Source organism: Euleptes europaea, chromosome 15 (genome assembly GCF_029931775.1).
Source record: "Euleptes europaea isolate rEulEur1 chromosome 15, rEulEur1.hap1, whole genome shotgun sequence".
NCBI lineage: Eukaryota > Metazoa > Chordata > Lepidosauria > Squamata > Sphaerodactylidae > Euleptes > Euleptes europaea.
Window position 1 is genome coordinate 1,057,744 of NC_079326.1, and position 72,089 is coordinate 1,129,832.

A 72,089-nucleotide genomic window follows, 5' to 3' on the forward strand; every position below is an offset into this window, starting at 1 on the left:
CAATATTATTTTCAGGAAAATGCAGACAACGGAACTTCTGAAGATGTTGTTTGGGATGCGGGGAAAGCAGTGATTAGAGCCATTTTAATACAACAAAATTCGAGGTGGTACAGAGAGAGAGAGTGGAAAAAGAAAAAAAATATTGGAGGAAATTAAACACGCAGAAATACAATTAAGAAAAGTACAAACTAAATTACTTAAACAGGAACAGACTGATAAAATAAAAAATTTGCAACAACAATATGAGATTTTATTAACTATGGATATAGAAAGAAAAATACTGTATAATAGGCAAAGATTCTTTGAACACTCAAATAAACTAGGTAAAATGTTAGCATGGCAACTTAAACGTAAAGAGAGGAGAATACCAATATTGAAAATAAGGAAGGATGGTAAAGTTTTATCAGACAAACAAAAAATTACAGTAACTTTTATAGATTACTATTCTAATCTTTATACACAAGGAATAGTTTCAGAAAAAGAAATAGAAAAATATTTAACACAATTTGAATGGTTGAAATATCACAGGAACATAAAGAACTGTTAGATGCTGAAATAACATTAGAGGAATTAAAATCAGTAATAAATAAAAGTAAATCAAATAAAGCACCAGGAGAAGATGGATTTACAGCTCTTTATTACAAAACTTTTGTGGATCAACTATCACCGTACTCATTGAGAGTGATGAATAACTGTATACAGGAAGGACCCATTCCAAATACCTGGAAAAAAAGCAAATATAGTTTTAATTCCTAAACCAAATTCTGATTTAATGGAAGTTAAAAATTATAGGCCAATATCATTATTAAATAATGATTATAAACTGTTTGTAATGATATTAGCAAACAGATTGAAGAAAGTACTAAATATTATTATACATGAAGACCAAGCAGGATTCCTTCCAGGGAGGTTGATTAGTCAAAACAGAGTAGTGTTAGATCTTTTAGAATATGCAAAATTTGATACTACACCTTTTGCAATGATATTCTTAGATGCAGAAAAAGCGTTTGACAATGTAAATTGGAAATTTATGAGGAAAGTGTTAGAATATATGGGTTTTGGTGTTAAATTTCAAAAGGTTATTGGAAATATTTACACTTGTCAAACTGCTAGGTTATTAATTAATGGGGAATTAGCCTCACAATTTGAAATACAAAAGGGCACCAGACAAGGTTGCCCTCTTTCACCTTTGTTGTTTATTATTATATTAGAAGTTTTTATGAGAAAAAATAGAAAGAATGTAGAGATTGTAGGTTATAAAATAGGGGGAAATCATTATAAGGTTAAGGCATAAGCAGATGATTTAGTGTGTTTTTTAGTTGATCCTATTAGTCAGATTGTTGAATGGAGTAAGATGATTAACTTCTAATAATTTTAATTTATTTAAAAATAATTATGATAAAATATGGCAGCAAATAAATATAGATTTAAAAAATTGGGAAAAAATACCCCTATCGTTGTGGGGTAGAATATCGGTAATCAAGATGATGGTATTACCCAAGATGCTCTTTTTATTTCAAAATTTACCGATTATTATTTAAATTTTTTAAAATTTGGAAAAAGGATATTTTAAAATTTTTGTGGGGAAAAGGAAAACATAGAATAGAGTATAAAAATCTGATTCAATTAAGAGAAACAGGAGGACTAGGACTACCAGATTTGCAGCAATATTATGAGGCTTCCTGTTTTCTCTGGTTAAAAACTTGGATTAAGTTAGAAAATTATCGATTATTGGAGTTAGAAGGGTATAATCTTCGTTATGGTTGGCATGCATATCTATGGTACGAAAAGGAAACGATAAATAGGGATTTTAAAATTCATATTATTAGAGCTGGGCTATTCCAAATTTGGACAAAGTACAAGAAGACTTTAGAAAATAGGACTCCGGGATGGATTAACCCAACAGAAGCTTATATGAAGGGCGGAATACAACTAAATTTAGATATAGAGATATATAGGAATATAATTGAGTGGAAAGAGAATAAATGGGTTTTAAAAAGTAGGGAAGAATTAAATATAAAAGACTGGTTTATATATTATAAGTTACAAGATATCTTTAATAAAGATAATCAACTTGGATTTAATAAAAATAAATCCGAGTTAGAAAAAATATTAGACAAAGGAAATAAGGGAATTATTGGTAGGATGTATAAACTATTGATTACAATTAATTTAGAACAAGAAAGAATTAAACCAGTCATGATTAAATGGATGCAGGATTTAGGATTTAATATAGACTTGGATAAATGGGAAAATTTATGGAAGAGGGAATTTAAATTTACAATAACTCATGAAATTAGAGAAAATTTGTATAAAATTTATTATAGATGGCATATAATCCCAATTATGGTATCTAAAATGAATAGTCAGGATAAAGGAATATGTTGGAAATGTGGAAAAGAAAGAGGAACCTATATGCATGTCTGGTGGAAGTGTAAAAAAATTAAAAAAATTTGGTAAAAAATAATGAAAGAAACAAATAATTTGATTAATGGTAAAGTGAAAAGGAAACCATCATTTTGTTTGCTGGGAATTCCTCCAAATAATATTTATGACCGGGATAGGATTATTTGCCAATATAGTTTTGCTGCTGCAAGAATTGTGATAGCTAAGGTTTGGAAACAAACAAACAAATCCTCAATTATAGACTGGAGAGAGAAATTATGGTTATATATGAGGATGGCCAGACTAACGGAATCTTTGCATGGAAATGATATGGAAGAGTTTAAACAAACATGGTTTAAGGTCACCTCATATTGGGATAAGATGGCAAAAATGGATTTTACTATGTTATTTAGTGAGTTATAGAAAATATTGTTTTAAGTAAAATTAAAATTTAGATAATAAATAAAACTACCAGACACTTCTTCGGAAGTCTGGTGATGGGTCACTTTTTTGGTGGGTGGGGGAGAAAGGGTATTTTTGAATATTTTGATTGATAACTGTATTGAATATTGATGTTGAATAAATACCCTTTTATATTTTTTTCTTTTTTTAATAATGTATTTTTTTTCTTTGCTTTTTTATATTGTATTGGTTTGTTAAAAAAATTCAATAAAAAATTATATTAAAAAAAGAGAGTTGCAGTAGTTGCCGGCGGTTTTCAATATCGGTTGCATGCCGGACCCATCCTTCTACATCGGGAGGGTTCCCCTGCATAAACGCCCAATGCTGCAGCTCCGGGTTAAGTCCCTCACAAAAGTACTGAACCTGAGTGGCCTCACTCCAGTCCAATATCTTGCTCGAAAGCAATTGAAACTCACTTGTATACTGCACCACAGACTTAGTCCCTTGGCGTAGCTGCAACAACGCCGTCTTGGCCCGCTCCCCCCGGTGTGGATCCTCGAACCGGTTCTGGAGAGCTATCATGAAGTCATCCAAATTCCACAAAACGCAGGAGCGTAGCTCATACTGGTGCACCATCCACGCAGCGGCTTCTCCTTGCAACAGTGAAGCAACGTATTGCACCCGGCTCTCTTCCGAGGCGAAGGTCTCGCCTTGCTCCCGCATAAAAATGTCCACTTCGACCAGAAAGTAAGACAGTAAGTCGCTTTGTCACGGCTTGTGGCATTAAGGGGTCTACACTCCTAGAATGTACCATTTACTGAGAAATGGAGTTATCTATTCAGCGAGACCTCACAGCCAGAAGTCAATGATAATTCCTACAAGGACTGTAGGCTTTCTATTGAGAAGTGCCAGAAAATTTATGAACAAGGGACTTCCTTTAAATAACATTTATTTCACATAAAATATATATGCATGTGAATATACATTCTCAAAACATGTCATAAAGTACAAACATTATGATTCTTTAACATGTTCAGTTATGTTAACATATGCAAGCAGCTTCATACAATCTTTATAAGCAATTTCTCTATGTAAGGTTTCCTAACCTTAAACCTTTAATACATTTCTCTTTATGAGATTCTAACTAGTATCTCTAGATTCATTCAGAATACTACAGTTACAGAATCTTGTAAAAACCTAATTAGTTTCACAGAGAGAAGATATGGTTAAATATAATGGGAAAAAGATCTGTTATAGCTAAAAGCTTCTTTATCCAAAGTACCTGAAATATAAACTATAAGTTATAGTAAATTGAGTACAACCTTATATTATTTCTAAAACCTCTCCAGCTCATATGCATAGCTGATATTTAGGATATTGCAAACCTTTTCTGTAAGGACATAGACTTTTCCCATGCTTCTATGTCTTTACCATATCTTTGATTCTCTGGTTCTTAGTTTATTTGAGAATTATAGTCCAAAGCTTATTGAGTATTTCATGCCAGTTTAGGTTCATTGAAATACTGTTCTGAAGTCTATTTATCAGGGAAAGCTGAAGTTAGAGCTATTTGAGCTATAGTCAATTATTATAGCTAAGTGTATCTTTACCCAATGCAATGTGCAGAGGATGAGATACTATGAGCTTTTATATTTAAACCATTCTATGTTTATAGATGTCTGATCACTTTTAAGATCAGGAATGCTTCATACATGCTGATGGTATGTGTATCTCTTAACAGACAGCAATGCAGAGCTTATATATTATTTATTATGTGCAAGCTTAAGGCTGTATTAGTGTTTGTATGGAAGACTCAGCTATTCTCTAGCTTTGTCAATTTCAGTGAATATGTTTCCTGAACTAAGAGTCTCCATGAATAGGCCTAATAGATTTTGTATATGTTTTATGTAAGCATTTTATATGTGCCTTAAGCTTTGTTACTGAGAACAGAGAATCTCCTTTTTCCCCAGGAACTTATCTGGCCTCTTATTCTGAGTACAGAAGCCTCCCCTATTATGTTGGGGGAGCCTCTGACTCCTTTCTTCCCTGTTTCTGGTTCTAAGAACTGTATGGACCAGTTCTGTAGTTTGGGTTTCACAACTTCCATGTTTCTCAAGGAAAGTCAGACTATTTAGATCATTCAGTGAAAACCCATCAACTCTTTACTTTAATGAGATGTCAGTGTTTCCAAATATGGAACTGATCCAATACTCTTAGACCCCACAGTAAGGTTTAGTAGGAATGCTAAGAGCCTCCATTATATGGAATAGTCTATCAGCAATCATTCCAGATATCCAGCCTTAGCAGGTCATCTTGAAATGAATCCCTCTCAAAGAGAGTCTTTCCCATTCTCACAAAGAACCTGTGAAATGGTATAGTTTCATATCACGCAAGACATGAAATGATAGAATATAATGGAAATGAGTTATGGCCAGACAGACTTGCTGCCCTCTCTGTAACTCATTTCATGTGTCTCACGCAAGAGACAAATATAGGGAGTGAGGTCAGTCAGCGTCAGCCAACTTCCATCAACTCTCTGCTTTCCAAGTTTTACATCTTAGAGGATGTCAGGAGACCCAGGCAGCCAGACAGCATTCAGCTGTCCTCTACCAGTCCTCCTGCCTTTTGGCCGTTTGAGGCTTCCTTATATTCTCTCAGATCAGTGGTTATCTGAGCTGAGTCAGGAAGCTGCAGGCTTCTGTCATGGGTCCAAGTTAGGTCTTTCTGGAGAGTGACTGGCAGTGTCATTTCCACCTCATCTATGGAGAAAGCATTAAGTCACCAGGTTTACAAGTGCAAGGTCACCAGTACAAGGTCTGTTGTACTGCTGTACTGTCTTATCGGACAGTGGCATAATTCCGTCCTTTACACTGTATCTCAGAGCAGAGACCAAAAACCCCAAAACAGAGATGACCTTCCATTCTATGCCTGGAAAAGCACCTCAGATAAGCAAGTGCTGACTTTTCAGACCCAACTATCAAGTGGGCAGCATGAAGTGCCTTTAACCTTGTAGCCGTGTAGTTATTTCAAAACAGCTGTAAGTGGCATGAAGTTTACCCCACATTACTGCATTAGGTCTTAAGGAATGCTTTTTATTTATTTAGATCCAGAGGAAAACCATATGCTCAAGCCAATTATTGCTACGGACTGCTACAGCTTGACCCATCGAAAGTCACCTTCAAGTCCAGGCGATGGGGTGGGCCTGGAGTAGGGCCACCCGGCAGCACAGGTGCAACTGGCTGTGCAGGTACAACAGGCTGGCCTCCTCTGTCAGGTTGCCCGGGTTGGGGCGGCTACCGACGCAAGTCATCCAACTCGCGTGTCATGTCCTGTATCACTGCATACATGGCATCCATCTGATCGGCCATCTCCTGCCTTTCAAACTGCAGGTGCCGACGTTCCTCTTTCCACTCGTGCCATAGAAGGGAGTCCCGCCGATCCATGTCAACCCCCAGCCCTTCCATGTCGGCCATCGTTTGCTTCCGACGTTCCGTGATGCCCCCCACTGGAGCCCATTTGTGGGGGGTATCCAGCCAGGCACTGAGACGGGAGACCCGTTGTTTGGTGCCCGTACCCGCTCCATCGGGTTTCGGCTTTTCCTTCTTCTGCTTGAGATCGGGCTCCTTTGGCGTCGTGTTGTCCCCGCCAGACGCCAAGTGACCCGTTGTCTCCAGGGTCCGAAATAGCCAAGAATTCGCAGCTTGGGATCGGAGCTGGAGCAAGGGATTGGCAGCTTAATGTCAGGTCCTCAAGCCAACCTAGGTCATCTCAAAAAGTCACTCGCTCAGACAGGCATGTCAGAAGCAGGTAAACGTTTATTGAGAGCATCTAGTAAGCATGGATACACTGCAGCTTCAAAGCTGCCAATACAGGCCTGGGCTGCAAAGCCTAACCTAAAGCATGGTTACACGATTACATCACAGGTGTAAGATCAAACGGCCTGGGAAACAGCGAGATAGCAGAGCACAGGGGAAGGGAGGGAAGAAGGAGTGAAACAGGAATCTAAACACAGCCTGGCCGTTAGCTACTCAAGGTCGGGAGGAGGGAGGGGTGAGGAACAGGGAGTGGGAATCACAGAGCAACTGAAAAGCAAAGGCAGGCCTAAAACATGTCAAGAGCCTGAACCAGGATCTGACCGCTTGTACGGGCCAGACCTAACAACAGAGTAGAACAAACAATTATGAGTTGAAAGAAACAATTCAGCAGACGTCCTCACAGATTGACTCTGAGACGTTGCAACACTTCCCAAACCAAGGCAACATGCTCATCCATGGTTTTAGAGTAAATGAGAATATCATCTAAATAGACCACCACTCCTTTGAACAGTAGATCATGGAGGATCTCATTAATGAGTTGCATGAAGACCCCCGGGGCCCCTTTCAATCCAAAAGGCATCACCATAAATTCGAACATTCCAAAGCAACTAGAAAAGGCAGTCAGAGATTCATCCCCCTCCCGGATTCTGACTCTGTAATAAGCCTCGACTAAGTCCAATTTGGTGAAAATGTGTCTCTCCTTTAACTGTCCCAAGAGATCAGAAATGAGGGGGATGGGATAAGCATTCGTTTTCATAACAGCATTGAGTTTTCGAAAGTCAATACACAAATGTAAATCTCCTGTTTTCTTACGCACGAAGAAAGCCGGTGCAGAATAGGGCATGGTGGAGGGTCGCATGAAACTGCGAGCCAAGTTCTTGTCTAAGAATTCGCGGAGCACCGCCCGTTCTGTAGGACTCATCGGGTAATTTTACTTTTTGGCAGTTTTCCATCCTCCACTTCAATAGCACAGTCCATCCAGCGGTGGGGGGTAACACATCACACTCCTGCACATTAAATACATCTGCAAAGTCCTTGTAGTCGAGTGGCAATTGGGTCGGACTGGAGGTATCCAAGACCAGGGCAGGAGTTGGTTGGATTACGGTTTTAACGGCCACTTCGTATCGGTGCAATTCACATAGCGGGCTATTGAACGTTAAGGTCTCAGCTTCCCAGTCTATGGTGGGACTGTGCCCTTTGAGCCAATTTGCTCCTAATACTACAGCATATCGAACATTGGGTACAATAGTGAAGTTGATTTGTTCCCAATGGTGGCCAATTCCCATTGCCACTCCTTGAGTGCGACAGTCGACTGCCCCCCCCCCGAAATCACTGCCATCCATTTGAGCAAAGTGAACAGGTGCCGGTAAAGGAACTGACTTCACTTGGAGCAACTGAAAGGTGGTTTCGTTAATTAACGAGCGGGCACACCCTGAGTCTATGAAGGCTTTAACTTGTAATTGAGGGCCTTTTCTATAACGTTGTAATATCACATCTACATACACAGTCTCTTCTACTTCACTCACCATGACAGGAGCCTCGGGTTTCGCAGGAACACCTGCAATGGTCTGTGGTATCGCTCCCTCTACCGCAGACCCAGTCCTTTTTTTGGCTGGTCGAGAGGAGACTCCAAGTTAAGGGCTGGGGAGTTCCGGTGGTCGCTCTCCTCTGAAGATGCGGGGCTACTCCCACCAGGAGTAGTAATTGTAATCCTGGACCCCGACGGGTCCACTGGCGAAAGGTGCATCGTCATTTCTCCAGCGTGTAGAGCTGGGGGCACTTTTTGTCTTGGAGGGATGCTCCGCTCGGCTGCAGTGCCTCTCCCCAGGTGCGTCCTCTCCCGTGAGGAGTCCCATCTGGCTGGGGAGTGGGACTCAGCAGCCCCAGGCGTGACGGACAAGTGGCAGCGAAGTGACCCATGGTACCGCAAACGAGGCAGGCTCCCCTTTGAAACTGTAACGCTCGGTTTGGTGGAGGTGGAGCCGGCCTCCGCGGGGCCTGAGGAGCGGCAGGTTTGGGGGTTTTTTTCTGGCTTCCCCCCTCCCTGGCCTGCCGTCGGGCAAGAGAAATAAACTGGCGGCAGGTTTCCACTTCCGCCAGTAAAATCCACTCTTCCAAGGTGGCTGGGTCTCGCTGCATGTATGCCCAGTTTAGAATCTCAGGATGCAATGCTGCTCTGAAGTAGTGCACCCGGGTGGCTTCAGTCCAGTCCACTATTTTATTAGCGAGTCTTTGGAACTCATCCATAAACTCTCAGACTGAGGAGGATCCTTGACGGAGTTGTAGGAGGGCCGCTTTGGCATCTCCCTTTGAAACGGGTCCTCAAAACGCCTTCTCAACGCTCGCATGAATTCATTAAGCGACTGTATGGAGCTGGCCCGGGTATCAAACTGGAGGACCATCCATTCTGCAGCCTTTCCAGCTAGAAGTGAGGAAACGAACCTTACTCGACTGTCCTCTGTGGGAAAGGTATGCCCTTGTTCTCTCATGTAACTGTCCACTTGGTGAAGAAAACAGGGCAATGCATCCGTGGAGCCATCAAATGTCACACGCAATCGGTGTTGCTTCCACTGCACCACCGGTGCCACTGGTGGAGGTGCCAGAGGCTGTCCTGGAACCGGCTGTGCCAGAGGCTGCTGGCCGGGGGTTGTTGTCCTGGCTGCCTTGGCGGCGCTTGCCCCGGAGGTTAATGTGGTACTGGCTGCGCCGGAGGCTGCTGGCTGGGGAGTTGCTGGCCAGGGGGTTGCTGGCCTGGGACCTGTGTTGGCACAGGTGCCACTTGAGCTCACTGCAGGCGTCCGTATTCACGCATCAACACGTCCATTTGGTCCTGCATATGAGCCATACGATCCAAATGCTCTCGGTTTTGAAACCTTAAGGCAGTGGTTCTCAACCTTTTTTGAGTCGCGACCCCCTTTTACAATTGCCAAGTAACCTGTGACCCTTGTCACATTTGCATAAATTTGCATAAATGACATTTTCAATAGGATAAAGAAAACACATTTGTTTTTTGGCAGTCCAGGGTATCCATATATATAATTACTTTAAATTTTAAAGTTTAAAACAAACAAGCAAACGGTACTACCACCTGTTGCGCAGCGGCTGTGACTGTGTGGCGCGGCAACCTTTCCTGGCACAGAGGAAAGAGTGCCTCTGAGCATGCACTGCGTTTTCTGTTGTCCCCTCTCTCCCCAAAAACTCTTCCAAGCAGGCCGGGGCTCTCACAAGGAAACCCCCTCTCTTGTGACTGGGACACTGTTTGTGCACAGAACTGCAGTTATCCCTCAAAGCGGAGCTCCGTTTAATCACCTCACAAGAGCGAAGGGCCAGGAAAGAGCCGAGGGCCGCTTATCCCGCTCGGACTTTTCGTGCCTTTTTCTCCCCTCCGCCAGTCACCGCTCCTTCTGCGCCTCACCAAACCTGTGCGCTCGAGGGGGAAATCCCGAACTGTGCATGCACCTCGACTCTCTCCCCCTTGGCCTTGCCAGAGCGGAACTGATGACTCAGGGCAGAAAAGCGAAGCCACACTACAGACATGTGCACTTGGATTCCAGGCTGAAGCTCCCGCCCCACCCGAGAGAGGCTAAAAGTAAAAACAACGTGGCTGTAGCGGCCTCAAGGGGGACCGCCCTCTTCTCCTCCGAGACCTGAACTGGCCAAGCCAGGGGAGCTTCCTCGGCCTCCCACACTTCCTGCCGCATCATCCGCCCGGCGCAGGTGCGACCGCGCCCAGGGCTGGCCTGCCCACCTCTCAGCTGGGCAGCGGGGCTACAGCTGGTGTGCGGTGGCATGCCGCCACGTCTCTGCAGCCCGGCTCCTTCTGGCTGTCGGTTGGCCAATTCCTCATCTCTCTGCTTGGGGTCTTCCCTGCCCTGGTGGACGGATCAGGGTTACAGGGCGTCTGGGTTAGTCCTGGACAGCCCGGGATGGGGGCTGTCCCAGGACAGTGGCAGCGACCCCCCAGAAAACACTTCGCGACCCCCTTGGGGGTCCCGACCCCCAGGTTGAGAACCACTGCCTTAAGGCATGGATCTCCTCCTCAGCCCCCCCCGGTCCGTCGGGCTTGGCTGGCTCGGTAGTTAGTATTCCAGTCACCCTCCTCTGCATACAAGTCCTCCTCCTCCTCCTCATATTCTGGGACGTCAGGAGCAAAGGTGAGCCACTGCCTGCGTACTACTTCCTGGGGCAGGCCAGGTTCCGGGGAGCCTAAAGACCATGAGGGGAGAGACCAGTCCAATCCCCTGCAAACTTTCGACTGTGCTCCCGGTCCTGCCGTCGCCCGCGCGGCGGCCGCATCTGCCAACAATTGTTCCTCCGCCCGCCTCTGGTCAGCAAGCGCGCAGTCCGCCTCGAGTTTGGCGGCCGTGGCACTTCCAAGAGCGCTTGTTCCAAGAGCGTTAGGATCTTCTTGTGTTGGCCCAACAGCGGTTGGACCTGTTGAGCAAGATCCATGGAGGAAGGACCAAACTCAGAGTTTAGTACCTTCTCGACATCAGCTGCCGTTGCCGTGGCGGCGGTAAATCCATGAGGGCCAGGACTGTCCGGGCGGCAACGCTCTGTGCTTCCCTGTGGCATAAGGTGGGATCCAGAACGGTTTGCGGAACATCTCCCTCCCGAGCCCCCGCCATTGGGGAATGGGGCTCGAGCCCCTGGATTGGGGCCGCCAACTCCTGTTGCGCCCCGCGGAGCGTAAGCTCAGCCAATAACCGAGTTAGCAGAGTAAAGTCCTCTTGCACCAACCGGGTCTCCTCCAGCAAAGTATCCAGTCCCAAAAGGTTGTCGCAGGCACGCAGATCAGCATCCTGGGTCCTCCAGGGGGTCGTTGCTGCCAGGCGACACCACTGATCAATCACCAGGCCAAGCAGCAGGGTGGCCTTTGCGTCAGTTTGCAGCGTCTCCTCCAAGACGGCATGCAGTAAGTCGGGGTCTTCGGGGAGCTCGTCCTGCATCCGAAGCCGAGGAGACGTATGTCCAGGCGAACTCTCCAGGGCTCTAGCCAAAGGCAATAAGTAAGACTAGTGTCCTAATGTAAGCTCTAGCCCTGCAGCAAAACCATAAACAGATTCCAGAAGAGGGCAAGTCCACGAAAGCAGTTTTATTTGGTTAGAATCAACAAGTTTCAGACGCCATATTCAAAAGGAGACTAGTAAGGGGCAAAGGCAAGGTGCAGAGCATATATGGAAAAGCAACAGGAGATAACTGGTAACCTGGACAACCCCCCTCCCAGAGGCAGGAAGGAGCACTTGGCAATTCCCACAGTATGGGAATTTATGAAGACTAAACACGGGGCACAGATTGGCCTTGAACAGAACAGCACAACAGCACCTGGGAGCAGCACAATCGCACTACCGCATACCATCCCCCTGGCTTGCTCCTGACAGTGTGTGTGTGTGTGTGTGTGTGTGTGTGAAATCTGCCGAGCTGCATTTCCTCCCAATCTCAGGGATTCATTTTTAACTGAGCCATCATAGCATTTTAACAAACAAAGCAGAGAATCACACCCAGGACACAAGCCTGTTATTTTTTTTTTTTGTCCAGCATGTTCATTCATGTTCATTTTGTCCAGCATGTTCATTCAGTCTTTCCCTCAGCTGCTCTTGTCTTTATTTCTATTTATAGATTCATAATTTTATCAGTAGAAGAGTTTAGGGTGAAGACAATTATTACTACATCAAACAGGCTCTGTCAAAAGGAAAGATATGACCACACAGGCGACGGCACAGCAACAGGCCTATGTGCCATTGGCTATTGGAGAAGCAAGTCCTGGTAGACACAGGATAACACATGGAAAGTGTTTTCTATTGAGCCAGAACTGCAACATGAAGACAATGTGAAGACAATGTTATCTGTAAAGCTCAAGCCACAAACCAACATTCCTATGTTCAGTTTCCTGCTATCATGAAGTCCTATACTGTCTATAAACCAATATACGATATGCTGTGGTGTTGGGAATTAACTGGCTGAGGGGACACAGCCCCTCCATTGACTGGGGGGCCGAGACTTTGTCATTTTCCAGCCCTGGTTGCAAACATCGGTACGAAGTAGCTGTCAAAACCGTACTCCCGTTGACCCCTGCCTTGGTTTCGGACACCCCCGGGCCATCCCAACTACCTGCCGAATATCAGGATTTTGCGGATGTCTTTAACGTACAAGAGTGTGATGTGCTATCCCCCCACACCGCAGGTCTGACTGTGCTATTGAGGTGGTGGGGGAGGGAAAACTGCCGTAAAGCAAGATTTATCCCATGAGCGCTTCTGAGAGAACAGTGCTCCGTGAGTTCTTGGACAAGAATCTGGTTCGAGGTTTTATCCGACCCTCTACCGCTCCGTATTCAGCTCCCGCTTTCTTCGTACGCAAAAAAACTGGTGACTTGCGCTTGTGCATTGACTTTCGGAAACTCAATGCAGTCACCCAAACCAATGCCTACCCCATTCCTCTAATCTCCAATCTCTTGGGACAGTTAAAAGGACAAATTTTTACTAAATTGGACCTGGTCGAAGCCTATTATAGAATCAGAGTCAGAGAAGGGGACGAACCACTCACAACATTTTCCAGTTGTTTCGGGATGTTTGAATTTTTAGTGATGCCTTTCGGATTAAAGGGGGCTCTGGGGGTCTTCATGCAACTCATTAATGAGATTCTACATGACTTGTTGTATAAAGGAGTGGTGGTTTACTTAGATGACATCCTTATTTACTCTAAGACCGTGGAAGAGCACGTTGCCCTGGTTAGGGAAGTATTGCAACATCTTAAGAGACAATCAACTCTATGCTAAGGTGTCCAAATGTGAATTCCACCAAAAACAGTTGACTTTTCTGGGCTATATAATTTCGCATCAAGGACTGACAATGGACCCAGAAAAGATACAAGCCGTAACCAGTTGGGAACCACCCTCAACCCGTAAACAGGTTCAACGATTTCTCCAGTTTGCGAATTTCTACAGGGGGTTCTGTCAGGTTCTCCAGCCAACCTGGGCAATTCCCAAAAAGCCACTCGCTCAGACTGTCAAGTCAGAAGCAGGTAAACTTTACTGAAGAAGCAACAGGTACAGCTAAGGTAACTTGCAGGTTCAAAGCTGCTAAGGCATAACTTAAAAGCATGATTACATCACAGGTGCAGTTTCAAACGGCCTGGGAAATGACTAGATAATGGTGTTTGGCAGGAAGGAGGAAGACGGAGCCTAAACACGGTGCTGCTTGTTAGCCGCTCAAGGCCAAGGCAAGGGAGGGGGGAATGGAACAGGGAGTGGGAATAACAGAGCAAATGAACATCAAAGCAAAAATGTGAACACTGGCCTAACTCATGTCAGGAGCCTGACCACTTGTACGGGCCAGCCCAAGCATGGCTAGGCAAGGACTCAGAAGACATTCAGTGAAGAACCAAAAGGCAACCTCTGACATTAGGCAACAATCAAAAGGCAAGCTCTGAAAGGCAACCTCTGACATTCTGTCCCCCTTAAGACCCCCCTCCTCCATCCGGTTGGGGTTTTAGAGGGTAGGCACTGTGAAACTCACGAACCAGCCGAGGAGCTGCAACATGAGGGACTGCCACCTACTCATCATGGACCGGTCCCAGATGTTTCCACCGAACCAAATAAAACAACTTTCCCCGTTTCAGTTTGGAGTCGAGAATTTTAGACACTTCCAGATGCATCTCCCCCCCCCCCCCACAGTAGGCACTTCCGGCTCAGGCTCGGGATGGAAGTGCGGGGCTGCCGTGTAGGGTTTGAGGAGACTGACATGAAACACTGGATGCATCCCCCTAAGTGCTTTAGGAAGCACTAACTCCACAGCGACTTCATTGATCACCCTAGTGATAGGATAGGGACCTACATACCGTTCACTAAGTTTCTTACTTGGCCGCAGGGATTGCAGATTTTTTGTGGACAGATACACTTGATCCCCCACCTTTAGATCCCACCCTGGTGAACGATGTTTATCCGCTTGCTCCTTATACTTGTTTTTGGCTTGTTCCAAGTTTTTCTGGAGCCAAGGCCAGGTAGTTTGTACTATGTGTACCCAGTCTTGGATGTTCTCTGCACCCTCCACCTCTGGGGACAGGGATGCATTTCCAAAAGATCCAAATTCCCTGCCATATACTACCCGAAAGGGGCTGAACCCTGTGGATGAATGGGGAGCATTATTGTAAGCATATTCAGCAAAAGGTAACAAATCAGCCCAATTGTCTTGATGGTAATTCACATAACACCATAAATAACATTTGATCACAGCATTGACTCTTTCTGTTTGTCCATCCGTTTGAGAATGGTAGGCTGACGACAAACCTTGTTCCACCCCCATAAATTTCAGGAAGGCCCTCCAGAATTGAGCTACAAATTGTACTCCTCTGTCGGAAATCCCCTTACTTGGCAAACCATGATGTTTCATCACCATGATGTTTCATCACGAGTGTAACGAACATGCGTGCCAACTTTTGGGCAGAAGGCAAACCTGAACAGGGGATAAAATGTACTTGCTTGGAAAATAAGTCTGTTACCACCCACAATACTGTTTCCCCCTGACTGGGAGGAAGGTCCGTGCCTGAGTGCATTTCACTCTCACGGATGACAACAGCTTTGTTTTTGTTTGCTCTGGTTTCCCTCTAAACCAGTGGTCGACAAACTCATTAGTCAAAAGAGCCAAATATCAAGAGTAGAACGACTGAGATTTCTTTTGAGAGCCACCATCCTATTTGCTCCCCCCTGCCCGCCCTCACCGGGAGGGCGCCCTCCCCCTCCCCTGCAGCACCAGCACGGGGCCTGGGTTGGCAGAGCTCAGGGCCAGGCCGGGAAGCGCCGGGACCCTCGTGGCCGCGCCGGGCAAGGCAGGGGGCTTTCCTGGGACGCGGGGGAGGGCTTGCCATGCAGGAGGGAGGCTGTCATGGCACTAGGGGGCCCGAGGCACCGGCACCAGCTAGGAGCGGGAGGTCGGTCCCCCAGCAAGGGGCTGGCCCGCGCTTGCCTGCCCGCCAGCATCCACGCCCCACAGGGCAAGCGGCCCACTGGACCGACCACCCCTCCCAAGCCTCAGTCCCCCGCAGAGACGCAGCCCCAGCAGGGCAGAGGCGGCTGCGCCACATGGAAGCGCTGGCCCGGGAGCTCGCCCGTCGCCCCGCTGCGGCCACCTTCCTTTCCGCGGCTCCGGGAGCTTGCCTGCACGCCCGGTGTTCAAACGGCCGGCCTGGCCCCTTCCTGCCATGCTGGCTCCGCTCGGGAGCGGGCGCTGCTCACGGCAGACCCTCCTGGCAGAGGCATGGCACCGCCGCCCCCTCCTCCTCCTCTGGCAGCCGAGCGCGGGGAGGGGGCTTCGCAAGGGCCGGGCCCTCGCCTCCCCCGGCCTATTTCCGCTGGGGGTTGGAGAGCGGCCCGGTCTGGTTTCTACTAGTGAATGAATAAAGTCATATTTAAACAACTCCAGATGTCTTATCCTGAAATTTGTTTACATAGCTCACTGTGGTCAGTCAGGGCTCATATTAAAAGGCAAAGCTGAACACAGAGATTGAATGTATGTGTGTCTCCCTTGGTATCCCCTGACCCTAATTTCTTCCTATATATTTTTTTCAAGACCCACAATTCTAGTATTCTACATAGAATGGTCTTGCTACAGTCCATTGATTGCACAGGGGTACAAAAGCATCCATCTTACCAGATGTACTATCTTCTCACATGCAAACATGATATTTTATATGACGAAGCCGTCCAGTTCATTAAAATGTATCACACATCTTTCAACATGTGCTCATACAGGTACTTCCACCACTTCACTAAAAAACTGAAGGGCCATGTCATCAGAACTAGAAAAAGAAAGACTGCAGGGAAACAAAATGCTTAACTGCAGCATCTTAGAATCATCCAGTCAAAAGTTTAAGATGGGAAAATGAGGCATGAAAACCAATTTCATATCCCCTCGTTTTCCTTCACTGATTTTAAGTCTTAATTTTCTGATGAACACTTTAAAGTTGTTTCAGCACAATTCAGCAGCTAGAAGCAAACATGAATTACCTTTTCTCTCTTCTCAGTTCATATAGCATGCTAGTGCTATATATAAAACATAATTTATATCCTAGTGAAAGCAGTTACAATCCAGAAGAAAGCATTTTTATTTTCAAATGTATTTGGTTTGTTTTTTCTTGTCCAATAAAAGTGACAAATTAATTGTGTTTCAAAGTTCCAAAAGATTATTTTTTGTCTGAGAAGTGAACCTGAAAAGGCCCTGTTAGAAGAGCCTGGGAGTCGAATGTAGGGTTGGTTCCCACATATCCTTTCTGCTAATAGCAGCACATTTTCCTGCTGCAAGGAAGCTACAGCTTCATATGTGAGGGGAAGAAGTCCTACTGTGAGCAAAATGGGTCTGTGGGATTCAACCCACCTATACCTCTATCACATCCTATCCTTTGTGTTCCTGCTCTTTCCCATATACCTTGTTCTGACTGAATGCAATCCTAACTAATAATGCAAATCTAATGACTACCAATAAAACATGACGGTTAAGATAGAAAGATCTCCTTTATTAATGAATCCCAACAATATTTCTTCAGATACAGGAGTTATGAACTCAAATACTCAGAAGAAAAAACAAGTTAATATTGCATTATTCTCATAAGAAATACTGCAACTCATTACCAGTAAACATATTGCAAAGCGAAACAGCTTGAAAAAGGGGAGGGGGAAAAAAAGGAAAGAAAGTAAAGTTGATCAAAATGGAATTAAGGTTCGTTTTTTGTCTGTTTGAAGTATTAAGTCCTGGCAAGCACAGCTCGGTTTTGCAGATCACTTCCCAAACTTGTGTAGAAAACAGAACCCGATTGGATTTCTTTCCTTAAGAGCCCAGAGGTGCAACATTTAAAAGCTACGATTATCAGGTAGCCGGTACGCCAGCCTTCTGCCACAGATGCCTGACTCCACCTCGTTGCGGCTGTTAACGAGATGCAAAGGTCTTCCCCCTGGCAGGAATTCAGAAGGCAATCTTTAGGGAGGTTCTGCTACCCTACGGCCTTCCCACTTCCCAGCCCCAATATACACGGCCCACTTAGCGCAGTGCCCCAAGTGTTTCATCCTTCATTCATCTGTAGGGTCCTTCTCTCCCCCACCCAAATTTATAAATCCAAAGAACGCAAACCGCAACTATTCATGCAAATGGGCCTATTATATGGATTCATTCCCTACCATAAGATTAAGTTTTCTGATTGCATGCTTTTTGCCTATTTCTTCCAATAATATCTGTCTAGATAAGTTCACAATTTAGTTAAGGAGACTTGCAAGAATCCATACCCACCTCCTCACCAATCCCTCCCTTAAACCTGGTCTATACATGCAGCAGAGTGAAGTGATACAATGGGTTGTACCACTTCAAACTGCAGGTGGGGGGGCATATTTTTAAATGCCTGCCTATGTAAAAGCTCCCCACAAATATGCAAAAACAGCCCATCTGGAAGAAACGTTCTAGCCGTGCACTCGGCGTGCTGTGCTTGTTTTCTACTTATAGGAAATTATTAATGCAGGGGAACTTATGAGAAGTGCCATTCCCTGCTTGTAATTTGAAATGCAACCAATCTTCCTGCTGCCTCTTCCTGCTGTATAAGTAGATCAAGCCTAAATCTGGAACTTGTCCATTTGCAAAACAAGGGGTGAAAGGCAGCCAGGACCAGGCAGAGAAAACAGGCAGGTCTATTTTTGCTGAAAACTGACATAAGCTTCTAAGTTTATCCCTAACCAGAAATATGTCGTATCTGTTCCTCTGACCCCCAATGTTATCCCTATTCATTTGTGGATAAATCATACTGGAACCAAGGGCTGCCTAAGACAGATCCTGCACTAGTCTGAGAAAATAAGTAGCCCTTTCAGAGATGACATTTCTGCTGAGCTCTGGGTAAAGGTCAACCATTTCTCAGTGCAAACCACAAGGCATCTAAAACTGGACTTTCTTTTAGCCTTTGGGACCCCTTGTTGGGCTTCAACCAGCCCTCCCACCTGTATCAGAAACGGAAGACTTTCAGCCTTACTGTATGTACTTCAGCAGCTTAGCCTGTCTCCCAGGTCACCACAGTAAAAACAGTCTCAGGCGTTAACATGATGCCCCAGCCAGAAAGTGGCTACCCTGTCACATATGTTAGCAGCACTGGATGGTATGAAGTGGCCCATCAGAGGTTGCACCAACTCAGCCCCTGGAGGAACTACCTCACAAATGCTTTGGGGCGAGTGACAGAGACTTACGGGGTGTCTGATACATAGTTAAGGGCCACCACATCTTTACAAATTTCCAGGCCACAATTTATTCTGAGCAAAGAACTTTTTTTGCAGTATACAGTCAACCCTATTATCTGTTGGCACTGTGGTTTTGACAGCAACGCTAAATTCTCCAGTGCGTTCTGTTCTTACAAGCCACAAACCAAGGAAAGAAAGCTGTCCCTTAGATACTCACGTGATTGTTTTCATTTCCTTCTTTTCTGCATCTGGCCGGGCACGGTTCAGCACTTTGAGGAAGTCTGAGGTTTTTGCTCTCATGCGCGTGTGAATGTAAGCCTGTATTTTATTTTTAGAAGGGGGGAAAAAGCAGCTGAAGGATACTCCTTAGCACTCTGAAATTCACATTCTACCTGTCCACTCTAAAATTGTGAGCAATATCAAGCGTAATCTACGTGAGGGCCTGCCGGGAGAAGCTGGAACATTGGCAGCCCATCACAACTGAAGTGTGTCCTTTAGCTTAACCAATCACTCTTCACATTCTGATAAATTAGAAAAAGGGAAATAGAAGGTAGGAGATGCTAGGACAAGGGACATACTTGGCTCACTTTATAACTCCTTTAAAGATTTTTCTCCACTGCATTACATGATCTGCCACTGCTTATGTGCCATTTACAGGTATTTATTCAAAAACCTCATTGAAGACATGCAATCTTTTGCGTGACAGGACAAAATGCACTTGCTGCCAATCTTCCCAGTCAACCATTTTTGGGGGGGAAATTAGAGACCACCGTAAGGGTGGGAGGAGGAACTCACTGAAGCAATGCCTCATGGATGCAAGGGCAAGAATTGGGCAGGTAAATGTTACAAAGTCATTCTATGCATAGGAAGGAAAAATAAATTCTACATATCAAACCTTCAGATAGTATCTCCTTCCCCCAAACAATACGGGACTCCTCTACTCTACTGGCAATTAGTGGGGCCCTTCACTGATACCCTTCCTGTACCTTGGAGCATTTGATGTGATAGTGCAGGTAGTCCCGGAATGTGTGAATCAAATTGATGGTGTTGTCTCTGGCAGCAGCACTGGTGTGGCGGGGAAACAGCACTGCAAACAAGATAAAGATTGGTAGGGAATAAACAATCATTGCAAGGTTACACTCATTGCACCCACAATCCCAGGGTCAGACACCATGTGCAGCATGAATATACAGGCGCCTCTATGGAAGGACAAAGGCCCCCTCCAGACAGCAGCACATCAGAATTAATGTGAGGTCTGCTACAACCTTACAGGTCTCCTTGCAGAGAGCCAGCATGGTGTAGTGGTTAAGAGGGGTGGACTCTAATCTGCAGAACCGGGTTTGAGTCCCCATTCCTCCACATGAATGGTGGATACTAATCTGGTGAACTGGGCTGGTTTTCCCACTCCTACACATGACACCTGCTGGGTGACCTTGGGCTAGTCTCTGAGAGCTCTCTCAGCCTCAGCTACCTCTCAAGGTGTCTGTTGTGGGGGGAGGAAGGGAAGGAGATTGTAAACTTGTTTGATTCTCCATAAAAAGTAGAGAAAATAGGCATACAAATACCAACTCTTCTTTAATGCTAGCCCAGGAATTCACAGCTTTTCTAGTCATTCCCTGGATGTCATCAGTGAAACATTCTCTTATCTTGATCCTCCATGAAGAACCTTCTTTCAACATAGCTTGGTAGAATTTCTCAATAACCATCACCCTAGTGCTGTCAGACAGCTAGAGAAAGCAAACATTTAACTGCACTGGCATGGAGTCTCCTGCACAAAGAAGAGCTGTTATGCTGCTTCTAAACAACTATGGAATGAATGTCATTCTCACTAATCCAATGCCAGGAAATGGTCCTCACAAGGATCTAGTTGCACAGATGGTATCTCTCCCTAACAACTGTATGTTGAAATTCCTCTTGGTTAGCAGACTGTCATCTTCCCTACCTCCAGGGTTCATCACAAAGATCTCTTGGCAATGACTCATAAACAATAAGATCTGCTAAAGTTATGCAGCAGCCGGGAGAAGGTCATTGATAGGATGGAGTTTCTCATCCTCTTCTCAAGGTGTAAAATCTCTCAGGGGAAGGCATGTTTTCTGAGCCAAATAATAGTTCTTAGATAACCACAGGCCTGTTTGGGAATATCTTCCCTCCACTGTTCAACGGCTGGAGACCTTTGGCTGAACAGCTGTGCTGAGCAGCTGTTGGTTCAGTAGTTAAAATGAATTACCTGGGACTGAAAGTATGTTACTGGGTTTATGTGAAGCAGTATGAGAACAGCAATTAGCTTACACCTTTCAAATCCTTGCTTTAGAGCAAGCAGTTATTGTTTTTTCATGGGTCTATTTCAGCAGAACCAGACGATCTGAGCTCAATGTCAGCAGCTGTGCCGGTCAGGCAGGCTCTTGACATGAGTTAGGCCCAGAACTGTTTCAGTATTTATTTGGTTTCATTTTCTTACGCTGCCCAGATGGTCCCCGCTCGCCCTCCTGCGCGTCCTTGAGCTTTCAGCGGGCAACTAAGGTATTATGGCTGAGCTCACTCCCTGCTTCCCTTCCCTCCCTTTACTCCCTGCTTCTCACCAGGCTTGTTATCTCCCGATTCCCAGGCAGCTTGCTTTGTGCTTAAAGTTATGCTTTGTAGGTTGAGTGGTCATTAGCAGCTTTGAAACTGTGGATTGCTCATGCTGTATCCTGCGGCTCCGGAATAAACGTTTACCTGCTTTTGACCTGCCTGTCTGAGCGAGTGACTTTTTGGGATTGCCGAGGTTGGCTGGAGAACCTCACACTCACTTTTGACCACTGGGAAAATAACACAGGTATAGTATACCAAGCACTAGGTGTACCCTTCAGCAAAATCTCAGAAAAACCTAAACCATGTATGAGAGAAATGCAACTCAGCATCCATTGTTGGTGTCTTCCCCAGCTTAGGCCGAAGGGCATGGAGGTGATTGGCAATCTGATTAACACCTTGGCAAACCTCCTTGGTGAGGAAATTCATAGGAGCTGGCCATTGAGATAGAGCGCCATGTTGTCAACTGGGGTTTTAAGCTTTTACTGTATGTTTTAACACTGGTATAATTGTGAGTTTTATGCGTATCAAATTACCTGTTAGAAGCTCCCCTGAGCCAGGCAGTGCGAGGTATATATTTAATAATAAATAAATAAAATAAGAATGTTTTACACACATGCACATATGAGGAATAATTAACAGCAAGGATCTTGATCATGATTAATTCAAATCTTGGCAATTAATGGAAAAAGTAGAGCCCACAGCAGCTTCTGTCACCAAATATTCCTACCTTGTGTCCACATATAAACAAAGTTTCAGAATTCTTAATCTGCATGTTTTCAGTAAGGGGTCAACATTGATAATGTAAATGTACTTCCCATAATCTCCTTCAGGACCAAGACAATCATTCCCTGAACAGCTGCTTGTTGAGCACCAAGAGGCATACTGTGACCGACCCAGGTCAAGAGAGCCAGACCTTATTTGTATAGGTTAGTGTAGGGGTCTCAAAACTGTGGCTCCAGAGCCGAATGCGGCTCTTTGGCCCATTGAGTGTGGCTCTCTGAACTTGGTTTGGAGCCCCTGCTCTTGCGCCCGTTTGCGCCGGCAGCCAGGCTGTGGAGCCGGCGCGCCTGAGAGAGAGAGAGAGCGGGCGAGTGGGTGCGCTGTCTCTTCCCCCCCGCCATGGAGAATGGCCGGGTCCCCCTTTCCCTTGCCCTCAATGGTTGGGAGGCTAAAGCCTCCCCTCCCCTCTAGCCGCGCGATTGCTGGGCGGGTGGCTTGGCGGTTCCTGCCCCCTCCGCCTATCAGCTGTTGGGCGGGGCGGGCTTCCTTTGGTAGACCTGGCCTCCGGCTGAGTCCCATTGGGAGGACATGTCTACCCACTGGCTTTCTTGGCGGTGGACTCCGAGGATGGGGAAAAAGTCCCCCTTCAGAGGTCAGGTCTACCAATTGGCTTCTATGGGCCTCTCGAGGCCATGTCTACTGCCAAGAAAGCCAATGGGTAGACCTGGCCTCCCAATGGGACTCAGCCGGAGGCCAGGTCTACCAATAGGCTTTTATGGCGGTAGACCAGGCCTTCAGACGAGGACTCCGGATGGGGAGGGGGAAATGGCAGGGACTTATAATTTAATTTTTATCTATAAATAAGATCACTATTAAGTATGATATCAAGTTTTATTCAGTGTACCTATAGTTTAATTAAGACTTAAAACTTCAATTACAGTTTATTAAGTTAATAAACAGTGTACCTACCTATATAGTTTAAGAAATTTGGCTCTCAAAAGAAATCTCAATCGTTGTACTGTTGATATTTGGCTCTTTTGACTAATGAGTTTGCCGACCCCTGGTTAGTGACTCCTTGAATCAGCTCTTAAAATAATTAAGGTAGCAATCACAAGCTATGAACTGGAAATGTCAAGTTGCATGACTTCTGGACTTTGCACTTTTGTCACATATGGATATTGCATTTGTCTTCACAACTACTTCAGATTAACACATTTCCCCTCATTTCCTCACAAACTAAGCAAGACTTTCCAATCAGAGCTCTTCAAAAGCAGTCTGGAGAACGCATGTTACCCATCAGTCAGTGCTCTAAGAAATTTTATTCTACCTGGGTTTTTCGGCAAATGAGTCTTTGGCAGTTTCAATTTCTACTGATCTGTATTATTTATTGTTTGGTGTGTTTTATTATGTTGTCCAACTGACTGAAATTACACTGTTTAATAAAGACAGTGGCATAAATTTTTTAGATAAACCAACAGAGGGCTCATTTCCACTGCATTGCTGGGGCTCCTGGAATATCAGAACAGGGGTCTGCATAGAAGACAGAGATGTTTATGCATTTCATAACCAGGGTTGTGAGGGGGGAAACAGCTATCAGAGCCTTGTCAAACTGACCCCATTATCCACTCACCAAAGGTGATGTATCCGATGTTGTCTCCCACTGCTGCATCGGTATCTTTGAGTTCCAAGGGAGGCTCCCTGTGGCTGAAGAGCACCTGGGGGGCCGTGTGGCTGGCACGGCGACCCTCCTTAAACTCCTGATAAAAGGCAAAACAAAACTACTATTAGCCAGAAACAAAAAAACAAACAGGCCCCCATTTCGGAAGAGGGGTAGGCTGGACTTCTTTCAGGAAATGCAAGTCCCTAATGTCAAGGATTTCTGATCCCCACATACTCATCATCATCATCATAAACCTTTAATGGCATAAAAATTATTACAATTGTTACAAAAAGGGTTCATAAAACATAAAATCAGTGAAATAAAACAAAGAACAATATAATCAAATATCAGAGCTTGCAAGTTTCATCACATCCACTAGAAAATTGGCAACACCCTCAGTAATCGATCCCCACATACTATGCCTATAATTCAATTTGTAATTAATTAAATTTAATTTATTATAGTCATTGATCAGCAAAGCAAATATTCAAAAGAATTAACATTAAAAATGATAAAATATAGCAATACATCTGTTCATAAAACACTATAAAATGTTTACAATAAAATTAAATATTTACTTAGTATTACCCGTTCAGTGATATATTCCACTTCCCTTATCAGAATTAGACCAAGTACTTTTATGTTTAATACCTAGGCTTGCGCTCTGTAATTGTAATTCTAGTAGCATAATCTATGTGATACAATGTCCTTGCAACCTTATGTATGTTGGCATGACAACAAAACCAATTAAGATACATATTTGTGAGCACAAGAGCTGCATCAGAACAAAAAAGCTGTCAGCCCTACTGGTCAGCACTTCGTGACCTTCGCTCACACAGATAAGGACTCTTCCACTTTTGGATTGTTCAACAAGTGCCAGCAGCGTCTCCTAAGGAAAAGAGAAACGTTCTGGATTTATACTTTGGGAACTTTGGCTCCAAATGGCTTAAATGAAGATATGGATTGTCTTTGTCTCTAATGGCTAACATGGTTCTACTTCTATTTATGCTGTATTTCATCTGTGTAACCTTTGGCTCTGTGAATATGAGTGTTCTGGTTATCCTTCTCCTTCATAGAGCATGGAGATTACATCACTTCAATTAGTGATGTGCTGCATCATAGAGCTTAACATCATCCTATTAACACAGTTAACACTGTTTGACCAAGTTGATACATATTCTGAATGGAAGTTCAATACAGCCCAGGTATGTAGACTATACATTTGTACATTTATATTAAAAAATTGTCCCAGATTTATTAATATTGCATTTGGTATGCCAACCTATTATTTGATCTTGTTTTACAGTGTAGAACAAATTGCAGGCACTCAACTAGAGGGTTTTATCATTTGAAATTTATGATAAATAATCCTGAACATCTTTATTAAGACTCATACAATTGGCTTTTATTGGACTGAGCCTAATTTGCTACCATCCTTTATTTTTTTCAGACACCCAACACGCAGGCCTGGGCTAGAATACAGTTGTCTGTATATATTGATATATTTGTAAAAACTTGTGTGTGCATTATATGGGTTTTATTTGACCACTGTGGAAGGCCTGTGGGCCGCGTATGGTGTGTGGTATAAGTCTATCTACTTTATGAGATGCTATTATGCCATGTTTTATCATTTTTAATGTTTTTAATTCTGATTTAGTGCCTTAAAATAAAAAATATATATTTCTCATATTATTTTATCTTTTCCACCCAACCTTGGGTAAGGTAAAGGTAAAGGTCCCCTGTGCAAGCACCAGGTCATTCCTGACCCATGGGGTGATGTCACATCCCAACGTTTACTAGGCAGACTTTGTTTTTACGTGGTGGTTGGCCAGTGCCTTCCCCAGTCATTTTCCCTTTACCCACAGCAAGCTGGGTACTCATTTTACCGACCTCGGAAGGATGTAAGGCTGAGTCAACCTTGAGCAGGCTACCTGAAACCAACTTCCATTGGGATCAAACTTAGGTCGTGAGCAGAGCTTGGACTGCAGTACTGCAGCTTACCACTCTGCACCACAGGGCTCCTTGGGTACCCAGCCATAAAATTTAATGCCAGGTACCGAAAATACAAGCTTTATAGAAACCATAGGCAAAGCCAATTAGTGATATTATTTTTTACTTTATTTTTTACTTAAAATACAAACATGCTTAGCACAATAACACTCTTACAGTATTTTCTTTTATTTAGCAGTCTTTGTTCAATGACACCTTGAGACTGGGGGAGGCAGCTGCCTCAGCTGGCTCATGGGCCGAATAAGACTTCTCAAGGCACCGGATCCAGTCTCCAGGCCTTATGTTTAGCATGCCTGCTATAGTGTATATAGTATAATCCCTAAGTGTAACACTTAGTGATTGTAGGTGCCTAACAGAATATCCTTATCAGAAACACAAAGGCCCCAAGGTACCAGCCATGTCAGTGGATTTCAATACCTACCTGTGGGATGACTTTACTTCAAGGGAACACTGGTACTCCTGGAATGAAATCTCCTGTCATAATCATTAAAACTCTATGGAGCATCAACTGCCATACCTGCATGAATACCTTTCCAATCACTACGTCGTCGTCATCCTTAAATACCGTGCTGAAAACAACTGTGACACGGTCTTTCTTCGATTCAACATACCTAGAAGGAAGGAAGGAAGGAAGGAAGGAAGGAGGGGAGGGAAGGAGGGGAAGGAAGGAGGGGAAGGAAGGAGGGGAAGGAAGGAAGGAAGGAAGGAGGGGAAGGAAGGAGGGGAAGGAAGGAGAGGAAGGAAGGAGGGGAAGGAAGGAAGGAAGGAAGGAAGGAAGGAAGGAAGGAAGGAAGGAAGGAAGGAAGGAAGGAAGGAAGGAAGGAAGGAAGGAAGGAAGGAAGGAAGGAAGGAAGGGAGGAGTAGAGGGGAGGAAGGAAGGAAGGAAGGAGGGGAAGGAAGGAGGGGGAGGAAGGAGGGGGAGGAAGGAGGGGGAGGAAGGAGGGGAAGGAAGGAGGGGAAGGAAGGAGGGGAAGGAAGGAGGGGAAGGAAGGAAGGAGGGGAAGGAAGGAGGGGAAGGAAGGAGGGGAAGGAAGGAAGGAAGGAAGGAAGGAAGGAAGGAAGGAAGGAAGGAAGGAAGGAAGGAAGGAAGGAAGGAAGAAAGAAAGGAAGAAAAATAGATAGCATAAGGGTTCCAAATCTTCAACGCAGGGAGTCTAAAAGGATACTGGATTTGTTTTTAAGGTTTGCTATGCATCACATAGCCAAAACCTGTATGATTCAGCTCTTTACCAGTTTTAACCTCACCCCACAAAAGCTTGTGGTAAAAAGGAGATTCCTCCAATCTGCAGGATCATCTGCTTTATATGAAGACAGAATCCTTGCATACCATTCAAAGTTGCCTCCACGTGGCAGCCACTGCGTGTGCATAGGCCTCACACCTTTTTCTGGGACAGTGGTCGGCAAACTCATTAGTCAACAGAGCCAAATATCAACAGTACAATGATTGAGATTTCTTTTGAGAGCCAAAACGCCTTTTAACAACCATTCATGCACAGGAGGTTTTGCCTTGGATTTGCCGCTCTCTAGATGCACATTTTCCCCATCTGCATTCTCAAAACTCTGCAGGGGGGCTTATTGTTGAGTTTTGAGAATCTGGATGGGGAAAATGTGCATCCGAGTGGCAAATCCAAGGCAAAACCTCCCATTCATAAATGGCCAATAACCCCCCATGCAGAGTTTTGAGAATCTGGATGGGAAAATGTGCATGAATCAAACATGGCTTCCCCCCCACCCCGGGGCCCGACCTCCTCCTCCTCGCCGCCTGGGCTCCTTCCTTCCTTCCCTTCCCGGCCGGCCTGCTGTCCGCCCCTCCTCAGCGCCTCGGCCTCCTCCACCAGCCAAAACCAGAGCGAAAAATCCCGCCCGCTGATTGGCTGCCGCCGCCCGCTTTGGCACCGCCAGCCCTCGAGCGCTGTGTGCAAAACCCGGCTGCGCTGTGAGGGGAGGGAAAGGGGGGAGGAGAAGGAGGAGGGCGCTTTCTAAAGCCGCACTCAAGGTGCCAAAGAGCCGCATGCGGCTGGCGAGCCGCTGTTTGCCGACCACTGTTCTGGGAGAAGCAAAGTCTTAACTAATTTATACCTTTAACATGCAAACTGGGTGACAGTTCAAACCTGAAGCCTTACGCCCACATGGATTGTTCCATATTCCTATAAATTGTCTAAATTATGGGGACACCTCTGTGTTTGAACAACACTCTTCAAGTGCAGTGTGCCCATGTGCTGAACTATATCCAAGGAGACCTAGCTTGAAATGTCAACTCTGACATGAAGCTCCTTGGGTGACCTTGGGCAGTCACCCTCTTCAAGGGGAAGCTACCTCACAGGGTTGTTGGAAGGCTAAAATGTAAGAAGGCAAAATCATGTATGTTGCCTTTACCACCTTGGAGGAAGCACACGAACCTGTCACCAATTAACACCAGAATACATAGTGAATGTTTTAGACACACGGTAAACAATTTTTCAAAACAGATGTTGGGACAGGGGAAATGAAAGACAAATTATTTCTTACATTGTCTCATCGTCCCGGTAATGGATGACTGCTCTCTTCTCTCCATCTTTTCCCTCTTCCTGAAATTTGAAATACTTCTCAAAGACAGAGGCAAAGCAGTTCCGTTTCAGCATGCCCGCTTGGTGCACAATAGAGTCTTTGGCGGCAGGAAGGTTCTCCAAGTCATATAGCAAAGAGACATTATAACCTAGGAGGAGGAAATAATATAGTCCTTGCAACTTTCCCCTCTCTGACCAGTCACCACTTCTGAAGACCGAAATGCGCTATGGGATCAGTTATTCATAAATTAATTTCTTCCCAGATCCCCAGCAGCCAGATTTTCTAATCAACAGCTTGATATCAAACACGCCCCCCCATACAATTTCTGTTCCTTTCCCCAATATGGAGAGCATGTTCCTACCCTTACTTTGTAACAAATGAGTGGGAAGCAGCATTGTCTCAGGTAACCATGGTTTTCTGGGCTACTGAGTGCCTGTCTTCACACAGAACAAAGAATCCCTCACTAGAGAAGCGGGGGCTGCTCGGGGGCAGATCCAGAATCATAGTTTGTGCTGCTGAGAAATACAGCTCTGGTATTCTCAGCTCTCTGTGCAGAACAATGGGGAGGGGGCTGCTTTTACATAGCACTGTGACAAGGAGAGGCCAACTGTGAGCTGGCTTGAAAATGGGAAGAGTAATTTTTCTTTTTGAAAAGCAGGGAATAATTACATTGGAACTGCAAACAGAACAAGGAGCAGAGCACAAATTATAACTGAGGTTTACCAGACTCTGGAGTTACCAAGTAGTTTCCATACACTCTCTTCAACAACTGGGAAGAAAAAAAAGAAAAGAAAATCGCTGAACTTTAATTGTTCTTCCCATCTGCTTTCCTCAACCCTTTCCTACTCTTCCCTTATGGCATTGCTCTGAAAAGCCCTAAGCTTTTTTTCTAATCACTACAAATGTGCAAAGACAGTTTTCAGAGACCCAAAAATATTTTCAGGCACCTCAAGATGCAGTTGCAGAGACGAAGGTACTATGGAACATGGAGAAATAATACTGCATAGCGAAATCTGACAGTACACCTCACTACCATCAAAACCCTAAGTCAGCTGCACTTCTTTGGGGTACCAGTTTCAGTATCATTTAGTTCAAGGTAGCACAGCTATTCAGTATTCACTAGCTGTGACCCTCACTTGGACAGAAGGCAAGTTAACGAAAGTAGGCTGATTTCAGTGCTTGATAATAGCCTTGTCTGTTCCACCCCCACCCACCCCAAAAAAGCAGATGAGCCAAATGTGAGCGAAACAGCTTCCCTCCCCCATTTAAAAAAACAAACAAAAAATAACCCAGGGAGTTAGAGGGGAAGCTGGCTTGTGAGCAGTTAATATAACTGGATCTACAATGAATCAAAATATAGAATACAGAACCTTTATTGGCATTTACAGTAACAAAACAAACAGGTAAAACAACTAGATATGGATCTAAAAAAGGAATGAATTCACAGTTCATCAGTAAATTTTATAAAAACAATTAAGTGAGGGTTCCCCTCCTTCTTTCTCCCTCCTTTAGGACCTTGGCCAGGAACTCGGCTACTTGAGTGGTAACTTCGAAGCTTTTGTCATCCAATAAATGGCCTATGTTTCCAGTAGTCATTGCAGTAGTAAATTGAGGAAGAGAACTAATTAAGCTGCATCGAAGCTGTGTGAAAAGTGGACAGTACAAGAGAATATGTTGTATTGTGTCAGGTTCTTTGCATTGACACCTACAACATCTTGCTTCACGTGGTATTCCAATGAATCAAAATGTGATTTTCATTGTTTCTTCAGTGATACATTATTAACAAGAGCTCCAACGACCAAAAGACAAGAGAGTAACAAGACCTCCCAGATTATACAACTGGGCATTAAAGATGTAACAGACTCTTCAATACTTTCCACAGTCAAACATCTAGGGCCTTAAACATGGCTGTCTCCTCCTTTGTTGACGCTCTAGATTTAAATATTCTCAAACACAAAGAAATTCGCAGTACTTCAGCCACTGACATCTACGCTAGAGTCATCCACAGGTCTATGTGTTTTCCCTATGGGGCTATGTATTTCACACAGGCAACATACTTCCCACTGTTGTGATGGTGCTTTAATTTAGGAAGAGAGAGCAAAAAGCCCATGATCTTGCCAGGATTTATGAATTCAGCTCGTATCACTCTTTCACCTTAGCAAAACTGTGGCTGACATAAGGGCTGATATCTTGTAAAAAGTGGCTTGTACACACAGGCTTTCAGAATGTCTTAAAAGAAGGCAAGCACTCTGATCCCAGGCTGGATTTCAGTGGAATGTTTATTAGGTTCACGGGAACTCTGAAGTCTTGCCTTGGCCAAGGTTTGACCACTGAAGCTGTTTCAGTGTAAAAGGAAACACATAACGGATCTTGTGGGTGACCTATGTAAGAATGATCACGACTGGGCTCCTTCCTTCCCTTGGCCCTTTACTCAAGCAGTTCCCCAAGACCCAAACCCTGATGCTGGAAATCATAGCCTGCTGGGAAGAAGAGACCCCAAGCAAAACAGCCATTCTGTTCTGTCAGGGGTGTTTCTGCTAATTCAAGAGATTCTGTGAGAGCAGCAGTGATGCCGGTCTAGTTCCCTTGCATTGTGGCACCCAGGCTGCACGGCTTTCTGTCCACAAATGTCTTGCTACCTCTAACATCAGGTCTGAGGTCTTGGGGGGCTACTGGAGGGAGGCAGGAAAGAGCAGCACAACGGAGTATCAATGGCAGGGGTGCTCCAAATGATCCAAATCAAGGATTAGACGCATTTGTGTGGCGCAATACTGGCTGGAATTTATCATCTTTTCAAAACTTGGTTACCTCTGAGTAGCAGTCTAACAAAGCATGAATGCAGCCTCTCAACTGTGCTCCTGAGTGGCCTGGCCACAGGACACATGCAGACTGCCCACGTGTTACTACTCCAAGAACAGCTTGCAATTGCTTTAGAGAAAAGGTTTGAATTGCAAAGTGCCCAGAGAGTGGCTTCCCGGTGTGGACTCCATTTCCCCCTGGCTGCTAAGAGCGCAGGAAGGTGTCATGGAGAGGGAGCTCCTATCACCAGTGCTGGGTCTGGACAGGAAGCCAGACAGTTCTGCATGTTACTCCTTGGGTTAATCAACACATACAAAACAGAAGGACAAAAAACCCTTGAAAAGAGACATCTGCCTCTGGTTCCCTTGTAGCACTTGATGCCAACAATGTGCAAGACTGGAAGACTGGAAGACTCCAGACTCCAGTCACACCCCCCCGGCCCAACGGAATTTCCATTTGCTCCATTCCTTTGCTTTTAGTTATACCCCCTTGGCCACTCATAAAGGTTCTGGTGAACAAGGAAAGGGCTGGGTTTTCCATCCGTTAACACAACACTTCTTTATCCTGTACAGCTCAACTAATATACTTCTTGTACCTAAGGACTTCAGTGTATACAAGTGTGGTTATGTGTGTGTGTGTGTGGGGGGGTAGTTTTTCAGACATTAGCTCCACCCATTCCTTCAGAGGCAGGGCATGCACAGAAACTCTAACCTCGTCTCCACCACTTCATCTGGAATATAGGACCACATAATGGGTTTTTAAACTCAGTTTTATGCAACGCTAGTCCTAAGGAGACAGTTCTGGGCAAAGCAGATCAGTTTCCCTATAACCATCCCCCTTTGACCTCTTTCTCAAATAGTGTCCCCTCCACCCACTGGATTCCAGAGGAGTAGACCTACATATGGAATTCCTGGGGAGGAGGAACAACAATCTGGAATAGGCAAAAGGAAGGGGGAAGTTCAAACAGCCCCTTTGCCCTATTCAAAAAGCAGCTCCTTCCAACACCGCTTTCCACAAATACAAGCAGTGCTATAAATGTTGTGTGACATCAACATTAGTCCTTACCGCCTAGGTTTTTAAAGGCCACAGTTTTTATATGCATCTGTAAATGACTCAAAGTAGTTTTATGAACTATTTCACTACATGGCTGTAACCAATTGCATCATCTCCTCTTGCTAAGCTGTGCAGTATGAGCTCCATTCAGTTATGTAACATCTGAAACCCGTTTCAGGAACTGAGTCACATTTTCTGCCAAGAGATCCAACCACAAGGCACAGAGCAGACTGCCTTTTTCTGCCATAAATGGTTCTCTGTAGCAGACCTGCAGCTCAACATGAACCAAACTTGCCACTTCACACATTAAAGCCTGAAGTTAGATGCAAGCACACTAAGATGCGTTGCTTTGAAGGGACTGCTTGAAGCAGAGTACACAGTCTGCTTCCACAGTAACTCTCTGAAAACCTCTTTCTTTTTCAGAGGTGGAACTCAAACCTTCAAGTGGGGATATCCCAGCCAGCCAGCAGCCAAAGGGCTGCTATCGACCACATTGGTCTACTTCCATTATTGAAGTACACTAGCAATTCATTAATTATTGATGGAAGCAAGACTGCGTTTGTTCCTTTTGCACTGTTGGCTCTATTGTGTCCAGGACTGAACATCCCGTGCACCATTTGTACAGGGGACAGAGTCAAACAAGTAGCCATTAAGGTGAACAGCAGTTTAACCTATGAAGGAACTGAGATATGCTGGACCCAGACAATTTAAGACAATTTCTGTCAAAAGTGGTATCTTAAATCATGGTTGTAACCTTCAGTCCTCATGAATGGGGTCAGTTTCTGAATCAGCAGTGTAACTTTAAATTAAAGGTCAAGCAATATGCTGTACCCCCCGGGCACATTGAGGGTTTTGTTGTTGTTGTTGCTATTGCAAAGGAAGTGTGAGGAAACAAAAAATATGAGCTATTGAAAATCCTTAAAAAGAAACAAGATAAAGGATGGATCTACTTTAGTGGAACAGACTTAAAATGGTAATATTAGGGCTGCAAGAATTGGAACATTAGTAGAAGAAGAAGAAGTGGGCAAGTATTAATGGACAAGCAACACTGATAAAAAGTACATGAACAATGAAGAAGTCTGCTTTATAATTTCAGGAAAAATACAACAGAACATGTCTATTCTTACCTCATCAGCACCATGTTCTTGGAGCTCTTTGTAGAATTTCAGAGAAATACTGACCATAACTTTTGTTTTATCACCATTTGGATTGGAAATATGGTAAAGGACTCCATCGAAGTCTAGGAAGGAAGCATGTGAGAGATTAGGAGTGTCTGTATATCTTCAGCTTAGACCTTTCTAAAATAGGCACAAAACATCCCAGGCCAAAACGTTGGCCCAAATGTAGTTTGGGACCGTGTTAGGACCGCCTTCATCATGCTTTGCTCCACTTGAGCGAGATCAATCAAAATTCCTGAGAGCAGTCTTACACTTGCCCTGTTGCATGCCTAATGCACTCATATGACGAGACAGGAATGGTGAGGGCAGAATCAAGAGTCTGCCTTGACTCCATCATTCCGTGGCTTAAATTAAATTTAAATCCCCAAGGCTTGACGCCACTGATTCTGCAGGACAATTTTCAGTCCCTGTGGCTTAAGGAGGTACTCAACAAAATGGTTGGGCTGGGGCTTCTCTCCACTATCTCTTTTGGAACAGGGCAAAGATCAGGCCACATGCCTTCTGCAACACAGGGTCAACAACACTGAATGCCAGACAGACCTTGGGAGAGCACTGTCTTTTTTGTCATCTGAAAAATCGAAATACCTTGTCTCCCCTACAGCCTACCTAACTCATCTGGAAATGATTAAGGATAGGAAAGCCTTTACTCTTGCCAGATGCCAGGTCCTTCCATCAGCGGTTCTGGAAGGAAAGTTCAAGATGGTTCCCATAGAGGAAAGGTTCTGCCCCTGCGGGTCAGAGGATGTTGAAACCACAGAACATGTCCTGATTAGATGCCCATATTATCAGGAAGTCCGTATAAGATTTATTTTTCCACTGGTCGAAAATTTCCCTGGCTGATCGGATTTATCCCTGGCCAAGCTGTTATTAAAAGACAAAAAACCTCAGGTTTCTCTCCAGACTGCTAAATTCTGCACCGCAGCTATTAAAATCCAGCATACCTGGCTAGGAAAAGAATAAGTGATTCAATGTACTATATAAAGGGGTCATCATTAAGCCTATGATGTCTGGCATTTTTAACCTTATCTTTTAGACCTGTAGCATGAAAGTAGGTACAGGTTACTATGCTCTGTATGTGTATTTGCTGGTCACTGATTGGACTATTAAAAATTTGATACAAAACATAAAAAGTTCTTTGGCCCTCAAGCCTGCTTACTATTATCGGAGCCTGTGAACTAGTGGCAATATTAAGCAAAACGTCTATGCTTTAGAAAAATATATTGTCAGAAAAATTACATTATTAGAACTTGTCATAGATGAAACATGAGGCTTGGAGCTTTATTAGAACCCAGGAGGTGTACGTAAGGAACATAGAGAACTAAATGAAGCAAAGAGCAGAATTTCAGAGCCACAGGAAGCAGGGGCAACTTGCCATGTAAAGGCAGATGTGACAGCGGCCTATCCCTAGAACTACACTGAGGCAAAGACCATGTTGGTGTTTTGAACACTCAGAAACAGTCGTGTAATACCTTCTCATTTGGTCCAATCACTTAACAGCTAACCTGAGTTCCCTCTGGGAAGCTCAAAGCTTCCTATTTGGTGAGATTTTAGTTGTTCCTACAACAAAAAAGCGTTACCTTTTTACAAGGATTGTGGCGGCGACTCCAAAGCGTTCAGCGCTAGGGGTCCCAGGACCAGCACAAGGGCAGAACTAGGATCAAAGACCTCTTATTGCTAACGAGAGACACAGTTAACAGCGTTACAACGGCAGCCGCTGCCCATGCCATGCCACTGCAGCCCACGGCATTATCATGACCTTCTTACCCAAGGTCAAAATGGGAGAACAAAAGTGAAAAGAGATCAGATCCTGCAGCTCCCAAGCCTGAGACAGACATTCTTTGCATTGGACTAGGCGATAACTTAAGTGTGAAATATGAACAGTGGTATCTACTGTGTCAAAACACACTACACTGAGACAGCGATGAAAGCACCTAACCAGCTGCCATTATCATCTCTTAAAAGGAGAAGCACTGGGCATCTCACCATGAACAATCAAAATACCAGAACAAGGTCTACCATTTGTATAGTTCACATACCTGTCAGGGTCAACAGAGGGGACAGGGTGCTCACTTTATTAGTAAAAGCCCCAATAAAATGCAAGGATTTGCATTTAATTTTTATTTGGGTTTAAAACAATGGTCCTTACCTGCAAATGTTACCTCTACAGCCTCAGGCTTGTTTCTGGAGAAAACATAAAACACAATAACCAGAACTGGATGTTACAACTTACAATCATACACATTTACAGAAAATGATTTATGTAACCACAAAGCCCAAATGCCAGAAATTGACCCATATGCTTCCTAGCATAGCTATATTAAGAAAAATGGGAGTTCCGGAATATAAACCATGCCACTGGCTTGCACATGAGAAAAATCACTTGTCTTTGCTCTCTAAGTGAATTGAAGACCTTCAATAAGCCTTACATTTGCCATTCTAAAACTGATCAGAGGTTTCCAAAACCTTCTTCCCTCTACACATTCTAAGTTGTTAATTTAGCAAGGGAAACCTTTGGTACTTTGTTCTGCTATGAGCAACTGGAAGATGGGCCCTAAGCAATAAGAGAAGGTCACACCGTTGTATTCCACAAGCCATCTCAACTAGTGATGAGTCAACAGCAGCTGCTACCTGAGCCCACTCCCCTGCCCTTCTTCGCTCTGATGTCCAGACCAGACGCCTCCCCTCCTCATTCCCCCAACCTCTTGAAACACTATGAGGAAAGCTGCTGACACTCAACAGTGGCTTCCCAAACTTTTGTGTCTCCTGAGAATATGGGAAGTCCCAATCAGGCATCAGTGGCTTGCCTCACTGTTCCAAGATGCCTGGGGAATGAGGAGGGAAAGAATGTTAGCTGTTCTGACTCCAGGCATGTGTGTGTGTGTGTGTGTGTGTGTGTGTGAAGTGCCATCAAGTCGTTTCTGACTCATGGCGACCCTATGAATCAATGTGCTCCAAAACATCCTATCGTTAACAGCCTTGCTCAGGTCTTGCAAATTGAGGGTTGTGGCTGCCTTTATAGAGTCAATGCATCTCTTGTTGGGTCTTCCTCTTTTCCTGCTGCCTTCAACTTTTCCTAGCACCAGGCTTGGGGGGGGGGTAAATAGAGGCTGATGCCCTCCAAAGCCACTGCCTCACCTTATCATATAGCTGGTTCTGATCTCTACTGCTTTATCTACACCTGCAGTGATCCTAATTTGCACCACGATTACCTGGTTACTGGAAAGCTACGCCACTGCAAATAAATAAGGAAATTATTTTTCCTCATATCAGAAATTGCTCTCTCTGCCCAGATTTGGCTCCAAAGTTTATGCCGACCACAAGCCTGGTTTATTCTAAGGCTTGTCCACTCCCTCCTCCATCTTTTACAATGCTAAGATTAAAGATTTCCTGGTTTGGGAACGCTTCAGTCTAACCACAATTCATTGCAGGTAGGTAATGTGAAAGACCTCTGCCTGAGACCCTGGAGAGCCACTGTCAGTCCGAGTAGACAATACTGACTTTGATGGACCAAGGGTCTAATTCAGTATAAGGCAGTTTCATCTGTTCATTGTGACCTCTGAATCAAAATAAACTGTAATTAAACTGAAAAACTCATAAAGGAGGTCTTCAGTCTCAGCTCTTTATCTCATAGAATCATAGAGTTGGAAGGGACCACCAGGGTTATCTAGTCCAACCCCCTGCACAATGCAGGAAACTCACAACCACCTCCCCCCCTGCACACCCCTAGTGACCAGAAGATGGCCAAGATGCCCTCCCTCTCATCATCTGCCTAAGGACACAGAATCAGCATTGCTGACAGATGGCCATCTAGCCTCTGCTTAAAAACCTCCAGGGAAGGAGAGCTTACCGCCTCCTGAATAAGCCTGTTCCACTGAGGAACCGCTCTGTTAGAAAATTCTTCCTAATGTCTAGACAGAAACTCTTTTGATTTAATTTCAACCCGTTGGTTCTGGTCCGACCTTCTTGGGCAACAGAAAACAACTCGGCACCATCCGCTATATGACAGCCCCTCAAGTACTTGAACATAATTATCATATCCCCTCTCAGTCTTCTCCTCTTCAGGCTAAACATGCCCAGCTCCTTCAACCTTTCCTCATAGGACTTGGTCTCCAGACCCCTCACCATCTTTGTTGACCTCCTCTGGACACGTTCCAGCTTGTCTACATCTTTCTTGTGGTGACCAAAACTGAACACAGTACTCTAGTTGAGGTCTAACCAGAGCAGAGTAAAGCGATACCATTACTTTGCGTGATCTGGACACTATACCTTTGTTAATGCAGCCCAAGACCGCATTTGCCCCAAGATCCATTTCACACACACTACTGCTCAGACAAGTCTCCCCCTATAATTATGCAATTATGCATATAATTAAGCCCCCTATAATTATGCATTTGATTTTTCCTACCTAAGTGCAGAACTTTACATTTGTCTTTGTTGAAGTGCATTTTATTAGTTCTGGCCCACTTCTCCAGCCTGTCAAGATCATCCTGCATCTTGGCTCTGTCTTCTACCGTATTTGCTATCCCTCCCAATTTAGTATCATCTGCAAAGTTAATAAGCATCCCCTCTATTCCTTCATCCAAATCATTTCTAAAGAGGTTGAACAACACAGGGTCCAGCACAGATCCCTGAGGAACTCCACTAGTCACTTCTCTCCAAGTGGATGAGGAGCCTTTAACTAGCACTCTTTGGGTACAATCTGTCAACAAGTTGCAGATCCACCTAACAAAAATAGGATCCAAACCACATTTTACCAATTTTTCAACTAGAATACTATGTGGAACCTTATCAAAAGCCTTACTGAAATCTAGATAACTATGTCTACAGCATTCCCCTGATCCAGCAAGGTAGTAACTTTCTCAAAAAAGGCGATAAGATTAGTCTGACATAACTTATTCTTGAGAAACCCGTGCTGGCTCTTAGTGATCAGATCCATCCTTTCTAAATGTACAAGGACTGATGTGTTTGATGATTTGTTCGAAAACTTTTCCCGGTACAGAAGTCAAGCTGATGGGTCGGTAGTTACCCGGATCCTCCTTTTCCCCCTTCTTGAAGATGGGGACAACATTTGCCCGCCTCCAATCTTCTGGCACCTCACCTGTTTGCCAAGACTTTTCAAAAATAATAGACAGAGGTTCAGAAATTACATCTGCAAGTTCTTTGAGTACCCTTGGATGCAATTCATCTGGCCCAGAGGATTTTGTTTCATTTAAAGAAACCAGGTGTTTGTGCACTACCCCAATGCCAATTCTAGGCTGCAAATCCCTTCCCTCATCACATGCTCTGTTTGTGCCATGTTGAGCACCACTTCCCTCACGAGAAAAGACTGAGGAAAAGTAGGAATTGAGGAGTTCTGCCCTCTCTTCATCTCCTGTTACAATTTCACTTTCCGGTCCAAGCAATGGGTTTATCTTGTCCTTGTTCTACAAATTTCAAATTCCTTTATTGGCATAGTACAATCTGCAGTATATAAAAGGATAAAAGTTTAAGTAAAATAAAATTAATATAAATCATTCCTTAATGTTGTGATTCTACTTTCGACTAGATTCCCATTGGTTGACTGCTATCGTCAGAAATTTTGCCACATTTTTGGTTATCTCAGGATCCTTATCAGCTAATAGTTTGTAAAGTATTTTCGTATTATTTAAGGAAAGTTCAAAACTTTAGGTTTTATGAGGTTTCCTCTTGGGGAATCATAAAGATGGCAGTCCAAAAGAATATGAGACAGGGAGTCAGGACATCCTGCGCCACATCTGAAGACTCTTTCAGCATAAGGTGTTTTCAGGAATCTGCCACGGAGTATTGCTGAAGGCAATGAATTAGTCCTAGCTTCCATAAAGACTTTCCTGAGTTTAGGATTGTCAAGACGGTCCAGGTAGATTAAATGGAAATTAGGTGGAAGTCCAAAGTATTGCGGTGAGCAAATTGGCGGCGTTAAAGGAAATTTTCGCTGGAACTCGTGATCGGCTAGTCTTTGTTTTATTAGACTTAGGATATAACTCTCGCTGGACAGAAGCCTATCTGGGCAATTTTCTTTTTTATCTTGATTGTCCATTCAGAACGTTCAGTCCAGTAGGGGTATTCTAGTAGATATTTTAACAGGGTTGATTCCCCCACATGATAATGGAACCGTAGCCAAAATTTTATGGCAGATGAACAGGCCCTAGTTGTTACTAATTTTTGGTTTGTTTCGGAGCAGAGATAAGAGACACAATTTGGGAGCCCTACAAGATGTCTGAGAAAACGGCCTTGGATCCGTTCCACTTCATCTGAGTAGACATGAAATCCCAATTGGCACAGCATATAGCAGTTGTGACAATACGTTCAGATTGAAGATTTGTAGTGCTGCTGGGATTTGTTGGTTCCCTTGATGGTAGAAGAACCTTACTATGGCCTGTGCCGAACATCTGGCTTGGTTCACTGTGTGTGTTTTGTGCTGTGTCCAGCTTAGATTATAGGTAAAAGACCTAGATATTTGAAACTCTTGACCTGTTCTAAGGTGGTTCTACCATCTTTCCAATTATGTCTCCAGGTTTTGGCAAAGACCATAATCTTTGATTTTTCTGCATTGATGGTGAGCCCATTTTGTTGGAAATAGGCAGTGAAGGCCAGGGGGTATCTTTTAAGGCCAATTGGAGTCCTGGCCAAGATTACGGCAGCGTCGGCGTACAGTAGCAGAGGAGTTAGATGATTGTTCAGTTTAGGCGGATGACCGTCTACCTTGTCAAGAGCTGTAGCTAGGTCATTGATTAACAAATTAAAGAGATGAGGGGCCAAGACACACCCTTGCCTCATGCCTTTTGTGACTGGAATTTTTGTTGTTAGGTCACCATTAGTATTGAATTTAACCTGACAGGTTGTCTTGGTGTACAAGTGGCGTATTAGTGCAAGGAGTTGCTGGTCCATTTTCAGTTTTTCCAATTTCTGCCATAGGAGGTCTTTGGGAATTGTGTTGAAGGGACCTTTTAGGTCAATAAAGGCCACAAAAAGCTTCCCCCTTTCTGCTCTCATGTATTTTTCAGCTAGTGACATTAGAATGAGACAATGGTCCAGAGTTGTTTTTCCAGGTCTGAATTCAATTTGCTCACAGCCCAGGATGGCTTGGGAAGTTATCCAGTGATTCAGTTTCTTAAGATATTTGCCTAAAACTTCCCAAGAACTGATAGTAAACTGACCAAGCGAAAGTTTTCCGGTAAGTCTGGCGCACCTTTTTTGAATATGGGAATGATTGAGTTAAGCCACGCCTCAGGCAGAACTCGATAGTGGCTTAGTATCGAGAAGAAGTTCGCAAGAGGTTGAACCCACAGTGTCCTTGATCTTACTCTTACTCTGTACATAGGAAAAGAACACTTTTTTGTTGCGTTTAGCATCTCTTGCTAGCCTAAGCTCATACTGAGCTTTAGCTTTCCTAACGCTCTCCCTACAAGCACTAGTTATTTGTTTATATTCCTCTTTGGTTATAAGGCCTACCTTCCACTTCCTAAAGGAGTCTTTTCTCAATTCTTTAAAAAGCGGTTTATGGAGCCACCCTGGCCTCTTTAGGTTCCTTCCATTTTTCCAACTCATAGGAATGGTTTGTGACTATGCCTTCAGTATTTCATTTTTGAGAAACTCCCACATTTCTTGAACTTTCTTCTCCTTAAGTATCTCTGACCATGGGATTCTACCCAGCATAAGTTTAAGCTTGTTAAAATTGCTTTCCTAAAGTCCAACCTATATGTCTGACTACGTACAGGTTTTCCTTTCCCCAAGATTGTAAATTCCAAGAGTACGTGGTCACTACTACCCAGGGTGCCTACTACTTTAACCTCATCGACCAGTTCTTCCCTGTTGGTGAGAATCAGGTCTAAGATGGCAGATCCCCTTGTTTCCCTGTCCACTTTCTGGAATAGGAAGTTGTCAGCAAGACAAGTCAAAAATTTATTGGATCTTGCATTTTTAGCAGAGCCATTTTCAGGGGCCCAGCAATCACTCACATTAGAATAGAGCACAGTAAGAGCTAAGCCAAAGGCATCCTTCCTCGTCAGCAGCAAAAGAAGAACTGAGGGACAGGGGGCGCCGCTCCTCTGCATCATGTTTCAGCCGGCATGCTGACGCGTGCACAGAAAAAGCCGGCGCCCCCTGCCTGCATCAAGAAAGCTGAAGAAGATCCTTCCTGAAGCAGGCCTGCGCAAGCAGGGACAGCACAGAAGACGGAAGACGATAAAGGTGGTGCCTGTACCTTGCATAATTTAGGCAGTTTAAGATCATTTACATATACTTCCTCATTTTTGCACAACATATTCTACTTCTGTGAAGTATGGGGCGAAGCACTTCCTCTCACTGGAGCTGTGTTTCTGTGGCATCTCTAATTTATGTGGGCACGGCCCACAGTTCCAAGTGCATCTTCATACTCATAATGGCCAAATCCAAAATGCTGAATTTTGAGTTGAATACTGATTTCTTCACTTGTATGATATGCAGCTACACAATACACTACCGAAGGCTATATACTATAAAAAAATACTAATCTCCTATGCTTGCTCACCAAAGAACAACATTGCATATTTTCAACGCTGTCCCCGATTACGGTGTAACTGTCCGAAAGGGGACAAGAAGCTGCCTACTGGCAGCTCCACCCCCCCCCCTGGAACACCCTGGGAACGTCCCTGCGATGCCGGTACGGGGCTTTGCACTAGTGGGACGCCCAGCCAGCATCGCTGGGCAGCGCTGCAATGGCAGCGCCAGGAGACTGGTATCCGGGTCCCCCCGCTGGCGTCTGTGCGAACCTGGAAAGCATAAGAGGCACGGCTGCCAGCAGCCATGCCACTTATGCCAGCACAGTCCTTTCCTGGCCTCCAAATGACTTTCATCCTTTCAGGTCAGGAATGGGCTGTAAGAAGTATTTCCCATGATCTAGGCTGAGCAACCATGGACTGTCTCACAAATATAGGGGGCCACATCCTATGTGTTCTAACCACCTGTGTGCATGATAAAGCCTCACAGGGACTAAAAGTTTAAGGCAAACCTGCAGTGCTGTCCATTTGCAACAACCAGCAGCACGACACACACAACACCGGCATAGTTTAATGTTGGTACAAGATTAGCTTTACTCCACTGGGAAGATTCCCTTCTCTTCATGGATTCTTCCCTAATAAAAATGACTTCAAGCAGAAAATTCACCTAATAGGGCCAGGCCTCAATATTTCAAACAAAACCCTGCTTGAGATTTAACAAGTTTTTCTTTATCGTCCAGTTCATTTGAAACTTCCTACACCTGAAAACACAGGAGCTTCTGCTTTCACTACAATCTGTCCTCAGGAGCTCGTAAACCAAAAATACCTCCCAGCAATTCTCCCCTCCCCCTAAAAACAAGAAAGACCAGTTTTTGACAAGCTCACCAGAATTTTGAAGCTAAAAATGGCAACTGTTTCCCCCATTAAATTGTAATGGACATTGAAATCCTCTTTGTGTTCAACTGCAAGGACCCATACAATAACTTTAGTTACTATGAGAAAAGGCTCTGGGTAGGTTTTAAAAGGTAGAGAACAACTTAAAATAAAATATTGGTTTGTGTATTATAAATTAAAAGATATATTTAATAAAGATAAGCAGCTTGGATTTAATAAAGACAAATCTACGATAGAAAAAATATTAATAAAGGGAAATAAAGGATTGATAGGCAGGATGTATAGATTATTAATTGAAATTAATCTCGAACAAGAAAGAATCAAACCAGCAATGGTGAAATGGATGAAAGAGTTAGGGTTTAATATTGATTTGGAATTATGGGAAAATTTATGAAAGAGAGAATTTAAATTTACAATAACTAATGAAATTAGAGAAAACTTATATAAAATGTTTTATAGATGGCATATGACACCAGTGATGATATCCAAAATGAAAAAAAAGGAGAAATGGATTTATGTTGGAAATGTGGAAAGGAAAGAGGAACCTATATGCATGTATGGTGGACATGTAAAAAAATTAAACATTTTTGGAAAAAAGTATTTAGAGAAACAAATAATTTAATTAATGGTAGAGAGAAAACCTGCATTTTGTTTACTAAGAATTGCACAAAAAAATATAGGTAAGGAGGATAGGATTATTTGTCAATATAGTTTTGCCGGTGCAAGAATTGTAATAGCTAAGGTATGGAAACAAAGAAATAAACCTTTAATTGGGGACTGGAGAGAGAAAATATGGATGTATATGATGGCCAAAATTACAAACTTCCTACAAGGAAGAGATATGGATGAGTTTAAAAAAACATGGATAAAGGCCGCCACATATTGAGACAAACTGGCAAAAATGGACTTTGATAATTTAATTAGTGAGTAATAGATATAAGGTTTAATATCTTTATATTTTAAGGTAAATGTTTTTACTTTCAAAACTGTCAGACACTTCTACGGAAGTCGGGTGATGGATCACTTTTTTTGGTGGGTGAAGGGTTGAGGGGGTATCGTTTTGGTTTGTTATAATTATAAAATTATGAATGTTGCAATTGGTACAAAATGATACTCTTTTGTATTTTCTTTTTTTATTAATTTTTTCTTTGTTGTTTGTTTTTATATGTTTGTTTTTTATGTTAAAAAAACAATAAAAATTTATTAGAAAAAGAAAAAGAAAAGGCTCTGGGCAGCCTAGTTTCTTCCTGCAGTCAGCCTGGTTTACCTCAACCAGCTAACAGTGGTCTTATATGAGTTTTAGATTAAACTGCTCTACTTTTTCAACTCCCAAGAAGATGCTATTCCCCAACGCTGCAGACATAAGAAGCAGCTACAGCGGACCTAAGCCAGCACTTACTTAAAACCAAGTCAAATCCCCATCTCACAGCATTTCCTCTATTTTCACTTGGACACATGTGATCAGTAAATTAACACAAATAGAAAGATAAAATTATTTTGTGCAAAACTTGCTTCTGAACTGCTACATTAGACAGAAGTCAGGGCCCATCCATACACAGGAGGAGATGCAGGAGAAAGGCAGCCTAGTTCAGAGATCACTTGGTTCACAACTAATGACTGGCCTGCATAATAACAGAAATTAAGGATTCCAGGACTATCTAATCTCCTAATAGCAAAGAACATACATTTAAAAGCTTAAAGCTTGCACTATACTGGGGTTCAGTTTATATTTCACAGAGTCTACATTACTCTGAGGAATTACAGGACAGGATATACTAATAAATGTACATTATGGTGTAATCTGGTGACAATAGTGTGCCAAGAATATTTTAGAACAGCAAATTACAACATTCAAGTCATCTAGGGAAGCTGTCCCATGATCACTTCTTCCCAACCACAAACTTTAGGCATCCCCCAATTTATACATCTTCATATTGTGCCAAACATGGGGTTTGGGATGTGCAGAACCATTTGTTTCATTCCTAAAAGTAACCAAACTTGGAATATAGTCCCACTGAAAGCATTTGGATTTGCTTCCAAGTAAACATGCTTAAGATCTGAATATCAGGCACGCTGCTCCAGATAAACCTTGTGCATGCAGACTTGCATAATCGGAAGCAAGAAAAGCACTGAAATGGTAAGACAGCTTGACAATGTGGGTGCTGGTCTATCTTGCTACTTTCCACCACTGTGCCACCTCTATTTCAACCAGTCCATCATCCACCATGATCTCATTTGTACAATGGTTCTAATATTCTTTGTAAAGCATTCTGTATATCTCATGCTGAAAGGCTTGTCAGAAGCAGTGCGTTAAAGTGAACCAGGCAACCACAGGGAATGTATGGTTTTGTACCACCTAGTCAAGATAAACAACTTCAGAAATACTAACCACCTGATTTCAAGCAAATACTGTGAACTGCTTTACATGATTAATCTCAGTGTAAAAAAAAAAAAACCAATGGTGTGCATCAAAGGTAACTAAAGTGTGTTCATGGTAACTTGGGAGGGGGAGAAATGACAGTAACTTTCACTACAGAAGCACTACAAACCAGTGCCAAAACAGTTAAAACCAGCTGCAGGGTACAATTTAGCACAGCATAAGCTGTGTGGGCATAATGCTCACAGATTGATACATCCACCAACATGGAGAGTTGGGGGTGCTTAACGTTCTAGGCTGCACCAAGGAGATCTGTTCTTTTAAAGAACACACACACGGCCTGGATGTTCCAGAAAACCCTTGAGCAAAACCACGCAAGAGCTTTTACCAACACTGTGACAAAAGACATCAGATCTAAAAGGATGTCCAAAGCCTGGCCCTTCCTAAAAATGCCTGCCCTTTTGTCTACATTATACATGAATATAATACACCAACTGTGCCTAATGTAACCTGGAAAGTGGTTCAAATCCAGGACACACACACACACACATCAGTCCAGCCAGGGATTATATGCATGTGAAGAAATAGAGGGTATCCCCAGTGAGGGGATATCTCCTAGAGAGTATCCCTAACTAGAAGGGTAATAATAATAATAAAAAAATGATCTTACGCGTGCACATGAAGTTCTTTAAAACAGTTAATGCCACTCACCAGATAACCTATTTTGAAAGGGGGGGCTGGATTCAGCCATTCTCTATTGAACTCTTTATCACTTGGATTTTCAGTTTTGTAAACCAGAGCTACACATGCTCTGTAGGATCTTACTACTCTGCTTTATCTGCAATTCTTCAATGGAATAAATTATTTTAAAAAGAATAAGTGAATCAGCGATGGGACATGACCCTGTTCACACAACCAAAAAATGACAGAATTGGGAACAGAGCAAAAAGCTCCCAAATTCAAGCCCTGTATCCGAACACATTGTTTCTGATGTCTTTAAATCTATTTATTAGTGTGGCATAAACTCCACTCATTTTGTTGTATTCTTGACCTGACTGCCAGTCTGCAACTACAAGAAATATCTCAATATCTTAAGCAGAGGTACAAACCAAGAGTGGTCCATTTTCTGATGTAGAAGCACTACAATTTACATTAAAAAATAAAAGCAGAGAATACATTTGTCTCCATGGCTGTTTTCTGTATCACACACAGATGACTCAGCTTGAAACATCTACCATGATAATCATTTCAGATCTTTGGTTTGGCTCTGAACTTGTCTGTACATGGAAATTGTCAGCTTAAAAATGCAGAAGCCACAACTTCCTCTCTGTTGATTTACTTAAGGTGCTAAATCTGCTACAGTTCTAGAGAGGCCATTTTATTACAAACGTGAAATGGTTCAAAGTGCAGTTAGTATAATACCATTTCACTTACTAATTGAAGTGTACTATTACTATTGAAGTGTACACGTAAGAACTTAAAGTGTGAATATTGCAAGGACACATTCACAAGTGTGTATGTAAAATATATAAGTGTAAGATTTGTGTCAGAAAGGCCCAGATTAAAATCCTTACTTAGCCATGAAACTCAACCTTGCCATCTCTTAGCCTGACCTACCTCGCAGTGTTAATGAGAGATATAGTTGAGGCAGAAGCACGTATACTTCCCTGAGTCCTTGGAGGAAGGGTAGAATAAAAGCACACACTTGTCCATTGTACTCTCAACCTGGAGCTGCAGCAAATCTGAACTTACTTCTAAAAATGCATAGAAAGTCCCTAAAATAGCACCTTACATCCTACACTCATAGCGCTGAGACACAACCACAACAATTTTTGGGTACTTCATATGAATATTTACAAAAAGTAACAATGTTAAAAGCATGCATGCCTACACATAAAAAGTGTATCCTGCTAAGGAACATCAGAGAACGTTGTATCGTGTAGTAGTGATGAATGGAAACATTCCCCAAGCATTGGGTGGGGGGTGTTGCTACCTCCAAATATAGAGAACCTGTTAGTATTGCCCATTGTCTACTCAGAGATTCTGTTATAACATGTAAGTAATATCTAAATATCACATGGTATCAAAAGCTGAATAGATAGATAATTTATTTGCGGCCCTTAGCCAGATAAAACAAGATAAAACAGGAAACATGGACTAAAATACTCTTACAAGCAAAAAATTATAGTCTGAGTCTTATAACACTTAAAAGTAAAAAATTATAATTGAGACACATTTGGGCTAAGAGACTGTTCTATGGTGTTGAATTTTCATTGTTGAATATAGCTGAACAGGACATACTCAGCTACATCTAATGTATTAGAGAAGTGACCCACACACCCTTAAAAGCTTTGACAGGAAATGTTCTTCAGTGATCTGAAAGTAGCTGAATGCACCTAAAAGACTCAACAGCTTCCAATAGGAGTAGAACTTATTCCACATTTTCAAACCACATAGTGCACTATTATTATTTTTTGTTAAACCTGAGTCATGCTTTTTAGTCCCAATGAATAATCGCTGCAACAGATACTGGCATACTGTGTGTGTGTGTGTGGGGGGGGGGGAGTTTCATATAGGAACCATTGAAACTGACTCAATGAAGATTTTAAGCTTTAGAATCCACTATTAGGGGTGGATAGAAGAGAGAACGTAGGCCAGTGTCCTGGGGGCTACCTAACACACACACAGCTTGCTGGGGTTCTTACAGAGAATGCTGATCTAGAGGAACCTTGATGCGATTCTGCAAGAAGTTTGTGTTCTTAAGCAAGGACCACTTAATTTAGAGCAGTTCTCTCTCAACAGCTACTAAGAAGCCAAACTGAATGACAGCATGAGACAGACTTCTTTCAGCGTAAAGTATCCCAAAGAGGACTTCAAGTGAGCCCACCTGCTGCTCTTGAGATCAATAAGAGCAGCACAGCCATCCCAAAAGGCAACCTACATCAGGGGCAGCATAGAGCTGGGAGACGCCCACACTCGCCCACAGCTGGCCCGGGGTCACCGACACCATCTGGCAGGCGCAGAACCAGCACCCTGCGGCTGGCTACCCACTGGCACCCACGAGGTATTCTCGCTCGCTGCCCCCTGGCAGAGACTCCTTCCCCCACCCCCACCCCACCCACCCCCCGATCTGGAACGTTAACAGAATAAAACTGTACACACCAACGGAGGAAGGACACCGTGGCTGAAACAAGGAGGAGGACAAGAACTGCCAGGAGGGGGACGCCCGCCCGCCTCCCGCCCGCCCCCCCCTTCAGCCAGGGAAGCGCCCATCGCGGGGGGGGGTTCTGGGCTGGGGGTCCCTGAGAGCGACCCGGCAGTGAACCCTGACGGAAACGCTTCTGTGACGCGGGGTCCCGCCTCCCACTCGGGGGCTCCTTCGCGCAAACAGGCGCCTCCGCCCCGAGCGAGGCTGCCCAACGTGAGCCCCCCCCCGCTCGCCCGCCCCGCCCCCTGGACAGTTCCGACGTGAAAGGGAGAACTCGCACCGAAATACGCCCCCACCCCCGACGCGGAAGGCCTGAGGCCTGGAGGAAGCACACCGGGGGAGGCCCGACCACACCTGCAGGGCACGAAGCGGCCTCCGCCCGCCCGCCCGGGAAGTGGGAGGCCGCCGGTTCCAGTAAGGCGAGAGGCCCGGAACCCCTCCCCCACCCCCTCCGTCAGGGCGCCGGGAGGCCGCTGGGCCCGGGGGGCCCCCCCGCCTTCTCCCCCCCCCCGCCTTCGCTCTCTCTCTCTCTCTCACCCGGCGGCCGCGCCCTCGAACTTGAGCGCCAGCGTGTCCTCGATGATGCGGTTGTTGACCTCCAGCAGGATCATGGCGGCGGCTGCGGGCGGGACGAGGTGAGGTGGGGAGAGGAGGAGGAGGAGGAGGAAGAGGAGGAAGAGCGGGGCGGGGGGAGGAGGAGGAGGAGGAGACCGCCCAGACCGAGAAGGGCGCCGCACCGGGGACCCGCCCGACTCCAGCCGCTTCCGCCACAGCAGGGGCCCCACCCACCTCGGCCGAGCCGGCACGGCTGCGTCACTTCCGGCATTGCGGAAAGGAGGGCGCGCGTGAGACCCTTGCGCATGCGCGCGCATCCCCCCTTTTTTTGGGCCGCCGCGGCCTCGCGCAACAACGCGCTCGTCATGGCCTACGTCGCCGCCCCGCCCCCCCGGGCCCCGCCTTCGCGCCGCCCCTCCTTCCTTCCGCCGGCCGAGCGGCGAGGGCGCCGGGGCCCCGCCGGGCGGCGTCTGTGGCACGAAGGGGCACGAAGGGGGCGGGCCGGGCCGAGCCGAGCCGGGGTGGAGGGTATACAGATACGGCGAAACCCCGCCGTTTAAGCAACCGGAGGGGGAGGGGGAGGAGGAGTTCCGGATCTGGGCCCAGTGACGCCCTGTAGGCCGACCGGGTTTCCCCGGCGCGAGCTTCCAAGGAGCCCTGCACGAGCTCCCGCAGGAAGGGCGGCCCCGGAGGCCTCGCGGCCCCTTCCGCCGGCACCCTGGCACGCCAGGCGCGCGGGGAGGCATGCGCCCGAGCGAGCGGCGGCTCTTGAAGGCTCATCGCTGCCCCGAGAATCTCGTGGGTGGACACGGTGCCGCTGGGCTTGGACACACAGTAGTTGTATGCTGTACAGATCATCACAAATACTTGCTCCCCACTTGGTGAGCGCATCGTCATCATCATCGAGTTTTGTTAATTAGCCCCTTAACAGGTACTCCACCGATGGAGAGCAACAGTGCCAAAGGATGGTGGGGTAATGTGCCCATGTGCTTGCCTCCTTTAAAACAATGCAGTCCACATTTCCACAGAAATGTGCACACATATATGCCTCAAAAGATTGTAAAAAATAGTGATATGTGAAAATATTTTCGGTTACTGGGGAGCCACCGCTCATCATTGCAATCCTGTTCCATTCATCTGCCATAGAAACCCACATATTTGCATATGACAGTCTCTCTCATAGTTTCACCTTCATTTCACAGATAAATGAACCTTTATTGGCATAATAACCACATTGCCAGATGTGTTTGTACAGGCAACTTAAAAGAGAAAATCATGTTCCATCATAAGTTGACAATCACTTAAAATCAATATATAACTAACATTTAAAAATATCTCATATTTCAAGCTAATAAAACCATCTGGACCCTTTAATAATAAATACATTGATACATCTCTCTGGTCACCATTCTTGTCCTATGCCATCATTCTCTCTTTCTCTCTCTCTCTCTCTCTCTGTCTTTATAACGATTACAAGAAATTTAGCGACATGCTCGGTGATTTCTGGGGTTTAATCCATCAATAAAAATTTGATACTCTTGTCTGCTGAATGTTTTTGACCTTGAAGGTGAGGATTAATTAATTGTAAACTCTGTTGAATAAAGAATGGACAGCGCGAGAGGGTATGATGGACTGTGTTAAGTCCGCGTGGGGAGGACACACGAGGTCGAGACGGAGTTCCAACAGCAACATGTTTATTGAAGTACAGAAGAGAACACAGTGCAAAGGGCCCTGCTTATATGCCCCCCTGGCCGCCCACAGCCACTCCCCCTCTGATCTGTGATGGGGGGAACAACCCCTGGTAACCATGGCGCGTGCTGGCTTAGGACCAATGGTGTGTGCAGGGTTTAGGATCCTTTGTCCAGGACTCAAGCTCCTAAGTTTCCCCATGCGTATCGCCTACTATGTACATACATATCACCACTCCCCCTTAAGTCCGGACTATGCAGGAACACACAAAGTCCTTGAGGTGGCCCTGTCATGCCCGTACTCGCTGAGAACGGCATGGCACCGGGACGGGGGTTGCTGGCTGTGAAGTTGGAGCTGGGTCGGATGTGCCCTCGGCGGCGGGGACACCTTTCGTTGAGCAGTCGGTAAGGGCTGTCTCTCCGGGTGGGAGTAGGACCTCCGGCTGCTCGATTTCCGGCGCCACAGCTTGTTCCCGTTCCACGGCACTGGAATGCGTAGGTGTCACAGGAGCAGGGACAGTTTTGGGCTGGTCCGTGGGGCGGCGGCGGAGCTGGTCTATGTGCCGCCGTAGTACTCGCCTGTCTGGGGTGGTGACCCTGTAAGACACTGGGCCTGTTGCTTCCTGTATAGTGGCTGAAATCCAGGCCGGCCCAGCCCTGTAGTTGTGGGCGTAGACCAGGTCGTCCTGCCCTACGACCCTCGGGGTGGCGGTAGAGTCCTTGTGGGCCAGGCACTCCGGCGCCAGATTGGGGTGCAGTCTGTCGAGCAGGGTCTTTGGGCAGCGGCCCATGATGAGCTTGGCTAACCTCCTGCCGGTCACAGAGTTCGAGGTGACATGTTGGGTTAGCAGGAAGTCTGCCAGTCGCGCGTCCCAGTCCCCCTGGATGATGCGCCATAACGCCTCCTTGGTCGTCCGGACTATTTGCTCTGCCTGGCCGTTGTTGGCGGGATAAAATGGGGCCAAGGTTACATGGCGGATCAAGTTGTTAGCCATGAACTCCTGGAATTTGGCTGAGGTGAATTGTGCCCCGTTGTCAGAGACCACGGTGTCCGGCAAGCCGTGGGTCGCGAAGAGCCGGTGCAGCTCCCGGACGACTACTCACGAGGTCATCGACCTGATGTTGACCACCTGCAGCCACTTGGAGTAGGAGTCAACGACAATCAGGAATGTCTTACCCTGGAATGGCCCCACAAAGTCAATGTGGAGGTGGGACCAGGGTGTGCGCTTCGACTCCCAGTGTTGGGTCAGGGCATGCAGCATTTCTGGTTGCGACTCCTGGCAGGGTTGGCAACATTTGACCCATTCCTCCACAGCGGAGTCGATGCCTGGCCACCACACGTAGCTCCGTGGAAGCGCCTTCATGCGCACAATTCTTGCGTGGCAGGCGTGCAGTGCCTCCAGGACCCTCGTGCGGAGCTTGGATGGGACCATGACCCGGCTCCCCCAGAGCAGGCAGCCCTTATGCAAGGGCAGCTCGTGTTGGTGGGTGGTGAACGGCGTGAATTCCCCGTCCACCCGTGTTGCCGGCCACCCCTTCCCCACCCAGTTAAGAACCTGGGCAAGGGTGCGGTCCTTCGCCGTATGGGCAGCGATGTCTGATGTGTGCAGGGGTGGCTCTGGCAGGGTCTCCAGCAGCAAGATGTCGTGGGCCGGAGAGGGGTCGGGGCCGGGGCCCTCGAGCGGCAGGCGGCTGAGGGCATCCGCATTCGCGATGCTCTTCCCGGGTCGATGCAGGAGCCTCAAATCATAGGCGTTGAGGAAGATTGACCAGCGGAGCATGCGGGGAGACAGGATCTGCGGCGTCTGGCGATCCTGCACGAACAGGCCCAGGAGCGGTTTGTGGTCCTTCATGACGGTGAAGGGACGGCCGTACACATAATCGTGGAACTTTTTGACGCCGGCCATGATAGTGAGTGCCTCCTGGTCGATCTGGGCGTAGTTGCACTCTGCCGAGCAGAGTCCAGGAGTAGAAAGCAATCGGGGCCTCCCGACCATCTGGCAACAGGTGGTTGAGGACAGCTCCGATGCCATAGGGCAAGGCATCACAGGTCAACACCACCGGCAGGCGCTCGTTGAAATGGATGAGCAGGCTTGAAGAAAAGAGGCCCTTGGCGGCCTCGAATGCACTCTGCTGCCGCGTGCCCCAGGACCACGGGGTTGCCTTGTCGAGTAGGCGGTGAAGCGGCTCCGCAACCGACACCTTGTTGGGCAAGAAGGCATGGTAAAAGTTCAAGAGTCCCAGGAACTACTAGAGTAGTTCAAGAGTCCCAGGAACTACTAGAGTAGTTCAAGAGTCCCAGGAACTACTGCACTGGGGCGGAGGAGCTCTGTGGATGGCCTTGATCTTGTCGGGCATGGGGTGGATGCAGTCGGCGTCGATCAAGTAGCCCAGGAACTCCACTTGCGGCAGGCCCAGCTGGCATTTCCCCCGCTTCACAGTGAGGCTGGGGTCCCAGAAACAGCTGAGCACCCGGTGGATGCGCTCCAGGAGCTCTCCCTCGGAGCAGGCGGCAACCAGGACGTTGTCGAAGTATGGAACACTGCCCGGCGAGCCCTTGAGGAGGTCTTCCATAAGGTTCTTGAAGATGCCTGGTGCCGTGCTGAACCCAAACTGCAGACGTGTCACCCGGAATGCACCCCTGTGGGTGACAATCATCTGTGCCTCAGCCGACTCAGAGTCCACAGGCAGTTGCTGGTAAGCCTGGGCGAGATCCAGCTTGGTATTCACCCGGACCCCGGCGAGGGAGGCCAGGAGGTGGCTGACGACAGGCACAGGGTATGCGTGGCTCTGGAGCGCCTTGTTGATCATGCACTTGTAGTCAGCGCAGATCTCGACATCCCTGTTGGCCTTTAGCGGAGTCACGATCAGCGTCTCCCACTTCGCGTTAGGGACGGGCTCCAGGACGTCCTGAGCGATGGGACTGTCGAGCTCAGCGTCGATCCAGTCCTTGAGAGGGAAGGGGACCCGGCGTGGCTTGAGGCGGATGGGGGTGGCGGCGAGGTCGATGTGCAGGCGAACAAGTGGCCCCTTGTAGCAGCCCAGTGGGCCCCGCCAGACGTCCTCGAACTCCGACCAGACGGAGTCGAGGAGGGGCTGGATGCCTGCGAGGTGGATCCCCAGAGCCAGGAACCACTCGAGGCCCAGGAGGCTGGCACAGGGCCCGTCGACCACGACGAGGCGGAGATGGCTTGAAAATTGCTGGAAAACTGGACGTTCACGTAGGCGACACCCCGGACCGGCACCCAACGACACTGGTAGTCGGAGATGATGATGCCGGTCAGCTGCAGCTTGGGAAGGATAGCGTGGAAGGTGTCCATGGAGATGATGGAAAGGGGCGAGCCCGAGTCGACCTCCATCTTGCACTGGGTGCCCTCGATCCTGACGGAGACTTTCTCCACGCCGTGAACTTTGTGGAGCTGGATGCTGTTGACGTTGTGGCGGAAGCGGCAAGGCGAAGCATGGTCACTGTCTGCCAATTCGTGGACGGGTTGGGTGACACCAACTTTCTTGCCCGGGCCGGGCGGATGCCCCTTGTTAACAGAGCAGCAGGCCTTGGCGATGTGGCCCACCCTGCCGCAACCCCGGCACTCTGAGTCTGTGAGCTCCAGGCTGAGAGCACAGCTGGAGTCAAGGTAGAGTAGCTCAGAGGTTTGTTATGACGGCCTGCGCCCCGGTGTGATAACTGTAATCTATCATGGGAACCAGGCTCAGCCTGGTATCCAACGGTGCCTTTCTGATGTATATGTTTCAACCTGCCCGCTTCCCCCCACTTGAGTCCGCATACCTTTTCCTGTAAGTTGCTGCTATACACCTTATGCTTCCCAAATAAACTGCTTCTTAGACGACTGTCTGGATGTTCTGTTGTTTGGGATTTGACAGGTGGACTCAGACCTTACAATAGGACTCAAGACATTTCACTGTCTTTTTTATTTTAGTTTCTTTTTTTGTTATTCCAAGGAATGTGGTTCTTGCCTCATTCCTAAAGTGCATGGCAACAGCACCTGGGTCCACTGGTTCTTCGTTGGGAGAGGACCACTGGGGGGGTCAACCGAAGGCCTCCACTGCTCGAGAAATCCTCCAACAGCTCCTGCAAGAGGAGACTGAGGATTGGATCCGGAGTGCCCAGAGGGAGGTCGACCGGCACCAGCGTGAGGAAAGGAGGAAGGCCACCAGGTCCTACCTTTTAAACCGATTCCGTCACTTGAATAACGGTACCGCTGGGGGTTTGCCGGAGGAGCAGACCCTGCTCACCCAAGAAGGGACTTCCTTACTAATAGAGTGGGTCGCGCGCACCGCGGCTCTTGAGGATTTATTGGACAGTCCTTTTTTACGGGCCGCTGTGGCTGAAGGCTCCGGAGGCAACCGCTTTCAGTTCGAGGCGGGTAACTCCGCTGCCAAAATTGTGTTACGCATTATGGAACTACCACCGTCAGCTTCGGAAGCCCAAATCCAAGAACTGTTGTTGTCAGATTTTGGGTCTGCTGCGACAGATATGGCATGGCAAATAATGCCGCTGCTTACCAACCTGGAAGAGGTGAAACTGTTTCTAACTCCCCTGTTGGAGCAATGTTTCCGAGACACTGCCGCAGCTCAGGCAGTGGAATTGGGAGTGGCTGTGGCCAAAGCCGAGGCCTGGACGGCAGAGTTGGTCGCGGCCTAGGCATCCGAAACTGCCACAACCACAGCAGAAGCCCTCGGAGTACGATCCAAGGATCCTGGACGGCTGAGCTCGGGACCAGGATTGGGAGAGGAGGACTTCATGCTTTCGCCACAAGCACCACCGCAAGTCCCGCCGGGGTGGCTGGGAGGATTCCCTCCGCATTGGCAGTACTCACCGCCCCATCCGCATGCATCCTTAAAAGATTTATGAGTGACTTTTAACGGCTCTGCAAAAGCCCTACCCTATTTTTTGCATCAGGTAGACAGCTTCATGAGAGAGCAAAGGCAATGGTTCCCCACTGAGAACAGCCGGGTGCGATATGTGTCCTCCCTATTACAGGGAGAGGCGGCGGATTGGATGATCCAACAGTTTGATTCACGGGCCAGATCCATACAAATCCTGAATGACTTCATGTGGGCCCAGAGAAGGTGTTTCGAGGATCCCTTCCGAAGTGACAAGGCTAAGGCAGCCATCCTTCAATTGCGCCAAGGCACCAAGTCTGTCCGTGAATACGCCGGGGAATTTCAAGGTCTGGCCAGCAGAGTTACTGACTGGAGTGAAGCTACTCAAGTGCAATACTTTCGTGAAGGATTGCACCCTGAAGTTCTATACTGGGCTTACATGCAACGAGATCCACCTAATCTCGAGGAATGGGTCCTGCTTGCGGAGGAGTGTGAGAGTTCCTGACCTCCCTGTGCAAATTCCATAAAATCATTTGCTCAGACTGTCATGCAGAAACAAGGATCTTTATTGAAAGCTTCAGGTGGTACAAGTCTTACACTGGAAAAGTTGCAAGTGAATTCAGATTCTCAAAGACAGAATTATAACCCTTACAGGGAAGCAGATGTCAAACATGTATTATGGGAACCTACGAGATAATAGTGCATGGTACAGAACATCAAAAGAACTCAGAGCTTGTTAGTACTATCAACCACCAAGGCCACGGTGGTGCAAGGGAGTCAGTAAGAGCAAGGGAGGGGTGTGGGAAGAGGGAGAGACATTCCAACTGGGGCCCGTCACACACTGAGCCTGAACCAAGGAAGGTCAAGAGGCCTGAACTGCTTTTACGAGTCCAGGGGGGGGGGGAAGCATACAAGCATACAAAGGCATACAGACCCTCACAAGGAGGTGGAAAGCCGCCAGCAATCCCTCACTCTCTCCAGGCGCAGAGTGAAGGAAACAGGTCCACTGCAAGACCTTGCTGTCCCACCTCCACGGAGACCAACTGCTCCTGTTTCAGACCGGGTCAAATGTTTCCAAAAGGGAGCATGTCTCATTCGCGGTAAGATGGGCCATTTCGCTGCAACTTGCCCTGCATGTTACGCTCGTCCCAACCCGGACCCGCAAGCAGAAGGACATCCCCGGAGCGGTGGGGAGAGCCGTTGCAAAAGCACTACGCCAAGCGGGCGCAAACCGCCCGTTGCCCTCCACATGAACTACGAGGTTGCTCGTAAAGGGTCGCCAGCACTCCTTCCTACCCCGTCGGGGGCTCGGATTACAAATGAAGGCCCATCTGTGCCACGGATTACAATCACCTCTAGTCCCGCTGACTCAGATACATCGGAAGAAGAAGACGGGACCTGGGGATCCTTAGCAGCCCTGAACCTCGTTCCCCCCCAGGAGCAGACAAAAAACGAGCAGGGTCTGCAGTGAACGGAGTGCCACTGCGGACCAAAGTGACTACACCCCCCACAGCTCCGCTAATGGTGAGAGAAGTGGAAGACACTATGTTTCTTGATGTAATATTGCAACGTTATAAGGGGGGTCCGCAAGTAGCGGTTAAGGCTCTAGTAGAGTCTGGATGTGCTCGTACCCTAATCAGTGAGGACACTTTTAAAACCCTAAACATAAAAGCAAGCGTTTTACCGCAGCCCCTCCGATTTGCCCAGATGGACGGGAGTGACTTCAAAGGGGGACTGGTTGACAGGCGAACAGGCATAGTCGCCATGGGAGTGGGGGACCATTGGGAACAGATCCGCTTCACTATAGTGCCCGGCATCCGCCTTCCAGTAGTCCTGGGAGTAAATTGGCTTCAGGGGCAAACACTTGAATTCATCCAACCGCAATGTGAACAGCACCAAAAAGAGGTAGCCGTCCTAGGTTCTTCCTTGATGGCAGGAAATGCTGATCCGCAGTTGCCTCCCAAATATCGAGATTTTGCAGATGTTTTCTATGTCAAAGAGTGTGACGTACTACCCCCCCCACCACGCCACAGACTGTACTATTGAAGTGGAGGGGGGGAACGTTTAACTAAGAGTAAGATTTATCCTATGAATCCCAAAGAAAAGGCAGTATTGAAAGACTTTATTGACAAGAATCTGGCATGGGGCTTCATCCGCCCCTCCATAGCCCCCCACTGCGCTCCTGCCTTCTTCGTGCGTAAAAAGACAGGTGACTTAAGACTGTGTATAGACTTTCGCAAGCTTAACGCAGTCACCCAGACTAATGCCTACCCCATTCCCCTCATTTCAGATCTCCTAAGCCAGCTAAAGGAAGGACACATTTTCACCAAATTGGACTTGGTTGAACCATATTATCGCATACGGATTCGAGAGGGGGATGAACCATTGACTACTTTTTCCAGTTGCTTTGGGATGTTTGAGTACCTTGTAATGCCCTTTGGATTAAAAGGGGCCCCGGGGGTCTTCATGCAAATGATTAATGAGATCCTCCATGATTTGTTGTTTAGAGGAGAGGTAGTTTACTTAGACGACATCCTCATCTACTCCAAGAGTTTGGATGAGCACATCACCCTGGTCAAAGAAGTTCTGCAACGGCTCAGAGAGAAGCACCTCTATGCTAAGGTTTCCAAGTGTGAATTCCATAAAAGGGAGCTAACCTTTCTAGGCTATAGAATTTCACGCCAAGGAATAACCATGGACCCGGACAAAGTACAAGCAGTAGTTGACTGGGAGCCGCCAACTACTCTCTCTCTCTCTTTTTAATATATTTTTTTATTTTTATAACATAAAATAAAAACAAACACAATAATAATAATACAAAACATTAAAAAAAGGCAAATACAAAAGAGTATCTATATAAACTTATCAATACATTTACGATTACAGAGTATATAAAATTGGAAAAACTAAGATACCCCTTTGACCCTCCACCCACCTTAAAAAAGTGACCCATCACCCGACTTCCATAGAAGTGTCTAAACAGTTTTAAAGATATTAACTATAAAATATAAAATTATTAAATCTAGTTTCTATAACTCTCTAAGTAGAATAGTAAAATCCATTTTTGCCAGTTTATCCCAATATGTGGCGGCCTTACCCCACGTTTTTTTAAATTCTTCCAAATCCTTTCCATGTAGGAATTCCATTAGTTTGGCCATCCTCATATAAATCCATAATTTCTCTCTGCAGTCCCGAATCGAAGGTTTATTCACTTGCTTCCATACTCTAGCTATTACGATTCTTGCAGCGGCAAAACTGTATTGACAAATAACCCTGTCATATTTACCTATGTTGTTTTGTGGAATTCCTAATAAACAAAATGAGGGTTCTCTTTTTACTCTCACATTAATCAAATTATTAGTTTCCCTAATAACTTTTTTCCAAAAGCTTTTAATTGTTTTACATATCCACCATACATGCATAAAAGTGCCTCTTTCCTTTCCACATTTCCAACATAAATCCCCCTCTTCTTTTTTTCATTTTAGATATCATCACAGGCAGTATATGCTACCTATAAAAGCTTTTGTATAAATTTTCTCTAATTTCATTAGTTATTGTAAATTTAAATTCTCTCTTCCATAAGTTTTCCCATATTTCCAAATCAATATTAAATCCTAACTTCTTCATCCATTTTATCATTACTGGTTTAATTCTTTCTTGTTCTAAATTAATTTCAATTAATAATTTATATATTCTTCCTATCAATCCTTTATTTCCCTTTATTAATATATTCTCCAATTCAGATTTAGTTTTATTAAATCCCACCTGGTTATCTTTATTAAATCTATATTTTAATTTATAATACATAAACCAGTCCTTAATATTAAGTTCTTCTCTACTTCTTAAAACCCATTCACCCTCCTTATATTCAATAATTTCCCTATATATATCCATTTCTAAATTTAGATGTATCCCTCTTCTCATATATGGTTCTATTGGGTTAATCCATCCCGGGATCTTGTTTTCCAAAATCCTTTTATATTTTTTCCAAATTTGAAATAATCCAAATTTTTTTTTAAATAAATTTTTATTGGTTTTTTAAAACTATAAATTCTTCATAATTTTAACAACAATGTAAAAATAATATCACAATCACAATTACATTAATTGTTGTCTTGATTACCATTAAACATAAAAAAATAAATCGACTTCCCCATCACCTCCATCTACCTCTTAATGAAGTGTTATTATCCTTCGTTAACATATTCTGATCCTAGTATTAATCTCATTCTAAAGTTTCATGTTATATAAAATTTTACATTCTGGATCAGAGTAAAAAGTAACCTTCCATTTTTCCCAGATCTTATACATTATCACAATGATTCCTTCAATTCTCCCCTTTTCCCTAGTTTCTCCAACTCCACCAGTTCTAACATTTAAATGATTTAATCCCTTTATTCTGAAACCTTTGTCCCTTTCCATTTGGCTGCATAAGATTGCAGCCAGTATAACATAAATTTAATCATATTAAACAACATCCTCTCCAATATTTTAGGGATATTTCCTGTTTAATCGATCTTATTTCAGTGTAAATCATATCCCAAATCTGTGAGAGTTCCCAACCGAACTGTGCAAACTCCATAAAATCACTTGCTCAGACGTTGATGCAGAAACAAGGAGTTTATTGAAGGCTTCAGACAGTATAGGCCAAACACGAGTAAAAGTTGCAAGTGAGCAAGACTCCAAAGCTACAGAATATATCTCCTACAGGGTAACAAAGTTCACACCTATGTTATGGGAAGCTACAAGATAGATGGGTACAATACAGACATCAATCGACTCCAGAGGGCTTGTTAGGGCTATCTGGTCTCCAAGGCTGAATCTGGCAAGAGGGAGTGAATCAAAGCACAGCAGGGGAGGCATATGCAGAGGGGAGGCATTCCAGCCAAGGCCTGACAGATATGGCGCCTGAACCCAGGAAATGCCAAACGGTGTGAACTGCTTTTACGAGTTCAAAGGAGGAGGGGGGAACCAGTAGACAAAGACATGCAGACCCTCACATTCTGCCCCCCTTAAGGCCCCACTCCCCCGAGTCCGGGCGGTCGAGGCTTATCTGGGTAGGCAGAGTGGAATTCTTGAACCAGGCGGGGAGCGGCCATGTGGGGAGCCGCCACCCACTCGTCATGAGCGGAGCCCAGGTGTTTCCAGCGAACTAAATAGAACAATTTACCCTTCTTCATCTTGGAGTCCAACACCTTAGAAACTTCTAAATGCATTTCCCCCCCCCCCCACAACAGTAGGAATCTCGGGCTTAGGGGGAGGATGGAATTGAGGGGCAGCAACAAACGGTTTGAGCAAACTGATGTGAAACACAGGGGGCACACCCCTAAGAGTCTTGGGGAGTTCTAACTCCACCGTAACGTCGTTGATCACTCGGGATATGGGGAAAGGACCCACGTATCTATCACTCAGCTTTTTACAAGGCCGAAGTGAACGTAGATTCTTTGTGGAAAGGTAAACCTGCCCCCCCACCTTGAGTTCCCATCCCGGAGACCTATGCTTATCCGCTTGGTCTTTATATTTACGCTTGGCCCTTTCCAAATTTTTTTGCAACCAGGGCCAAGTGGACTGTACCACTTGCACCCAATCCTGAACTTCCTGAACCCCCTCGAGTTCAGGGGTGATGGTAGCAGAGCCAAAGGGTCCAAAGTCTTTCCCATACACCACATGAAAAGGACTGAAACCTGTGGAGGAATGGGGAGCATTATTGTAAGCATATTCGGCAAAAGGTAACAGGTCCACCCAGTCGTCCTGGTGGTAATTAACATAACATCTGAGATAGCATTCGACCACGGCATTGACACGTTCTGTTTGACCATCGGTCTGGGGGTGGTAGGCTGAAGAAAGTCCTTGCTCTTCCACCCCCATGACCTTTAGGAAGGCTCTCCAGAATTTGGCAACGACCTGAGCCCCTCTGTCGGAGAGTACCTTCTTAGGGATCGAATGATGTTTCATCACGTGATTAACAAACAATTTAGCCAACTTCTGAGCTGAGGGCAGCCCAGCACTAGGGACAAAGTGAACCTGTTTGGAGAATAAGTCAGTGATTACCCACAGTACAGTTTTCCCCCGACTGGGCGGTAAGTCAGTGATAACCATAGCGATCACTTCCCAGGGCATGGTTGGCGTTTCCAAGGGTTTCAAAAGTCCAGGAGGTTTTCCCATCCGCTTTTTGGCTGTGGCGCAGATGGGGCAGCTGCGCACGTACAGTTCCACATCGGCCCTCATGCTGGGCCACCAAAATTGTCGTCTTACTAAATGCAAGGTCTTAACAAACCCAAAATGACCTGCTAGTTTGGCCCCATGAACCATTCCCAACACCTCTTTACGAAGAACCTCAGGAACATAGAGTTTACCCCCCTGCACCCACCAAGAATCTTGTTGTTCAAGGCCCGCGGGAAGGGTCTGCTGTTCAGCTTCCCTCAGAGAAGCGTCTCGGAGCCGCTGCCGAAAGGCTTCCGGGACACCTCTGAGGGGAGTTGTTTCTTGACGGTGGGATTGGGACCGGGTGGTTACTGCGAGTCCCGAAACGTCCCCTCTTTGCTCGGGGGTGAACAAAGAGTCCACTGGCCGGTCAAAATTGTTGCGGTACTGTGGAAGCCGGGAAAGAGCATCCGCTAGGGCATTGTCCTTCCCAGGTACATGTTTCAGAACAAATCGGAACTTGGCAAAGAATTGAGCCCAACGAATTTGCTTTGCGTTGAGCTTCCTAGCTCCTTTTAAAGCCTCGAGATTCTTGTGATCGGTGCACACCTCAAAAGGAGTCTCTGCCCCTTCCAGAAAATGCCTCCAAATGGTGAGGGCATGTTTAACAGCAGCTGCCTCCTTCTCCCAAATGGCCCAGTTAATCTCGGACTGGGAAAACTTTTTAGAAAAATAGGCACACGGTTTTAAGAGACCGTTCTCGTCCCGCTGCAAGAGGCCCCCCCCCCATGGCGACATCCGAGGCATCGACCTGGACCACGAAAGGTTTATTACAGTCCGGGTGTGCAAGAACGGGTTCGGACGAAAAGAGCAGTTTAAGCGTGTCGAAGGCCCGCTGGCAGTCCGTGGACCATTGCAACCTAGCAGAGGGCAGAGCGGCGTTTGCCCCCTTCCCCTTGGTGCGCAGAAGCGAGGTGAGGGGAAGCGCCACTTGTGCAAAGTTGGGAATGAAGTTTCGGTAAAAATTGGCAAAGCCTAGAAACTGTTGCAAATGTCTACGCGTAACGGGAGGTTCCCAGTCCATAACCGCCCAAACTTTCTCGGGATCCATTTCTAAGCCTTGATGGGAAATCACATAGCCCAGGAAGGTGATGGAGGGTTGGTGGAAATCACATTTGGAAACCTTAGCAAACAATTTATGCTCACGCAGCCGCTGGAGTACCTCGCGCACCAGCTGCACATGCTCTTCCATGGTTTCCGAATAAATGAGGATATCGTCCAAGAAAACTACTACCCCACGAAACAATAAGTCATGTAAAACTTCATTGATCAACTGCATAAACACACTCGGGGCCCCCGAAAGTCCGAACGGCATCACCAAATACTCAAACATTCCAAAACAACTAGAAAAGGCAGTCTTAGGTTCGTCCCTTTCTCTTATGCGGACGCGGTAATAGGCCTCCACCAAATCCAATTTGGTGAAGATCCGGCCCTCCTTCAATTGCGCGAGAAGGTCTGGAATGAGAGGGAGGGGGTATGCATTAGACTGAGTGACAGCATTCAGTCTGCGAAAATCAATACACAGTCTTAAATCTCCCGTTTTTTTCTTGACAAAGAAGGCGGGGGCCGAGTAAGGAGCTTTGGATGGGCGGATAAAACCCCGTGCTAGGTTGGTGTCCAAATACTCCCGCAGTACCGCCTTTTCATTTGGGCTCATGGGGTAGACCTTCCCTTTGGACAATTTACCATCCCCCACAATTTCAATAGCGCAGTCAGTCTCTCGGTGGGGGGGTAGTTCGTCGCATTCCCGCACGTCAAACACATCGGCGAATTGGGAGTACTCGCTGGGCAGCTGGGGTAGGTGAGCTGCAGGTGCGGGGGCCCCTACCAAGGCGGCTGCTGGAGTGCAAAGCACTCGGTCCTTATCGTGTAATTCGCAGGGGTTGCTAGGGAAGGTGAGCGTCCGCTTCACCCAGTCTATAGAGGGGTTGTGACCCTGCAGCCAATTCATCCCCAATACTACTGGTGCGACTATGAGGGCAATAGTAAAGTAAAGCCGTTCCCAATGTTCCCCCACTGCCATGACCACCGCGGTGGTACGATGAGTTACGGGTCCCTTTTTAAAGTCGCTGCCGTCCATTTGTGAGAAGCGGAGGGGATCTGGGAGCCGCTTACGTTTAACTCGCAATTGTTTGGCAGTCTCTTCGCTTATCAGGGTGCGGGCGCAGCCCGAGTCAACTAGGGCTGGGAATTCTAGCACGGGCCCCCCCTTGGGTAAAGAAAGGTTGACCCTAATATAGACATTGTCTTCCTGAGCGCTTACCATCAATGGAGCTCCTTGCACAACTTTCGGAGAGGTCTGCTGAGGAGCCCCCTTTACAGCAGACCGGCGGCGTTTTTTGCCAGCAACTCCCAATCCTCCTCTTCGCTGGAGGAAGTAGATGGGGTATTTGTAATCCGTGACTCTGATGAGTCAAAGGCTTCAGTAGTAATCCGTGGTCCCGATGGACCAGTAGAGCCCGGTGCTTCGGCTTGGGTGCGCGCGTGCAGGGCGGGAGGTGCGCTCCGTCAGCTGGTTGCGCCGCTCCGGCGGCGAGGTTGCCCTTCGGCTGGGGTCTTCTCCGCTTCGGTCATTGTCTGGCGAGGTGGTCCCGGCCGTCCGGAACGGGAAGGACATTGAGAGGCAAAGTGTCCTTTCCCCCCGCAAACGAGGCAGACCCCGCTCTCAAAGCGTTTGCGGCGTTCGGCCATGGAGGGCCCTCCTCCCCCGAGGGGACGAGAGTCCTTCGGGCCGCCGGGTCTGTCTCCACGGGGTTTAGTTTCTCGTCCGGAGCGTTGCCTGGACAGGGTCAACAGTTGCTTTCGGTTCTCGATGTCGGCGGCATGACGGACCCACCCTTCGACATCGGGGGGGTTCCCTTGCATGAAGGCCCAGTGTTGCAACTCCGGGTTCAGTCCCTCACGGAAACACTGCACTCGGGTAGCCTCACTCCAGTCCAAAATTCTACTTGAAAGCGACTGAAATTCGCTCGCATACCGCGCCACCGATTTAGTCCCTTGGCTCAGTTGCAACAGGGTGGCTTTTGCCCGCTCACCCAAATTTGGGTCCTCGAAATGGTTTCTGAGGGCAATCATGAAGTCATCGAGGCTTCGTAAGACCGGGGAGCGGAGCTCATACTGCAACACCATCCAGGCGGCCGCTTCACCCTGGAGGAGAGACGCCACATACTGAACTTGGGACTCTTCCGAGGTAAAGGTTCGGGCCTGCTCACGCATAAAAATATCCACTTGTACCATAAAAAACGTCAGTTGGTCCCCCGACCCGTCGTACGTGATTTTCAGATCCCTGCGAGCCGGCGCAGTGGGGCGGATGGGCGGTGCGGCCGGTGCTCCATCCGGCGGATCCCTGGCAGGGGTCTGTACCTTCAGTTCATCCATGGCATGGGCCATTTCAAGCATCACAGCTTGCATAGTGTCCATACGGTCCAGCAATCCCTGGCGTTCCTGCTGCCAGCGTTGCCGTTCCTCACCCATCTGGTGAAGCAGTAGGGCCTCCTTCCGAGCGGGATCCTCTTCGAACCCCGCACCGGGAGCCGCCGTCCGTCGTGCCCGCACATCGCTGCGGGAGAGCGACCACCCTCGGGGGGAATCCAGCCAAGAATTAAAGGTGGTAGTTTTGGGTCTCGCACCCAGTCCCGAGCCTGAGTCAGGTCCGCTGGGCACCTTCCCTGGCGACTTCCCATCCGAGGGGTTAGGGTCGGGCTGTTTAGGTACCATGTTGTCCTGTGGTTCTTCCTTCGGGTCATTGTTATCCCCCCCGTCTTGCATAGCTGTCCAGAAACGGTACAGGAGCAGTACGAAGAGGCAAACACTTGCAACTTAATGTGAGAGTTCCCAACCGAACTGTGCAAACTCCATAAAATCACTTGCTCAGACGTTGATGCAGAAACAAGGAGTTTATTGAAGGCTTCAGACAGTATAGGCCAAACACGAGTAAAAGTTGCAAGTGAGCAAGACTCCAAAGCTACAGAATATATCTCCTACAGGGTAACAAAGTTCACACCTATGTTATGGGAAGCTACAAGATAGATGGGTACAATACAGACATCAATCGACCCCAGAGGGCTATCTGGTCTCCAAGGCCGAATCTGGCAAGAGGGAGTGAATCAAAGCACAGCAGGGGAGGCATATGCAGAGGGGAGGCATTCCAGCCAAGGCCTGACAGATATGGCGCCTGAACCCAGGAAATGCCAAATGGTGTGAACTGCTTTTACGAGTTCAAAGGAGGAGGGGGGGAACCAGTAGACAAAGACATGCAGACCCTCACAAAATCCATATCACAAGTCCACCCCTTATAAAAAAAGGAGAAAAAACCAATATCCTTAGTACATTCCAACATTTTCCTTAAAGTAATAATCACATATTCCAGTATACTTTTATATCAATTGATAGTCTATATAAGGAGGACTTGTTTACATAATCCCAAAATGATGTCTAAATCTTAATTCCACTACATCATTAATAGCCATGCCACCCATCCACACTGTCAAAGCCTTCCAATCCAGCAATCATATTTAAATCAGTCCTTTAACCATGGTCTAATACTTCCTTCTGCAACTGAAATAAGTCAGTCAGGTATGGGAACAGGATTTCTTTATGCTCTCTCATTTCCTCAGACAGGGTGCGTGTCCAAAAATAATTCTTTCTGGGCTTCATTTCCATCATGGCTTCAATCTGTGTTCCTTGACCTGCTCTCTTCTTCCTTATATCCACACGTCCTTCCATGACTTTTTTAGATGAAAAGTCCATTTCTTGTATGTCTGATCTCTTTGTCACCAGCTGGTTACCTTCTTGGACTTCTGTCTTCTTCTTTGTATCCTTGTATTCTTCCATGACTTTTTGGACAGAAGAATCCATTACTTGTATGTCTGTATTTGTGGCCATCATTTGAATTTTCATGACTTTTATGTCTTCTGTAACCAGATCCAACTTCTGATTACATACCTGTGATGATTGGTCAAGAGTCATCATCATTGAAATCAGTTGAGCCATCTGTGTTGATATCTGTTTTACTTGTTTAATTGTCACCTCAGAATGTTTAGCAAGCATGTCCTGTACTTTTTTTCCCATGGTTAAATTCTGTAAAGTTTCCTTTAATTTCATAAGGGCAGGGCTATGAATTTAGCCAGATCAGGGAGAGGCTCCAGACATTTACATATGTAACTTAGTTAAAAAATTGATGGTCATCTAGCAGGAGTCCATTACATGTAGTTGATAGAAAATATTTCATTGACCAGCTTAATATCTTTTTCGGGTTGAAGAAGTGAGTATTTAAGCTTAAAATAACTTTTTAAAGTTGAAAATACCAACGAGTTTTACCAGACGCTCTAGATCGGCAGAACCAGGAAGTATTCCAGGAGTTGCCTCATCGCGGACCTTCTATCGTCTCTTCTCTATGGTTGTTACCTTCAGGAATGGTTTTGGTGTAACACGAGTAAGACGAATTTCCGGTCCTACGACCTTCTTCCTGTTGATTTGCTTGTAGAACAATAGAGAGGGATATTGAATGAAGCACAGAGTCTTCCGGTCAAGAAATCCTCTTTGTTGTAAAACGTGGCTGGAGGACCTTTTTTACCCCAAGCAAATTCTCAAAGGTTTCTCCCTCCCCTTCCTTTAAGAACGCGTCGGATTGGCAGATTTTACGTCAATCATTCAAGCTCGTTGTTTTAGTTTAAGTTGATCAGTTTGATAAGGCTCCTGCTGCTTTGTCTGATGGATCTCAAGCAGCAAAAGCATCCAGTTCAATTAAGGGAGGGAAACGGTTACCAGGAATGTTTTCTTCAACCCCCTGTTATTCGATAACGCTAGTGAAAAGCGAAGGATTATTATCTACTCACTTGGGCGTCTGGAGGTGAGGTTTTAATCTTGATGTAGTCCTTATGATGTTTATAAGGTGCTGGAGGGTAGATTCTAAAGCCGAAGTTGCGCGCTGGCGATTTCAATCCCTTCGTGCCCACGGGATCAAACGTCTGAAACTCCGGGGGACTTAATAAAGTTTCCTCGGAGTATTCAGGAGATCAAACCGCATATATGGCTGCAGGGAATTCCTGCTTCTCAGCCCACTTGCAAGGGCTGGATTGGGGTGCGGTAAAACACCCCAAATTACACGCAAACTTGGATTCTCCCCAGGAGCCCCTGGGAGGACGTGGCAATCAGCCCAGCGTCAGCACCGGAAGACTCAAATAATCCAAATCTAATAATGTGAATATTAAAATCGGCATGCCATCCAAAACATAGGTTAAAACCTTCTAATTCTAATATTTTAGTATTCTCTAATAAAATCCAGGTCTTTATCCAAGCGAAACAGGATGCCTCATAATGCATTCTAAAATCTGGTAACTCTAAACCACCTGTTTCCTTTCATTCAATTAAGTTATTATATGCTATTCTGTGTCTTTCCTTACCCCATAAAAAACTTAAAATATCTTTTTTCCAAATTTTAAATATTTTGGCCCCTTTTTTATTGGTAGGTTTTGAAATAAAAAAAGCATTTTGGGTAATACTGTGAGCACTTGTTCCCAGGAAAACCACAGAGTCACACCAGGCAACGAAGCAGTTCAAAAGAGATGACTTTAATGGTATCACAGGAAAACAGAGCACAAAATCCCAAAGGCAGGAATGGAGCAAACGTAGCAAACACTGGATTATATGAGTACACTAGAAAGGCAATACAGTCCCAAGAGATAACCTCCAATAGTGCAGAGAGGCTCCCACAGGCACCTGTCAGCTTCAAAGGGAAAGGGAGGGGAAAGGAATGCGGGCAGCAGAGCAACAGAGTCCTTGAACAGAGTCCGTGAGAAGTGAAACTGTTAGTGATACAGCACAGAGGCCTGACATTCTGCCCCCTTAGGGCTCCCTCCTGCCGCGAGGGGCGGGCCTGTCGGGGTAGGCGCAATGAAATGCACGCACCAGTTGGGGGGCGGATACATTGCGGGAACATACCCATTCGTCATAGGCAGGGGAAAAATGTTTCCAACGAATAAAATATTGCAGAGAGCCATGATGCAAACGGGAGTCCAGGATTTTAGACACTTCAAAATGTTCTCCCCCCCCCCCACCATTACTGGCTGTTCGGGAGGCGGTTCCGGGTGCCAGTTTGCGGTGGCAACGTGAGGCTTGAGGAGGCTGACATGGAAGACAGGGTGGATTCGCCTCAAGGCCTTAGGAAGGGTTCGTTCAACAGTGACGGGGTTAATAACCCGAGCAACTGGATACGGCCCAATGTATTTGGCACTGAGTTTCTTACATGGCTGGGAGGACCATAGGTTTTTGGTGGACAGGTACGCCAGGTCACCAACATTGAAGTCTTTGTTGGGGGAGCGATGTTTATCTGCTTGGGCTTTGTATTTGCATCTGACTCTTTCTAAATTTTTCACCAGCCAGGGCCAGGTGGCGTGGATAGCTTGAGCCCAAGATGCCACATTATCACCTCCCTCCTCCCCCGCAACATCAACCCAACCGACAGGACCAAAGTCATGACCATACACTGCATAAAACGAGCTAAAGCCTGTGGATTGATGTACAGCATTATTGTAAGCATACTCAAAAAAGGTAACAGTTCAACCCAATTATCCTGATGGTGATTCACATAGCAACGGAGATAGCATTCCAGTACTGCATTTACACATTCAGTTTGTCCATTGGTTTGGGGGTGAAAAGCGCTAGACAAACCCTGTTCCACCCCCATCAACTTAAGAAAGGCCTTCCAGAATTTAGCCACGTAGGTACTCCCATGGTCACTGATTATCTTACGTGGAAAGGAATGCAAACAAACAATATGTGACATAAAGAGGTGGGCCAACCTTGGGGCAGAGGGTATACCTGCACACGGAACAAGATGCACCTGTTTGGAAAACAAGTTGGTTATAACCCATAGAACCGTTTTACCCTTACTGAGAGGGAGATCAGTCATGAAATCCATTGCAGTTACCTCCCAGGGTTTGGTGGGAACCTCTAGCGGCTGCAGCAGTCCAGGGGGTTTACCCTGGGATCATTTGACAGTGGTGCAGATGGGGCAGCTGCAAACGAAAGAGTCCACGTCAGTGCGCATGCCTGCCCACCAAAACTGTCTGTGCAGCAGGTGAAGGGTTTTCAGGAAACCAAAGTGCCCTGCCGTTTTGGCTCCATGGGCCAATTGGAGGACCTCCTTCCGAAGCATCTTAGGCACATATAATTTTGAGTCCTTGTACCAACAACCACCCCGTTCTAGTAGGTCTGGGGGCAGTGCCTGAGCGGTGCATTCGGCCAGGCACTGGGTGCGAAGGGAGTCCAGGAAGGTGTCGGGCAGGATCACCCCTCCCGCGAAGGAGGGTGTAGTGGGACCTGCCGGCAGTGGCGAAGAGGTGGGAGGAAGGGCTGATTGCTGCGGGGTACTAGGCGCAGGAGGCGCAGGTGGGTCCGGGGAAGGAATTGAGTCCTTCTTAACTGAGGCTGTGCCGTCCACTCCGTGGGGCCGGGACTGGAGCAAAGTTTGGGACCGGGTTTGTACAGCCAAAACTGGTAGAGCCTCCCTTTGCACAGGGGTGAATAAGGAGACCGCCGTACGGTCGACCTTTACTGGGTATTGGGGAAGCCTGGAGAAAGCATCGGCTAGCACATTTTGCTTTCCAGGGACGTGTTTGAGCACAGGCTCAGAAGTAAATAACCGCTTGAGGGTTGTAAAGGCAGTTTGACATTGAGCAGTCCAATGAATCTTGGCGGTGGGCAATGTGGCAGAGACCCCTTTACCTTTAGTTTTTAGGAGGTCAGTGAGTGGCAGTGCCACTTGTGCAAAGTTCGGAATGAAACCGCGGTAAAAGTTGGCAAAGCCAAGAAATTGTTACACTTGCTTGCGGGTAGAGGGGGGAGCCCAATCAAGAACCGATTGTATCTTAGCAGGGTCCATGGTGAGGCCCTGATGTGAAACTATGTATCCCAATAAAGCCAGTTGTTTTTGGTGAAATTCACATTTAGACAACTTAGCGTAAAGTTGATTGTCTCTGAGGCGCTGCAACACTTCTTTGACTAGAGCAACATGCTCATCCATGGACTCAGAGTAAATAAGGATATCATTGAGATAAACCACCATGCCCCGGTATAACAAATCATGGAGGACCTCATTAATGAGTTGCATGAAGACCCCCGGGGCCCCTTTTAAGCCAAAAGGCATCACCAGAAATTCATACATTCCAAAGCAGCTTGAGAAGGCTGTGAGGGGTTCGTCCCCATCACGAATCCTGATCCGGTAGTAAGCTTCGACTAAGTCCCGTTTGGTGAAAATGCGCCCTTCTCTTAGTTGTCCCAAGATGTCTGAGATCAACGGGATGGGGTAGGCATTGGTTTGGGTGACCGCGTTGAGTTTTCGAAAGTCAATACATAAGCGCAAGTCACCCGTCTTCTTCCAGACAAAGAAAGCAGGGGCCGAGTTGGGGGCGGTGGATGGCCGAATGAACCCTCGAGCGAGGTTTTTATCTAGAAAGTCTCGCAGCACGGCACGTTCGGCAGCGCTCATAGGGTAAATCTTACTTTTAGTCAGTTTGCAGTCCTCCACTACTTCAATTGCACAGTCCGTGATGCGGTGTGTGTGTGTGTGGGGGTAATGCATCGCACTCTTTCACATCAAAAACATCGTGAAATTCTCAGTAAACATCGGGTAATTGGGTCGATGGTAGGGCAGCAGAGGCTAAGGCAGAGGTGGAAGGACTACCGCGACCTCGCGTCGATGTTGCTCGCAATCAGGATCGGGAAACGAGATAACATCAGCCTTCCAGTCTATGGAGGGGCCATGTCCCTTGAGCCAGTTAATCCCCAGAATGACTTTGTATCGAATAGGGGCTATGGTAAAGTCTATCTGTTCCCAATGCGAACCAATGCCCATCGCTACTCCTCGAGTGGACCCCCCTTGAAGCTACTGCCGTCCATTTGGGCAAATTGGACGGGGGCTGGTAGATTCTCGGACTTGATTTGTAGTGTTGCGAACGTGGCCTCATTGATTAAAGAGCGCCCGCAGCCGGAGTCTATGAGAGCCTTGACGCGTACTTGGTGGCCCTTTTTATAGTGTTGTAACACCACGTCTACGTATACAGTATTTTCGACCTCACTCACCATAACTGGAGCCTTGGGTTTTGCAGAAGAAGCTGCATGGGTCTGCGGGGACGCTCTGCTCACCACAGACTGCCCGTTTTTTGACAAGTCGAGAGGGGATTCCAGGTTAAGAGAAGAATACCATTAACACTATGGGGAAGAATTGCTGTGGTCAAAATGATGGTTTTGCCTAAAATGCTTTTTTTATTCTAAAATTTACCAATTATAAAAGGGGTCAAAATATTTAAAATTTGGAGAAGAGATATTTTAAATTTTTTATGGGGAAAGGAAAAGCATAGGATTGCATATAACTATTTAATTGAATTAAAAGAAACAGGAGGGTTAGGGTTACCGGATTTAAGAATGTATTATGAAGCAGCCTGTTTCACTTGGTTAAAGACATGGAAATTATTAGAAAATAT

The 72,089-nt window shown here is 46.1% G+C and overlaps 1 protein-coding gene across 1 annotated transcript; it reads right to left on the reverse strand.

The window, feature by feature from the left end:
• Positions 1-17,084: 17,084 nt before the first annotated feature.
• Positions 17,085-48,961, reverse strand: ARPC2 (actin related protein 2/3 complex subunit 2). The gene is made up of 10 exons (XM_056861098.1): positions 48,851-48,961; positions 35,486-35,520; positions 33,289-33,401; positions 29,033-29,078; positions 28,271-28,457; positions 26,280-26,373; positions 23,723-23,849; positions 19,788-19,888; positions 19,019-19,119; positions 17,085-17,540 (listed from the first exon to the last, which is right to left on the reverse strand). The coding sequence occupies exons 1-10, from the start codon at positions 48,922-48,924 to the stop codon at positions 17,516-17,518; spliced, it is 903 nt and encodes a 300-aa protein (XP_056717076.1). The 5' UTR covers positions 48,925-48,961; the 3' UTR covers positions 17,085-17,515.
• Positions 48,962-72,089: the final 23,128 nt, after the last annotated feature.

What these genes read in the sequence shown, in the direction of transcription:
- ARPC2 (XM_056861098.1), bottom strand. Translation starts at nt 48,924, where the DNA reads ATGATCCTGCTGGAGGTCAACAACCGCATCATCGAGGACACGCTGGCG. An exon ending in TACCGGGACGATGAGACAAT is followed by an intron (nt 26,374 to 28,270) that starts GTAAGAAATAAT and finishes CCTTCCTTCTAG; the next exon opens with GTATGTTGAATCGAAGAAAG. An exon ending in AAGGAAATGAAAACAATCAC is followed by an intron (nt 17,541 to 19,018) that starts GTGAGTATCTAA and finishes AATTCCTGCCAG; the next exon opens with GGGGAAGACCTTTGCATCTC.